Source organism: Thalia democratica, chromosome 5 (genome assembly GCF_965202585.1).
Source record: "Thalia democratica chromosome 5, ktThaDemo2.hap1.1, whole genome shotgun sequence".
In the NCBI taxonomy this organism is placed as follows: domain Eukaryota; kingdom Metazoa; phylum Chordata; class Thaliacea; order Salpida; family Salpidae; genus Thalia; species Thalia democratica.
In genome coordinates, this window is record NC_139169.1 from 28,395,461 (window position 1) to 28,467,549 (window position 72,089).

The window sequence follows — 72,089 nt, forward strand, 5'->3', positions numbered from 1 at the left end:
ACTGATATCACGTAAAAATCTTTAATAAAAGGTAGAAAATAGTCAATATATGTAAGGAAGCACTGTGAAAAACTATACCTAAACACAACAGTAACAAAACTTAAAAACGCAATACCCTGTTAGGTTCAAAAACAGAATAATATTCTTTATCACGGGAAAAACAAACACCATGCTTAAAAATTATAAGTAATAAATACTTATTTAGAATAATTTAAACTTAACAAAAAAAGCAGTCAAACTTATATTTGTATTTCTTGAGAAAACTAAATTTGCACTAAGCGCCATATACGCAACATGTATAATTTGTTTTATTAATTAACTATTTTTTAGTTGGAGTTGGCTGTAAAAGTAAAATAGTTTTATTCATGCAGATGTATACGTTTGGTAAGTGTTACAGAAGAGTTTTCAATATGTGTTTAAGAAGATATATAAAAATATTTAACTATTTCGAACTTTCAAATAAATTTTTATTTTTCAGAACAAGTAAAAATATCTACCTTCAAATATATATTTTTTTTATATTTAGTTATAGTGCTAGATATTTAGAGCTAAGCAAAGCAAATTAAATATATTTATTTACAACGCACATGTTCTCAATTTAATTTTCTTCAGATTATTGTTAACATTTTGTTTATGGTCTACTAAACTATGTGTGCTACAGTAACCTGCCAATAGATACGTGCTTGGATGGCACGATAAAACTTATAAGATGAAAACCGCCGTGTTTAAAATGCAATTGTTATTTGGTTTGAATTTAAAAGAAATTAAGTTTAAACTAGTAATAATGTTTGAAAATACATTGAACCATATATATTTAAATATTTTCAAAATAAAGGAACGAGAAAATAAGTTATGAAGTTACGAACTGTATATCAAATCCAATATTGTGCAAACATGGTACAGTTAGTCTATTTAAAGAAAATAATGAATTTTGAAACTAACGTTTACATACCCTATGATTGTATCATAAATGTTACATTGCGTATAAAATAGCGATATAAATAAAAATCATGACATTTGAAGATTATTTAGAACTAGATGCTTATGAAAACATTTCTGATAGTAAAGCTTGTCGTTGGGTTTAGCAGACACTTTTTGTTGTTTCTTTTTTTAGAAGTATACACTCGCATTTTACAATAAACGGAATTAAATATAAGGTTGATCATTTTTTTTTAAATTTATTATTTAAACTTGGTAAATTATATATGTACCTTATGTGTACTATGTAAATTTTAAAGATTGAAGTAAATACAAGACAGCATTATTAATAGATTTAAAATTCTGGGTTGAATATAAACTACATACAAAAATACTTACCTATAAATAATAAATTTAACAAATACTAAAGACTTCTAATAAACTTTAAATAAATATGTAGTGTGTTAATCTGTTAATTTTAGTGGCTTATAACATGATTGTGTTAGGCTAAACATAGCTAATTAAAAACCAAGATTTCCTAGGTACGCATCGGTTGGGTAAGCACTTTTGTGTTCAAAGTTTGTACCTAGTTGGCAGGTTACTGTACTTGAGAAGTTAATTGGTACACTTGCCTAATACAAATTATAATGTTGGTAAACTTACTAAGTCAAAGTATGTACCAATTAAAATAAAGAATTTTTTTTAATTAAGGATTTAGAATAATAAATAAAAATGTCAAAGTTTTAGACAGATGTTGCTTACTTTCAAACAATATTATTCTTTAAGATAAAAGGTATTTGCAAACCAACGAAGTTATTGAAAAAAATTCTCGTTTAAATTTATTTACTATATTTTTTTATAGTCCTATTGTATATAACTTTTAATACTTCAGCTGCAATAAATGTAGACATCTGTTTAATACAAAAAACTACAAAAGATAAATGAAAAACATAACATACAACACTATATTTAAACAAGTTGACGAGAAAAAATCAATAAAACACAAAAAAAAAAACTTAACTGTTTACAGTTTTAAACTAAAAAAATAGCATATTAATAAAAACTTAATTATTGTGAAAATCTCTATGAGGCACAAAATAACAATATTTTTGACACAATTTAATTTAATTGCACTATAACATAATTAGTTTGTAAAACATAACTGTTAGTTTTTAAAATACTGAAACTTTTAAATTTCTATAAACTTAAACTTTTTTAATAAACAACAACCAAATTAACTTTAACTAAACTTAATAAGTAAATAGAAAAAAGTATGTATATTTTATTTAAACTATATAATCTAAATTAAAAAAAAATTGAATTAGTTTGATAATTAGTTTTTTTTTTGACTGATCAACTAGGCATATTTGCATTTCAACTAACAAAAATAACAGAAAAATTAGATTAAGATCAACTTATTTTTTACAATGCAAAGCAAAGATATACTTAGCAAAGAACAACAATCAATTTCTGCTTCAGCTTAAATCTTCTTGTCTACATGTGGTTTCTGTGTAATATTTGTATTTATTCATTTTTTTAATGTAATTTCTATTTAGTCAACTTTTGTTACTTATAATTCGCAAAAATTTGTAATGTATAACTTATAAAACTAGATACGTTTTTTGAACTTTATAAGAGTCACATTCTTGGTTGTTTAAAAATTAAAAATAAGAATCTGAATTAAAATGACTTTTTGAATAGTTTTGTTTTGGTACTGGTTTAAACTAAAAAGTTTAAACATGAGTCACTTATTTTAAAAAGTTTATTAATTAATTTCGTTTAGCTATTAATCAGAATAAACTTGCTAAAAATTGATACTAACATAGTGAAAATTTAGTTGTAAACAGTAATTTTGAAATACATAGCTAAAAATTGTTACGTCATAAAGCATATAATTATGTTTAAATTATAATTGAATTATACTTAGCTGACTTGAAATTGTTTGTAAAACAAAACTGTTAAAACAAAAACATTTAAGATAGTAAAAATTTTACCTGAAACAAAATTAAATAAAAAGTATATTACAAAAATACGACAATAAATAACTAAATTCTAGAACTGAGAGATGGTAAGTGCTCTAGAGCGAGAAACACTTACTATCTCTCAGATCTAGAATCTTTGTTTATTAGAACTCGTGAGCCGAAAATTTGCAAACAAAGAGATATTTTATAAGTTAAATTTTTATAAATAGCGTGTTTTAGTATTATTGTTGTCGTTTATTGTCGTATATTGTTGTAATGCATTGGCAATGCATCCCTGGTGTTTAATATGAGTTGGGCGAATCTGTGTTGGGCAAAGTTGTGTAACTAAGTACATAATCATCAATCAACAAAAAACGCATTTTTTGATTGACAAAATCACTTATTATTTATGCATAAAATATATTGATTCAAAAAACACTTATTAGTGTTGTTGTAATATAATGCAGAGTCATATTTGACCTGATATTCTGCTATTTACTAAATATTTGATCTGATAATCTGCTATTTGCTACATATTTGGTCTGATATTTTTACAAACAACTTCAAGTCAGCTAAGTATAATTCAACTATAATTCAAACATTTTAAACATACTTTTATGCTTTATGACGTAACGATTTTTAGTTATGTATTTCAAAATTACTGTTTATAACTAAATTTGCACAATATTAGTATCAGTTTTTAACAAGTTTATTCTGATGAAGAGCTAAACAAAATTAATTAATAAACTTTTCAAAATGAGCGACTTATATTTTAACTTTTTAGTTAAAAATAACTTAACTAAACAAAAACTTAAAAAACTTTGTATTAGTTCTGTGCAGGCCTTTGTTTAATTTAAAATCATTTGTTTTTTACTAAGCTTAGAAAATAATTTAACTTATTTTTAAATAAAACTACCAAGTAATTTAATTAACTGCTAGAATAAACAAGATGTTTTTTCTATTACTTAATTTGTTATACTGTTTACAACTTAAAGCTAATTTACAAAGTGAAATAATCTATAAAAGTATGCAAGATTGTCCTTCTTTAAGACAAAAAAGTCAGCCTGAGTGGTCTAAAACTAGTCTAACTTACAATAAAATAGCCTGAGTATGCGAAAAAACTCAAAAAATATCTACTTAAGAGCCAAAGGCTTTTAAAATTTAAAACACTTAAAAAAAATCATAATGATTTATAAAAAATATTTGTTATTTAAAAGAAATAATTTAAAGAGAAATTTTTTTTTAAGTTTTAGAAGAAAGCCTAAGTAAGACTTCTAAAAAATTTCAACTAGCCTGAGTCGGCCCGATTTTTTCAAGTAAATTTTAAAAGTTTTTTAAATTAACAGGAGATGACTTGAGACAGCCTGATTTGTTAAAAAATAACTCAGTACTCACTAGTCTGAAAAACCTAAATTCTTTAGACCTGAAATTACTACTATTCTTCACTAAATTACTTAGGCTTTATATAGATAGCGATTTTTAGAAATTTTACATACCATTTAAAAAATCTGATAACTTTGCTAGCTAAGTCGTCTTTACCGAAAATAAAAAACAAGGAAGACTACTAAATGAACTTAACATTATTTAATTACTTTTACTAAAATATATTATATAGATTTAAAGCTTAAAGAGTTTTTTTCTTTACATTTGATGTATAAAATTTTCAGTTATAAGATCACTAAACCACTTACAAAATCAGACCCCTTATTCGCATTATTCACTGTATTTGCCACCATTTCGCCCAACGATTGCCCCGCATCCTTCTTATCAGCACTGAAACTGTCGACTATCATCTGCGGAATGCTGGGTCCGTAGTAAACTTTCGATAGTTGGCTCACCGCCTCAATGCGCTTCATTTCCAAGTACTCAGGTGTGAATATCAACTGTAATAATATAAGTCAAACAAAGAAAAAATCATTATATTTAAAGTAATACCATATAAAAGTAAAACTAAAAAACAAATATCTAGAATTTTTTTAATTCAAATAATTTCAATGTGTTTCATTTTCAAATAACTAGGAGTACATATCAAATGAAATATTGTTAAAATATACTTTCTTATAAAGCTTTGAAATGATAAAAGTATAACGTTACTAAAATGTTATGTATGAAAATATTATGAATTACACTACATTGATAGTTTGTTATTAAATGGTTGAGAATCACTATCTACACATTCTTTATCTTCAATATTTATTTCTAAATTTTTAGTGGTTGTTGAATAAAAATAACACTAGTTTGGCTTTTTGATTTGATACAATTACATTTTTAGTACTTATCAAAGTGATCATGGTTTATTAAACTAACTTTATATAATAACTTATTTTTAATACTTTATTTTATAAAAATACAAAATTTTAGTGCTTCATAGTGATCAGACGGTAACTTGCAATATTTTTATTAAAACTTACGTAAATCAAACTTAGTAAGTAATGATTTAACTATAATTCTTGGATAATTATTCCATTATTCAAGGTTAATTTTAAAACTTAACGAAATTCATAACTTCAAAAACTTATTGACGTCGTCATATTTTTATTTTACAAACTAATCAATTTAAGTTTAAAAAATAATTTCCATTTCAGTATTTGCTCACAGTATAATGTCACAAAACTACATCAAATGTCAAACTTGTTCAATAACTTGTTATTCTACATACTAGCTTATGTATTTGACAAATACTTTTTGTACAGTTTAGCCACTGGTGTAGTTCTTTCTTAATAATTTAAACATTGTTTAATGCACCATTTTTACTTAATTTTATTTTTCATTCAATCAAGATAGAAGTAAATTTGTCCATTAGAAAACATTGTTATAAATTGTATATCTTTAAATTAAATTAACTAAAATTTATTTATTAGTTAAGCAGCAATATAAAAACTATTTAAAAGTTTAATAAAATATAATTCATATCCTACATATACTTAATTCTACAAACACATTATTATAAAAAACAAAATTATTTTCTTAATTAATTATAATACAAACAATTAATCAACTAACATTATTAGCTTATGTTTGTTTTATTTGTTTGTAACATTTAAAACTAATAAATATAAATTACAAATAATAAAACGAACATTATTAGCTTCAGCTTGTTTTATTTGTTTGTAACATGTAAAACTAATAAATATTTATTTCAAATAATAAAACAAACATTATTAGCTTCAGCTTGCTTTATTTGTTTGTAACATTTCAAACTAATAAATATTAATAGCAAATAATAAAACAAACATTATTAGCTTCAGCTTGTTTTATTTGTTTGTAACATGTAAAACTAACAAATATTTATTTCAAATAATAAAACAAACATTATTAGCTTCTGCCTGTTTAATTTGTTTGTAACATTTAAAACTAATAAATATTTATTTCACATAATAAAACAAACATTATTAGCTTCAGCTTGCTTTATTTGTTTGTAACATTTCAAACTAATAAATATTAATAGCAAATAATAAAACAAACATTATTAGCTTCAGCTTGCTTTATTTGTTTGTAACATATAAAACTAATAAATATTTATTTCACATAATAAAACTAACATTATTAGCTTCAGCTTGCTTTATTTGTTTGTAACATTTAAAACTAATAAATATTAATTACAAATAATAAAACAAACATTATTAGCTTCTGCTTGTTTTATTTGTTTGTAACATTTCAAACTAATAAATATTTATTTCAAATAATAAAACAAACATTATTAGCTTCTGCTTGCTTTATTTGTTTGTAACATTTAAAACTAATAAATATTAATAGCAATTAATAAACAAACATTATTAGCTTCTGCTTGTTTTATTTGTTTGTAACATTTAAAACTAATAAATATTTATTTCAAATAATAAAACAAACATTATTAGCTTCTGCTTGCTTTATTTGTTTGTAACATTTAAAACAAATAAATATAAATTACAAATAATACAACAAACATTATTAGCTTCAGCTTGTTTTATTTGTTTGTAACATTTAAAACTAATAAATATTTATTTCAAATAATAAAACAAACATTATTAGCTTCTGCTTGCTTTATTTGTTTGTAACATTTAAAACAAATAAATATAAATTACAAATAATACAACAAACATTATTAGCTTCAGCTTGTTTTATTTGTTTGTAACATTTAAAACTAATAAATATTAATTACAAATAATAAAACAAACATTATTAGCTTCTGCTTGTTTTATTTGTTTGTAACATTTCAAACTAATAAATATTTATTTCAAATAATAAAACAAACATTATTAGCTTCAGCTTGCTTTATTTGTTTGTAACATTTAAGCTAATAAATATTTATTTCAAATAATAAAACAAACATTATTAGCTTCTGCTTGCTTTATTTGTTTGTAACATTTAAAACTAATAAATATTAATAGCAAATAATAAAACAAATATTATTAGCTTCAGCTTGCTTTATTTGTTTGTAACATTTAAAACTAATAAATATTAATAGCAAATAATAAAACAAACATTATTAGCTTCAGCTTTCTTTATTTGTTTGTAACATTTAAAACTAACAAATATTATTAGCAAATAATAAAACAAACATTATTAGCTTCTGCTTGCTTTATTTGTTTGTAACATTTAAAACTAATAAATATTAATAGCAATTAATAAACAAACATTATTAGCTTCTGCTTGTTTTATTTGTTTGTAACATTTAAAACTAATAAATATTTATTTCAAATAATAAAACAAACATTATTAGCTTCTGCTTGCTTTATTTGTTTGTAACATTTAAGCTAATAAATATAAATTACAAATAATACAACAAACATTATTAGCTTCAGCTTGTTTTATTTGTTTGTAACATTTAAAACTAATAAATATTAATTACAAATAATAAAACAAACATTATTAGCTTCTGCTTGTTTTATTTGTTTGTAACATTTAAAACTAACAATTATTATTAGCAAATAATAAAACAAACATTATTAGCTTCAGCTTGCTTTATTTGTTTGTAACATTTAAGCTAATAAATATTTATTTCAAATAATAAAACAAACATTATTAGCTTCTGCTTGCTTTATTTGTTTGTAACATTTAAAACTAATAAATATTAATAGCAATTAATAAACAAACATTATTAGCTTCTGCTTGTTTTATTTGTTTGTAACATTTAAAACTAATAAATATTTATTTCAAATAATAAAACAAACATTATTAGCTTCTGCTTGCTTTATTTGTTTGTAACATTTAAAACAAATAAATATAAATTACAAATAATACAACAAACATTATTAGCTTCTGCTTGTTTTATTTGTTTGTAACATTTAAAACTAATAAATATTAATTACAAATAATAAAACAAACATTATTAGCTTCAGCTTGTTTTATTTGTTTGTAACATTTAAAACTAATAAATATTAATTACAAATAATAAAACAAACATTATTAGCTTCTGCTTGTTTTATTTGTTTGTAACATTTCAAACTAATAAATATTTATTTCAAATAATAAAACAAACATTATTAGCTTCAGCTTGCTTTATTTGTTTGTAACATTTAAGCTAATAAATATTTATTTCAAATAATAAAACAAACATTATTAGCTTCTGCTTGCTTTATTTGTTTGTAACATTTAAAACTAATAAATATTAATAGCAAATAATAAAACAAATATTATTAGCTTCAGCTTGCTTTATTTGTTTGTAACATTTAAAACTAATAAATATTAATAGCAAATAATAAAACAAACATTATTAGCTTCAGCTTTCTTTATTTGTTTGTAACATTTAAAACTAACAAATATTATTAGCAAATAATAAAACAAACATTATTAGCTTCAGCTTTCTTTATTTGTTTGTAACATTTAAAACTAACAAATATTATTAGCAAATAATAAAACAAACATTATTAGCTTCAGCTTGCTTTATTTGTTTGTAACATTTAAAACTAACAAATATTATTAGCAAATAATAAAACAAACATTATTAGCTTCAGCTTGCTTTATTTGTTTGTAACATTTAAAACTAATAAATATTTATTTCAAATAATAAAACAAACATTATTAGCTTCTGCTTGCTTTATTTGTTTGTAACATTTAAAACTAACAAATTTTATTAGCAAATAATAAAACAAACATTATTAGCTTCAGCTTGCTTTATTTGTTTGTAACATTTAAAACTAACAAATATTATTAGCAAATAATAAAACAAACATTATTAGCTTCAGCTTGCTTTATTTGTTTGTAAGATTTAAAACTAACAAATATTATTAGCAAATAATAAAACAAACATTATTAGCTTCAGCTTGCTTTATTTGTTTGTAAGATTTAAAACTAATAAATATTTATTTCAAATAATAAAACAAACATTATTAGCTTCAGCTTGCTTTATTTGTTTGTAACATTTAAAACTAACAAATATTATTAGCAAATAATAAAACAAACATTATTAGCTTCAGCTTGCTTTATTTGTTTGTAACATTTAAAACTAATAAATATTTATTTCAAATAATAAAACAAACATTATTAGCTTCTGCTTGCTTTATTTGTTTGTAACATTTAAAACTAACAAATTTTATTAGCAAATAATAAAACAAACATTATTAGCTTCAGCTTGCTTTATTTGTTTGTAACATTTAAAACTAACAAATATTATTAGCAAATAATAAAACAAACATTATTAGCTTCAGCTTGCTTTATTTGTTTGTAACATTTAAAACTAATAAATATTTATTTCAAATAATAAAACAAACATTATTAGCTTCTGCTTGCTTTATTTGTTTGTAAGATTTAAAACTAACAAATATTATTAGCAAATAATAAAACAAACATTATTAGCTTCAGCTTGCTTTATTTGTTTGTAACATTTAAAACTAATAAATATTTATTTCAAATAATAAAACAAACATTATTAGCTTCTGCTTGCTTTATTTGTTTGTAACATTTAAAACTAACAAATTTTATTAGCAAATAATAAAACAAACATTATTAGCTTCAGCTTGCTTTATTTGTTTGTAACATTTAAAACTAACAAATATTATTAGCAAATAATAAAACAAACATTATTAGCTTCAGCTTGCTTTATTTGTTTGTAAGATTTAAAACTAACAAATATTATTAGCAAATAATAAAACAAACATTATTAGCTTCAGCTTGCTTTATTTGTTTGTAAGATTTAAAACTAATAAATATTTATTTCAAATAATAAAACAAACATTATTAGCTTCAGCTTGCTTTATTTGTTTGTAACATTTAAAACTAACAAATATTATTAGCAAATAATAAAACAAACATTATTAGCTTCAGCTTGCTTTATTTGTTTGTAACATTTAAAACTAATAAATATTTATTTCAAATAATAAAACAAACATTATTAGCTTCTGCTTGCTTTATTTGTTTGTAACATTTAAAACTAACAAATTTTATTAGCAAATAATAAAACAAACATTATTAGCTTCAGCTTGCTTTATTTGTTTGTAACATTTAAAACTAACAAATATTATTAGCAAATAATAAAACAAACATTATTAGCTTCAGCTTGCTTTATTTGTTTGTAAGATTTAAAACTAACAAATATTATTAGCAAATAATAAAACAAACATTATTAGCTTCAGCTTGCTTTATTTGTTTGTAACATTTCAAACTAATAAATATTTATTTCAAATAATAAAACAAACATTATTAGCTTCAGCTTGCTTTATTTGTTTGTAACATGTAAAACTAATAAATATTTATTTCACATAATAAAACAAACATTATTAGCTTCAGCTTGCTTTATTTATTTGTAACATTTAAAACTAATAAATATTAATTACAAATAATAAAACAAACATTATTAGCTTCTGCTTGCTTTATTTGTTTGTAACATTCTGCATCAGTTTCCGCTTTCATCTTAGCCAAATGAGTTTGATCTGCATACAAATATAACATTATTATTATAAGGTATTAATTAATAACAAATTAGTTACGAAAAAGTTTTCAGTTGATCTGCTCACGACTTACTTTTTTTAAACTTTAGTTTATTGTTGTATCTTTTGGCATAAATCAAAAAATAGTCAAGTAGCATCCACAGTAAAAAATGTATCAAAGTTTTCATAAGATAATATATGTTAAAAATAAGTATAATAAACAGTTGTAAAAATGTGAATTATAATACTAAATTTCAAAATAAGTCTAAAACAATTACAAACTGTTGGAAGCAAATTTTAAATTTATATAGCATTCTGCTAATAAATTATAGGTACATTCTAAACTAAAACTGCTTTGAAAAATTTGTAAAAGGCTCATTATGCTCTACAAACTTTGGATTTTGGAATTCTTATCATATTAATGTTAATGAAGCAAAGAAGTTGCTTAAAAATAATAGTTGATCATCCTAATTTAGTAAATATGATTAACTTTAGTTTTTAATTAAAATAATTTAATTGTTTACTGACTTAATAAATGTATTCAATAAATGCAATTAATAAATCACCAGCTAAGTTAAACATAACATAAAAAATATATTATTTGTTTTCGACTTAAATTCATTAAAATTATAAAAATTTCGGTAGAAACTAAACAAAATGACTAAGCACAACTATGAAAATTTAATTCTTTGTCAATTTTATTAAAAATAAGCACTATTGAGCAAACAATAGAAATGAGTCACTCAAATCGATAAACGTAAATTAAACACGTAGTCATTATACTTTATATTTCCCTATAAGAAAACAACATATTGAGTTATATTAAATTCAATTAAAAATAGCTCTCTTTCAATTAGTTGTGCAAACATCGAAAGATAAGTATTTATTTATTTTCGATAAGCATTCTTTACAGAACTTAAGTGATGTATCTATTTATTATAGGTAACTTTTCTTAACCGTTTCTGTTTTTCAAATTAGTAAACTTAAACATAAAAATTTAAATAGACTTTAGCTAATATTTCACATGCAAAAAGAACTATTTGAATACTTTGAAAAATACTTCGTAAAAATATACCAGTTACTTAATGGATAAGCTAAACAGTAAAATTTATGTTATAATAGCTACCAGAAATGTGAAAAATTGTTATAATTAAAATAAAGATTATAAATATTTTTTTAACACTTATTACCACAGCTAGTTATTATTTTGAAGTTCTACACATATAATTCAACTAAGATAAAATTGAGGCAAAATTCAAATACAACTGCTATCTCAACATCCTGTTACATTTAAATTAGGTTTAAACAATTCAAGTCAGTTGTAAAATTATTGATTTTTATAATTACTTCTACTTGGTCTAATCAGCAAATTTAAGTTTATAATTAATTATTTTTATCAGCTGTAAAGAAAAAAAATCAACAGACAAAAAAGTATATAAAACTATAATTTTACACTTCATTGCTAAATCCGAATAATATTAAGTTTTTAACACTGTATACTGTAACTTGACTAAAATTTGTATAAATTATTAAAATACTTTTTTTATTGAAGTATAAGATTATACTATGTGAATTTTTATCTTTTATGTAGTGATTTTATTTTTAGTAGCTATAACATTAGTACAGCAAAGTTTTGTTTTTTAATTTATTAGTTTTATCTTTACAATATATCACAAATTAAGAAAATATATTTTTGATATATTCTTTTTTAATAGTACTGTAAAATGTAAATAAGTTTTACAACTTTTTTATATCAAGTTTTAAGGTTATTTACAGCACTAAACAATTTTCAAAATTTGATTATAATTTTTTTTAAATTGGTGTTATATAACCAATGCTTCAAAGTATTTTTAACTAAAAACTTTTCAGACTTTGTAATACTGAAATGCAACTTAAGTACACATTTAAACACATTATATCTTAGCAAATTCATAATAAACAGGCGGATTAAAGTTAAATGTAAAAATTTAAAACATTCATTTCAATAATTCATTAAATCACAGCAACTATGCAGCGCTTTAAAATTTAATATGTAATGAGACTTTTATATAATCTTATTATACATGCTCTCAGTTAAAATTTTATCACTAAAAATATTTTTAAAACTTTGACATTTTAATATTTACAACATATAATTTTATTTTATTAGGTTACTCGTAGCCAATAAGATCTGTTGAACTTAATTATCTTGATTTTAAAAAAAATAGGTAAAAAGTACAACAAATATCGAAGTACAAATTAAATATAATTTATAATTGTTAATTTTACTTGTGTAGTGTTTTCTTTAAATAACATTACTTTTTGAAATTAAAGAAACTAAATTTATTATTTAATCAAAACTCATGAAACGAAAAACATTAGATAATTAAATCATACTGTACAGTCTTGCATCTTTTATCTTTATAAAATTGTAACATCTATACAAAATATAAAATTTATTAAATTATATATTTTACCTTCAATCTCCGAAATTCGCCTTTCCGTTTCTTTTTCAGCAATTTTCTGATCAAATTGAATTTTTGAAACCATCGCTATTTTTTCTGCCTCTGAAATTAATTAAATTTTGTTTTCCAGTATTACAGTACTTTAAACAAGCTAAGTCAATATAAAAACAATAGTTTTGAAAACCATAAAATAAAATTAAGTTAAAATTCATTAATTTATCATTTTCATATGTTTTTAAGTTTTAAGCATTCTGTTTAGCAGAACAAAACAAATAAGTCTTTTCAATTAATGTAAATATTATATGTATCAACACAAACATTGAAATATAGCTTTTTTTTTATGCAGACAAAATTGTTTTCCAGTGTTTTAATAAAAGCTTTTAGAAAATAGTATGCACAAAACTGTACTCAATTGCTAAAACAAATCCATAAACATTAGTTAGATAAAACTAAATTTAAATAATTTAGTAAAAATAAATAAACTTTTTTCAGTTGTTTAACGCATATTGTATATACTTTTGTCTAAAAAATCTTCTGATGAGCTGACCTAATTTTAAAGACTAGTGGAAAAATAAAACATTATCACATAAAACGTTATATTTTATCTGAAAATGTATAAACTAAAAAAACATAAGTTTATAGTAAAAAGTGGACTTGTAATTAACTGTTTGAAAAAAGTTTAATTTTATTTACAAAAAAATTAATACAAAACTCTTAATAGGTGTATCAGCCTAAGCAACAAATACTTAATTAAATAAATCCGTTTTAAATCATGATACAACACAAATTGCTAAGTGAAAATTGGACTTTTGATAAACTTGAACTTATTAATACATCCTCACTAATATAAAATATCCTGTGTGACAATAATGTTTTAATGAGTTAATCAGACAACCAAGTACATTTAAAATTATGTTTGCGACTAGTGTTAGCTTAGGCTTACTTTTTAAATTATCATGTTTTATATACTTATGAGGTGTGGATTTTGTTAAAAATTTTTAACATATACTAATATTTATTGGTAACCAATTGTAACTCTCTTTTTTTAAGCTATGCTTTTGGCATAAATTTAAAAGACTTCGTTAATAGTGTACCAATATAATGCACATATAAAATTTTAACATTGAGAAAAATAATTTCCTAATCTTTTTTTTTTTGCAATATAATCAGTGCATATTAAGTGCAAATTAAACTATTCTAAATAATATTGTTTTAAATTTTGAGTATAAAGTTTACGGATTTGCACACCGTTTTTTAGGTCTATATTACACATTATTGTAATTATCAAAACTGATACATGTCGATATATAATTTTAAAACAATATTTAGCTTAGCAAATAATTTTATATCCTATTATTTTAAACCGTTTTAAATGTAGGTGCTCAACTATATTATTCTAAACCTTTCAGTAAAAGTATTTTTACAATTATTTAATTTTAGATAACTAAAATAAAACAACCAACCTATAATTGCTTTTTTTCTTTCAGTTTCTGCTTCTTTTTCAATAACTTTTTGTGTTTGCTCCACAATCAGAAGCTGTGTTTTTTCACCTTCCCTAAAAAGTAGTTTTGTTTATTATAGTATAATTGTGAGCTTGGTGAGTTTCTTTATAACAAGTTAAATAAAATTTTGTTAATATTTGTTTGACAAACAATAAGAATTTTTAATTCTAAATAATATTAAGTACATTTTACAAGTAAAAGTTGACTTTTTTTTCAAAACTATCTTCTATAGATATAGTATTTGAACTACCAATGAAACATTAGAAAAACTAGTAAACAACAATTCGTACACTTCATCTTTTTTTTTATAAATTTATAACCTGTGCATAGAGCGTATTCCTAAATTCAATTTAATGTATTTATTTTTTTAATGTTTTTTATATACTGGGTGGTAACAAATACAACTAATTCATCACTATAAAAAAAACTCTACAATTAAAGTATTTACAAAGTTATATGGTGTGAGCAATTTTTTTCTTATGAAGTTTTATGAGCACAGCTGATCAAATTAGGGAACTGATGTACAATTAGTATTAACTGTACTATATTGAAATGTAAATTATCTTATAACAATTTTATCTAGAGTAGTTTTATTTTCTATCTCTTTTTATATAATGTTAAAATAAAAAAAAGGTGAACTCCAATTAAAGTTTATTTAAATATAGTTTTCTAAGCAACTTCATAAAAAAAAAGTGCTAGTCAACAGCTTAAAAAAGAAAGTCCTTAAAGTCTTAAAAAGTATGTTACTGGAACGAACTTTAATACTTTATTCAAATTAAGTTCTATAATTCTTTGAGTATTAAAACGAGTACTTATGATCATTTTATATATAAACAACTATAAAGACTAACATTTATTTACTTACATTTAAGATTAATTTAAAAACTAAGTAACAACATGAAAGTTTTCTTACATTAAATAAAAACAGCTTAATTCTTAAACATAACTAACGCAAAACAAACAATATATATAATCAAATATACAAGTAAAAAATTTAAAACTAACATGAGTTCGTAGTTTTTCCTGATTCTTTCAGGTATTTTAGGTTTGGTAACCCTGACGGATTGTACGAACAATCCTGGTGCCATCTCAGTAAGTTCGTTCTGCAGGGCTTTCTTCAAATTTTCATCTATTTGGTCTGTTATTTATAATATGTATATAAAATAAAGTTCAAACTTAGTAGCGTTTATCTGTAAAGCTTTGTGATTTTCATAGATCTAATTTGTTTTTTGAAAGATATATAAACTTACTCTATCAAATGGCCAACTCTTTACGAAACCACTATATTTATGATGAGATGTTTAAAAAAATATCAAGTAAAACTAAAACAAATACAAACAGAAATTATCAATTTATAAATCAATTAAAATATTAAAGATTTAAATTGTAAAACTAAACACATTTACTTATATAGTATTGTAATTGAATTTTAACCCATATACAACAGGGTTGCCAAATTTAAGAAAAAAGAGTTCTGAATACTAATTAAAGGTTTGATGTTTTATTGCAACATGTAATGTCCAATTGATTGTGTAGCGATTTTTTTAATAGAAATATGGAAATTATACAACAAGTAAATACCAAAAACTATACAGAGACTTTTTTAGAACCCTAAGAACAACTACTTTTTTTAAGAAGAATTTGGTGTGTAAATCATTTAATTTAAAACAAACTTCAAGTCATGTATTGACTTTTTTAAACAATAAACAAAACAAACATGCCATAAAATTTAAAAGTACGAACTGTTTTCCTGATCTACATATCTTTAAAGGAATAGTAAAATAACATTATGTACATTATTTTAGCATGCATTTTTAACGTCTTAATATAATATTTTAACAAAAAAAAACTAACAAAATATATTAATACTGAACGAGTAACAAACCAAACTTGCTGATGTAAACATCCTGTAATGAATGCACGGAACAGAACTGATTTAACTCGTGGTGCACCTTGTTGAATATCAATGCGCGGTCGTAATCAGCAGTGTAATTCTTCACAATGTCGAACACTGCGTCTCTTGACAAGATGTTCACCACTTCTATTTGGTCAAAATATATCATCACTCCTCCACTGTTTGGAAGTTTTGAATTTAGAGTTTAACTTTTTAGATAATTTTGAGTTTTTTGCTTTAACTGACAGAATCTTTTGTGTTAATTATTGAGTTTTTACTTTATTCTGCCATGTTAGACTCTTCTATTTATATGTTATTGAGTTACTTTTTTTTTTTTTTTTTTTGAATCAGATCTCTTATTTATTTAAATTTGTGTTTGTTTATGATCAGTGTATGTATCAATAACAGATATTTCCTATATTTACAATTAAGTGAATCTGTATATTAATTTCTTCTAAAATAGAACTTTACTGTATTTTATATAATATTATTATTATCACACAACGGTTTAAGTACAATTTAGAGATTTTTAATTAGTAATACTAATTATTATAATACATAAATTACTGAAAGTATTTTACTGTAAATGATACAATACTGTTTAAGTGTAAATTTTATGTTGGTTACTTTTTACAAACAATTTTTACAACTTCCAAAACCTTTTTGTCATAAGATAAAGAGACATTTTATTCAATACATTTTTAAATGTATGTACCTTTTTTTAACTTGCTTTGTTTATTTGGATACAACAATCAACTTAATACTTTTTTGTTATAAATTCTACACTAAATATATATATATATATATATATATAAAAATACTACATACTTTATATTATTGCTAATAATTTTATAAGCTTAACTAAAACTTATTTATCAAACTCATTCAAAGAAATTATACTAAAGCTGACATACTTTAGCATATAAATATTTGCACCATTTAGTTTTCTCAAACAGATTACTTTTTTAAATTAAAAAATAGTAAAAAAAAAAATCACCAGTTTTTAGAAATGAATTGAAATTTAAATGAAAATTCAAATTAACTTTTATACTTCTACAAATCTCTATTAAGTGTTATACAATTATAGAAACAATGATATTGACTTAGTCTTAAACTATTTGAGCTTGCCTGAATTTTTTTATTTTTTAATATAAAACATTAATTAGTCTGAATAGGTTGGAAAAGAGACAAATTTGTTTCTTAATATGTTATTTTAGTTAAAAAAAGTATTTTGACATTGACAATAAAATTAATACTTTTTGTAGTATATTTCACTCTAAAAACTTAATATTACAATACTTAACAAAAAACTGCTTTACAAAAGAAATATAAAGCAGAAAAGTGTAGAAAAATAGAACTAATTTATATTATACAGTTTTAATAATGTGTGAAAGTTTTAAAAACCTAGTATACATTTTAGCTTTAGATATAAATGTATAAAAACATTAATATTTAAATTGCATAATTTTTTTAAGTACTTTTGCCTTAGAATTTTTGTAAGTTTATTAAAGTTTGAACAGAAAATATAAGTTGGTAAACTCATAAAAAGCACAATTTAAAAATAAACATTTTTTAAGAAATGTGTATGAAAATTACAACACATACTTTAATTTGGTAAAAAGTATTTACCTGGTACCACTGGTACCTTTACCACTTTATCTTTTATTTAAACTTTTGACTAATTTAAGGCATAAAAAAACTTAGTACTATAACTTTTATCATCAAGTATTTTAAACACTTTAATCATATTTTAGTTTTGTTACCAACCTGGTACCACAAGGGACATTTTTTACTTTATCAGTCTGCAATGTGGTCTGCACAGTTCTGAATGCTGTCACTAGGGGCAGCATCACGTGGTAACCGGGTCCTGCAGTGTTGCTTAGCAATGCTCCTCCCTACAATGTTGTTGTTAACAAGTTCTTTAGAATTAACAGTTAACTTTTATGTTACACCTTTAACAATTGTTGGTTATTGTATATGATTTTGTTTTATTTGTATAACTTTCAAAACAACTTAGTTTTGAAAATAAAAGTTAAAATATTTTATGGTAGAATAAACATTAAAAATTGAAATAAACACACAATGTGTGTTGCTGTTAAATTTTTTGTTTTAAAACTTATTATTATTTATTTATATACTGATTACTTGTAAAAATAATCCTTATAAATAAGAAGCTATTAAGTACATATTAAACTACTATTTGTTTTCTATTTTAAATAAATAACTCATAAATAATTAACTATACTAATTCTAAAGTAATAAAAAATACTTATTTTTATAAATAGTAAAATGTATAACTTGAGTAAACAATTTTTAGAAGATAAATGAAGCAGTAAAACAACTACAAAAGTTTATCACTATATACTGCTAAAATGTTATAAAACTTTAATTTAAACTAAGTTGTTAAAATACCTAAGTAAAACTAAATTGTAACAAATTTAAAACTAGATGTAAAATGTAAATAATTTAAGTACAAATGTATTAGAGTTTAATTTAATTTTAAAATAATTTATACACTTATTTTTAGAAATTCAAATCACATAAATATTTTTTTTAACTTAACTCACCCTATAGTAAACTGCAACATGACCTGCAAACGAAAAGTCATACATAATTTTTAAACTATTTTTTTTAATAAATGATAATTAAACTATTAACTTAAGTTCACAACAACAAATAAAAAGAAAAATATATATCTAAGTTTTTTCAGGTTTTATTCTTTGAGTCAAAATTTATGTTTGAAATAAATGATAATACTGTTACTTTAAATCTTTTTTAAACTAATTTGTATAACCAACTCTATAAACAAAATACTTCAACAACTAATTCTTTACTTTCGAGTTGAACCGTTGTTTAATAAACTTTTAACTTTTTACAACATTAATCTTTTTAAATACTATTAAATTAGTATTTAACTAATTAAACATATGTAATAATTTATTTTTTTGGAAAAAAAATTAAAAATTTTTGCTAATGGATACAAATATTTCAAATACATAATAATTAATTAAAATAATACATCACTTTGAGATTTACAATTGTTTCAAGTAGAATTTTTTGTTATTAAATAATGTTTACCACTGTAAATGAAGTTTTGTAAAAAAATTGAAAACCTTTGATAAATTTTTTGTAAAATTAAAATTATCTTTATTCTTACAACAGTTTAAATGATTCTTACACAAAGATAGCAAAAGAAAATAATCTATATTTTATATTTATAAATGTTATAACATTAAAATGTAGTTTGTTAAACTGAAAAAAAAAATTAACTAATAAACTGTGTTGTTTTATAAATTACAAACACTTACCCTCTTCAACCTTGTGAATTGACATAGACATCAGGACAACACCAATTGCCAAAACACCAAAAAGAACTGTGCTTGCTGGCATTGTAATGTGTTAGTTATATCTGTTTTAAATATTTTTGTTGTCATTTATTTCAAGTACTATTTTCAGTGTTCATTTAACAAAAAATAACATGCAATCTATATTTATTACTTTTATCTTCTTTAATAACTTCTTTTAAATTTAGTTGTTTGATATCCAATCTAAGAAAAAAATGTTAACTGCAATTACCAAAACACTACAATAATTGTGATACTGTTTTGTTATCATTTATCTATTTAATACTTAATGTTTTAAATAAAGACTGCATTTTCTTTTTGAAATATTTAAAATAATGTAACTGTTAACTATATCTTTTTAACATAACAGTTTTGAATGTTATTATTATTTTTTTAATTATTACAACAAATTTCAATTTATCAAGTTTTTATTGTATGTATCTCTTTTACACCTTAAAATAAAATCAGGCTTGCCACTCTTTAAAGAAAAAAAACAGCCGAAATACAAAAAACAACTTGAGAGTTTAAAAAAATTTTTTTTGAAAAGAACCAAAAACTAAATAAAAATGCTGTATTTTAAACTTTAATAACTAGAGCAATCATAGTTTTTTTACAAAAATGTTTGATTCATAGAAGAAAATACCAATTATAAAGAAAAGTTAACTTTGAGTTATATAAGTGTTCTAAGACCTGGAAAAAAAGAGCTTAGTCTCCCATAAAGCCTTTTAGTTTGGGCCTCCCATAAAGAACTTATTGAACTCTCTCTAACTTTGATTGTTTGTTTATAAATCAAAGTTTACTTAAAACTTTCAAAAACCATAAAATACTGGTAGCTTAGTTCTAATTGTAAAAATAGACTTTTTTCACAAAGTGATTAAACCCTATAAATTTGGTTATCAGCACACAGAAGTTCTTATCAAATAACATTTATTATTTATATTATCAACTTTTTTTTTTCTTTTTTTTAAATATTGACTTTTACTAGTTATCTTTTTAAAATTTATATTAGCCCTGCTAATATAAAAAATTAAACAAAATGTAAAAATGTTCCTTTAAAAATAATAAATTTAATAAGCAAAATACATGTTTATAAACTAGAAGATATCCAATTTTATCTCAACTTTGTACTCATGTTTTGCCAAAGGACATAATACTTGAAAAGCTAACTGTTTTTGTTTTATTTATAAAACTAGAGTAACAGGTAAAATAATTTTCTTTTTTTTTTTTTTGAATTTGTGTTGACAAGAGTTCAATTATAAGAGTTTTCAAAGTGGTCATTAGTACCATTTGCTGCAAAGCTACACAGTTGATCTCAATAACATTTTATTTAACAGATTCATTAACAAAATTTATGTTTAAATTTAGTAGAGTAGAGAAATATGTTATTTTTGTTTTTTTTTCAATTCAACTTCTGTAAGCTATTAAAAAGTTTCCAAATTGTGTTTTAAGCTAAAACAATTTTGATTGAGTTGTCTAACTTCAAAAGCTAGCCACCAAATATTTTGTTTATTTATAAAACTAGAGTTACAGGTAAAATAATTTTCTTTTATTTTTTTGAATTTGTGTTGACAAGAGTTCAATTATAAGAGTTTTCAAAGTGGTCATTAGTACCATTTGCTGCAAAGCTACACAGTTGATCTCAATAACATTTTATTTAACAGATTCATTAACAAAATTTATGTTTAAATTTAGTAGAGTAGAGAGATATGTTATTTTTGTTTTTTTTTTCAATTAAACTTCTGTAAGCTATTAAAAAGTTTCCAAATTGTATTTTAAGCTAAAACAATTTTGATTGAGTTGTCTAACTCCAAAAGCTAGCCACCAAATATTTTGGAAAATTGTCAGAAGTTTTTAGGCCAAAATATTCTGAGCTACATATATTTTTAATAATTTTTCATGTTATTCTTAATTTTTAATATTAAAACCTATTTTTTGCTATGTTTTCGGATAATGTTATAGATTAGGAAAAAAACTTTAAAAACTGATTAAAACAAAATTCAACTTTGCTGCTCAGTATTTACACATTTTGCAGTTTTAATTACAACTTTTTAAAGCTACCACTAATACTAATAGTAGTTATTGTTATTTGTTTCTTTTCTTCAAAATATTTCGTAATGGAAAACTTACTTTTTGTATTACAAATTAACTTAACTGATTAGTGTATGACATTACTTCAGGGTTTTCAAAATTTTATTCATATTTTTAAAAGTAAACATTTTTGGTCTATTTTAAGTTTAAAATTAAATTTAATGTAAAAAATTGTGTTAAATAGTATATCAACATTAAAAAGTACTGTAAAGCTACATTAAACGTGTTTTTAAATTTAAAAAAAATTTGATGAGGACAAAAAATTTTAACCAAGTGATAGAGTTTTTGTGTTGAATCACAATTTTTCCACTTAATATGTAAAAATTGTTTAAAGTTACTTGTTTTTTCTAAGATTTTTTTTTTATTTCTCAATTTTTTGGCAACCATGTTGTATTTACATTTAATAATTGCTCAAGGTTAAAAAAATATTAAATAACAATACACTTTATAAAACAGCACCATTGAAAGTAAAATGATTAAGAAACTACTCATTTTATTTTTGTTTTTACAAATTAAGTGAATATTTATTATTTATGAACAAAACTTTTAAAGGAGAATAATTACTGTCAAACATTGATCAGGGTTCGTGCGCGAAATTTTTTTCATTTAGCCTGAAATTTTTTCAAAGTAAGGAAAATCCTCTTTAGGAGTCATTTTAGGTATTGGGGGGTCTTGATTAGTACTATTGCAGTCTCCGACTTCAATAAGCCTTATCTAAGATCTGCAAAAAGCAACTCATAGCTAAGTTACAACTCAATAAAATAAGACTAAATTGTGAAAAAGGTGATTTACCTCCCTATGCCCTTAACATAACAAATTCAGTGTTTTATAAAAAGTTTTATATTTTCTAATCTATTACTAATGTAAAAATTTATTATATATTACTAAACACAATTGTTGAATTTAATTTAGCACTAAATAAAAACATAATAACCAGAAGATTTATAATAAAACCACGTGCATTGTTGTGTTTTGCAAAAATTTAAAATGAAACACTTACACAAGTACCAAGTAAAAAATGTATATGTATTTTAGTATTTTGACTAATACTTAAAATTGATACATAATTATAAATCCTAAACACTAAATAAATACAATGATTGTTGGTGTCATATCAGATTTAAAAAGGTTACATTTAAATTAAAAAAAAATCTTTAATATTTTGTGCTTGTTAAGAAAAATGAATTGTACCTAAAAATTGTACTCCCACAAAACTTAGTACTTATGTCTTAAAGCTAAGTTTTAGTGTTGTGAATATCTCTAATAACTTTAAATAATCAGTTAAATATATGAATAAACTGTTAAGAGTTTTAATCTAAAAAGTATTTGGTATAAGTCTTTAAATTAGAAATTAAAACAGTTTAACCAACTAAGCTCTGAAAAACATAGCTGATGTATACAAAATTTGTACAAACATCTAAGTTGTTAAACTAAACTTTAATGTTTAAACTGTTTCTTTTTATATAAATTTTCATAATTATGAAATATATAATCTACTCAAAACAAAATAATGAAAATTCTTAAATTTTTTTAGAGACTCAACGAAAGGTTTTAAGTACTTATTTTTACAAAAAACAGACGGATTTTGTCAACTAAATATTTATTTAGAAATTAATTCACATCTCAATTAATCTTGAAAGATTTCTCAATTTTTATAATCAAAAATTTTCAAGCATTTGAACTGAGAAAAAGTGAAATTTTCAAATTTATAAATAAAAAATAATGATTTAGTCTGATGTTTTTCTACTTTTTTCAAAAAAAACTTAATTAGCGTGACTTAGCCTGACGCCCCAAGAACCCTGATTTATAATCATCAATTACCATGAAAATTTTTAATGTATCAATAGAAGTGGGAAAGTAATTTAAAATGTTATAATTCAATCAATCTTTTATTTCAGACTGGGGAAAATTACCTTCTTATCAGTTTAAAGTCTAATTAGTCCATAATATATATTATAAGGGTTTACTATCATTTTTAACCTGATCATGTCTAGCTCGATCGTATCCTGGACATGACGTTAAACTGTTCTGGTGTATGACTCGATAACTGAAAGGTTTTTTCGTGCACTAGATCCTTTGACCAAACCTTTTTAGCGTATTTTTTGTCGTTCAATAAACAATATCTAATTTGATTATTTCTAACTAGAAAGCATCTCTTACCTCGGTGGGTTTCAGGTTAGGCAATATTCCATGTTTAAATTGTCTATATAACTTTGATATTAATATATAACTTTACAAGTTTATATTAAAATTATTTCTATATCAGGACCTAGATTTTAAGTATAATTTACAACAGTATAGTATAGTTTTTCTAACGACAAAAAAAACGCTCAAAATGTTAAATCCTAAGACCGTACTATTTGCACGTTAGCTTAAATTTAAATATTGCAACTTATATTCAATAAATAAAAGAAAAATTCAATTTGATAAACTAAAATAGTTTTTAAATTACATATGTTTTATAATGTAGTGCAATTAAATCGTTTTATATAACGCATATTTTATATTTTAGTATTCACTAATATTTAATACTTACACAGTATAACACTTACAAAGAACATAAAGTAAAATTAAAGTCATATTCACAATAAACATCACCATAACAATTACAAAATTTAGTAAAAACTAAACAAAAGTCGTAAATATTGAGTGTAGCAAAATTATTGAATACTTTTGATTATTTGAGTTTATATTTCAGACCACCTTTTTCTGGCTTGAATTTTTTTAATGAAAGGTTAATAACCAAATGACTAAAATTAAAAACAGAGTGTTCGTCGAATTTAATGGCCTTTCTAACCCGATCATTTCTAACCCGATAGTTTCTAACAAAATCAGTAAAATTTTATTGATTTTTATATTACTTTAACTCAGTATTTATTTTAAAAGCAAACTGATCTTAATAAAATAGTTCTATATATATTTTAGTGTACTTTGTCTTAAATAAAACGTAATGTTTGTTAAGTTTGAATATAAATAACTTTTAATAACAATTTTACTTTAACATATTTTAATTAAAAAATGTTTTAATTTTTTTCACGTTATTCTTTTTATCAATCTGCTTAAATCGAACTATAGTTTGAATATTTTTTAATTATGCTTTGTTGAATTCTAACAGTAAGCTGTTATAACTAAACTTAAGTTATATCTTTTTGTCATTTACATAACTAGAATATATTTTCAATGCAAGTAAGTTAAAAAAGTTAAACCTTTACAAGTGTAATATTAAGACACAAATCTCTTCTTCTTACAGTCTATAAGCTATGCTGTAAGTCTAGCGCAAAATTTGTACATTTGTTGACTAATTTGTTACTATTTCAAAGTTAGGACACCTTACTTAGGAGTTTAAACTTTAAGTTTATAAAGTTCCACAAACAGTTTTACAACTTGAAGAGACCTATTTGGGTAATGGAACTTAAACAAAAATTAAGCGAACTTGAGTACTTTTGTTTTATTAAAAAAAAAAAAACTTATATTTTAGTTATAATCACTTCAACAGGCTTGTTTATTGTTATGACAGTCTGAGAAATATCAAATCTCATCTAGTTAATCTATTTTTAAATCTTAATTTAAGTTTATTTAATAACTAAAACTTTTTTATTCAAGTTAAATTATAAAATAAGCTGACATATTAATATTTTTTAAAGTAAAATTTTCTTATAAAAAAAAATTTTACGCGCTTTTTTTCGTAATTATATTTAATCAAACTAAAAGTTTTATTTTTATTTTCATTATAAAAAACTCTTTTTATTTTTCTAGGTTTACTTCTTTCTAGTAAAGTAAACTAAAAAATATCTATATATATAAATAGGTCTCAATTTATTTTTACTTAAAACAAAAAAAGTAAAACAAATGATAATATTTTTTATATGTTATATAAACTTAAATAAAGTTTTCAAAGGAGTTTAATTAGACGAGTTTTGATTATCCTTGGACTGGTTATATTAATAGACAAGTCTGTTTAAGTGTTATTGATTTTTTTTTTACTTTACGTCTTGGTAAAAATAGATTAACAAAATAAAAGCTAGACGGTCAATCGACATAATTACTTTTGCGGTTTGGTAGAAAACATTTTTTTAGGTTTTGTTTGAAAGCTTACTTGCTAAACATTTTCCATATTTCTATTAAAAAATCGCCACACGATCATTTGAACACTACATGTTACAATAAAACATCAAACCTTTAATTAGTATTCAGAACTCTTTTTCTTAAATTTTGGCAACCCTGTTGCATTGTATAAAACTTATTTACAATACTATATAAGTTAATGTGTTTAGTTATACAATTTATATATTTAATATATTAAGTAGTTGATGTATAAACCGATAATTTATATTAGTATTTGTTAATTTAATTTTACTTGATTTTTTTTCCAATATCTCATCATCAATATAGTGGTTTCGCATAGAGTTGATTGTTTGATAGAGTAAGTTTTGTATATTTTTAAAAACAAATTAGATATATGATAAACTAAATAATGTTAACAGATAAACGCTACTAAGTTTATATTTTGTTTCATATACATGATTATTTCAACAGACCAAATAGATGAAAATTTGAAGAAAGCCTTGCAGAACGAACTTACTGAGATGGCACCAGGATTGTTTGTGCAATCCGTCAGGGTTACCAAACCTAAAATACTTGAAAGAATCAGGAAAAACTACGAACTCATGTTAGTTTCAATTTTTTACTTGTGTATTTGATTATATATATTGTTTGTTTTGCGTTACTTATGTTTAAGAATTTAGCTGTTTTTATTTAATGTAAGAAAATTATCATGTTGTTACTTGGTTTTTAAATTATTCTTAAATGTAAGTAAATAAATGTTAGTCTTTATAGTTGTTTATATATAAAATGGCCATAAGTACTCGTTTTAATACTCAAAGAATTATAGAATTTATTTTGAATAAAGTTCCAGTAACATACTTTTTAAGACTTTAAGGACTTTCTTTTTTAAGCTATTGACTTTTTCACTAATAAATATATTGTCATGAAAAAAATAATTTGTGTTTTAACCAACTTATTTTTTATGAAGTTGCTTAGAAAACTATATTTAAATAAACTTTAATTGGAGTTCACCTTTTTTTATTTTAACATTTTATAAGAAGAGATAGAAAAGAAAACTACTCTAGATAAAATTGTTATAAAAAACTTACATTTCAATATAGTACAGGTAATGCTAAACAGTACATCAGTTCCCTATTTTAATCAGCTGTGCGCATAAAACTTCATAAGAAAAAAATTGCTCACACCATATAACTTTGTAAATACTTTAATTGTAGAGAATTTTTTTATAGTGATGAATTAGTTGTAATTGTTACCACCCATTATATAAAAAAAATTAAAAAATTAAAAAATTAAAAATAGAGTTTTATAGAACATACTTCTAAAAAAATATAGCAACAAAAAGTTTTGGTGTACATTAAATTAAATTTAGTAATACGCTCTATGCACAGGTTATAAATTTATAAAAAAAATAGGAAGTGTACGAACTGTTGTTTATTAGTTTTTCTAATATATCATTGATAGTTCAAATACTATATCTATAGAAGATAGTTTTGAAAAAAAAGTCAACTTTTACTTATAATATGTACTTAATATTATTTAAAATTTAAAATTTCTATTGTTTGTCGAACAAATAATAACAGTAAGTTTTTTTTAGTTTTAATTATTTTTTTTAACATCTCACCATAAATATAGTGGTTTCGTAAAAAGTTGACCGTTTGAGAGAGTAAGTTTATATATCTTTCTAAAAACAAATTAGATCTATGAAAATCACAATAAAGCTTAACAGATAAACGCTACTAAGTTAAAAATTATTTCATATACTTGTTATTAATAATAGACCAAATAGATGAAAATTTGAAAAAAGCCTTGCAGAACGAACTTACTGAGATGGCACATGTTAGTTTTATATCACATACTTAATAATATTTTGTTTGTTTCGTGATAGTTATTAAACGAAGTAGCGTGTTTGTGTTTTTGCATTGTTTTAATGTTGCTCCTAAATGTAAGAAAATATCTGTTAATTTTACAAACTGTATATATATAAACTAATTTTAAGTACTCGTTTTGATACTGAAAAAGTATGAACTTAGAGCTTTAAAACTTATACATAATAAAGGTCTTTAATGTGATCCGAAAAAATTGTGTTTTCTGGTACCAAGCTTTCTTTAAGAGATTTAAAAATACTTTACTAATAGCTCAAGTTAAATATATCTTTACAAAACTATCTCGAAGAAAAAATAACGATTGTTAATTTTTATATTAGTAGTTGTTTTTATTTATAAAAAAATAAACATAAAAAATAGTATTTATTTTATCTAAAATTATTTTTAATAACATTTACTAAGCTAACTATCCCACATTTGTTAGTGCGCTGTTGAAAAGGTTTGAAAATAATTATTTTATCAGGGAAGGTGAAAGAACACAGCTTCTTATATTGGAATAAACATAAAAAGTTATGGAAAAGAAGCAGAAACTGAAAGAAAAAAAGCAATTATTGGTGAGTTGTTTGTAAATTATTAAAACTACTTAACTGTTACATTTATTCAAGTAGAAGGTTTAAAAATGATAGTAAGCCACCAAGTTTAGAACGAATTAAAAGTATCAGCGTGAAATTATTTGTATATTTAAATATTGTTCAAAAATTCCATATCGACATACTAAAATTATGATATTCCAATAAGTTCGTTTTTTATCTTGCAACGTATACAGTGTGCAACTTAAACTGTCTGTTTTTCATTTGAGTTTCAAGTAGTTTAGTTCTAAGTTAAAATATCAAAAATTTCATATTCAAGATTTAAAATGATGTTATTTGTAGTAGTTAAAATCGCACCTCATATATACTTATTATGTTGCTAAAGTTAAACACAATACTCAATTTTTTTTAACGAAATTAAAGTTTGATATGCGCATACTGAGTTATACTGTTATTGGAGTCTTTTAAGTTTTAAATGTATGTTATAAATATACTTTTTATAAAAATTTATTATACATTTATTAACAAATATTTATAAATTTATATAAATTAAAGCTTTAAATACAAGGTTTCATACTTAAATAAGTATTTAAAACAAGATAATTTAAAAAGTAAGCCCAAGCTAATACTAGTAGCAAACGTAAATTTAAAAGTACTTAGCTGTCTGATAAACTTATAGCATTAATTTGTTACACAGGATATTTTATATTATAGATGATGTGTTCATAAGCTCAAATTTATCAAAAGTCCAATCTTCACTTAGCAATTAGTGTTGTATCATGATTAAAACGGATATATTTAATTAAGTATTTGTTGCTTAGGCTAATATACCTATTAAGTTTTGTATTATTTGTTTTTTTTTTTGTAAATTAAAATTATACTTTTTTTAAACAGTTAATTATAAGTCACTTTTTACTATAAACTTATGTTTTTTTAGTTCATACATTTTCAGGTAAAATATAACGTTTTATGTGCTAATATTTTACTACTAGTCTTTAAAATTAGACCAGCTTATCAGAAGATTTTTTAGACAAAAGTATATACGAATATGCGTTAAACAACTGAAAACAGTTTAATTATTTTTACTAAATTATTTAAATTTAGTTTTATCTAACTAATGTTTATGGATTTGTTTTAGCAATTGAGTACAGTTTTGTGCATACTATTTTCTAAAAGTTTTTATTAAAAAACTAGAAAACAGTTTTGTCTGCATATAAAAAAAGCTATATTTCAATGTTTGGGTTAGATACATATATTATTTACATTAATTGAGTACACTTATTTGTTTTGTTCTGCTAAACAAATGCTTAAACCTTTCATGTGAAAATAATGAATTAATGAATTTTAACTTAATTTTATTTTACGTTTTTCAAAACTATTGTATTAATGTTGACTTAGATTGTTTAAAGTAGTGTAATATTGACAAACAAAATTTAATTAATTTCATAGGCAGAAAAAATAGCGATGGTATCAAAAATTTAATTTGATCAGAAAATTGCTGAAAAAGAAACAGAAAGGCGAACTTCGGAGATTGAAGGTAAAATATATAATTTAATAAATTTTATTTTTTGTTTGGATGTTACAATTTTATAAATATAAAAGAAGCAAGACTGTACAGTTTGATTTAATTATCTAATGGTTTTCGAGAGTTTTAATTAAATAGAAAAATTAGTTTTTTTAATTTCAACAAGTTAAGTTATGTAAAGAAAACACTTCACAAATAAAATTAATAGTTATAAATTTTATTTAATATATATTACGATATTTGTTGTACTTTTTACCTAATTTTAAAAAATGAAGATAATTTAGTATAACAGATCTTATTTGTTACAAGTAACTTAATAAAACAAAATTATACGTTGTAAATATTAAAATATCAAAGTTTTAAAAATTATTTTAGTTTAAAAGTTTCAACTAGAGCATTTATAATTAGGTTGTATAAAAGTCTCATTGAAAATTAAATTTTAAAGCGCTGAACAGTTGCTGTGATTAAATGAGTTATTGAAATGAATGTTTTTGTTTTTACATATTTAATTTGGTCAGTCTGTTTATTATGAGTTAGCAAATACAGTATGTATTTATTATAGCCATAGGTTAAAATATTATTGTAATATATATAAATAAGTATATGTATGTTATAATGAATTATTATATTTGTTATAGTTGTGTTATAATCATTTTATTTGTATTTAGAAGTTATTGTTCATATTTACTTATTGTAAATATAAGAAGTCACTTTAATTGATACATACACTGATCATAAACAAACACAAATTTAAATAAATAAGAGATTGATTCAAACAAAAAAAAAAGTAACTCAATAACATATAAATTGAAGAGTCTAACATGGCAGAATAAAGTAAAAACTCAATAATTAACACAAAAGATCCTGTCAATTAAAACAAAAAAATCAAAAATATTTGAATAATTAAACTCTAAATTCACAAATTACAAACAGTGGTGGAGTGATGATATATTTTGACCAAATAGATGTGGTGAACATCTTTTCAAAAGATGCAGTGTTCGACATTGTGAAGAATTACACTGCTGATTACGACCGCGCATTGATATTTAACAAGGTGCACCACGAGTTAAATCAGTTCTGTTCCGCGCATTCATTACAGGATGTTTACATCAGCAAGTTTGGTTTGTTGCTCGTTTAATGTATTCTGTTTGTTTTTTGTTTGTTGAATATATTTTATATTATTACTAAATATTAAGATTTAAAAAACATTTAACATGTATAGTGTACATCAGCATGTATTCGGTTTGTGTATTTTCTTTTACATCATTATTGTAAATACTAAGAGGTTTAAAGTTTGCACTAAAATAATGTACACATTAATTTTTTTTATTCCTTTCAAAATGTGTTGATCAGGAAAAGAATTCGTACTTGTAAATTTTATTACATGTGTGTTTGGTTTATTGTTTAAAAAAGTCAATACATTTGTTACAAAACAGTCACTACTTTAAACTTGTTTTAAAGTTGGTTGTTTATACACTAATTTCTTCTAAGAGAAACTGATTATTCTTATGGTTCTTAAAAAAGTCTTTGTATAATTTTTGTTGTTTATTTGTTGAAAAATTGCCAGATTTCTATTAGAAAATTGCCACACAGATAATTGAGCATGATATGTTACAATAAAACAACCTTCAATTATTATTCAGAACTCATTTTTGTTAAGATTTTGCAATCGTGTTTCATTGTATAGAATTTAATTACAATACTATATAAGTTAATGTGTTTTATTAATTCAAACTTATTAATTCAAAAATTGCAAGTTTAGATTGAAATCAGTTAACTGCGACACAGACAAGGTGTAGGTAAGCAAGAATAATAAAAACGAAAATGCTTCAAAAGTTAGGTTTAGGTCTTAGAAAGTACGAAAAGTTCCTCTTAGATACAAAGAAAAGACCTCTCTTTGATAAAGTCCTAGTCGTTAAGTTAAAATTTAAACTAAACTTAATTTAACTTGCTATTTTTATTTAGGTTTTTAAAGTCTTAAGTGCAAAATTGATGCATGTCAATGTTTCTTATTGCCACCAACTTTTCTTATACAATTTCTTTGTATTTTTATTTAATTTATAAAACTTAATTTTTTATTTTTAACTCATATATTTAGTAAAAAAAAAAAAAGTATGTAAAATTGAAAATTTGCTGTTTTTTGAGGTTTTACAGTGGAGACCTATAGCTATAAAGTATTGTTTTCAAACCTTACTATGTAACCTCGTTTATACTTTTATTTTAGTTTATACTTTTATCGTTATTAAAATTTGTTTTAAAGGAATTACTTTTCCCGCTACTTATTTATGTATGTAGTAAAAAAAAAATTTTAAATAAAGTTGAAATCATATTACAAAAAAATATTAGGCTATATTATTTATAAATTATTTTTTTTTTGCCTATTTTAAACGAAATCAAACTTAAATGTTTTTAAAGTATTAAAAAAAAATTTTTTATGGTTGTTTTATATAAGAAACATACAGTATTGGTATACAACAGAGTCTGGGAAGTAGCCTTTAACTTGATATTAAGTTGGGTCAAAAATGTAAAAAAAATATTTTATATTTTTTATAACTAAACAAATGTAATTATAACTTTAAAATTATCAATGGTAAAATATAACATAAAAAAGGTGTATTTGTTATTGTATAAAAAATCAGTTTGTATATTTACCAAAAACATTTTAATATTTGCTGTTTTTTGATGTTACAAGGGTAAAATTGTCCTTTTAGTGCACTTATGTTGTCAACACTGCGCAATGTTCGCCATTAGCCTGGAAATTGCTTATGCACATTTTATTGTAATATTATTTAGTAGTTTTTAAGATATACATTAATAACTTTTAACATTTTTTTAGAAGTCTATTTATTTATATCTAATTTGAAGTAAAATTTAAAATATGTTGTCCAAAAATGTTAAAATTAAAATCAGGTAAAACCATATTGTTTGATTTTTATATTTTGTGCTAGGAAGGACGTTAAAAGGTATCTGTGGTGTGTGACTCGATAACTAAAAGGTTCTTCGTGCACCAGGTCCTCGTACTAAACTTTTTGCTATAAATATAAAGCTACTGAAAAAAAGTTAACACAAATTATTTTAAACCAAACAGAATTTGTGCTAGCCTGGGCCAAAACGTAAAAGTACATTATAAAAACTATTTTACCAAATTCAAAATATTTTATCTGTGTAACAGAAAATACAGTAATAATAAATTAAGCAAACAACCCCATGTAAGTGTAGTTGATACTTGAAAGTATAAAGTTTACACCTCAAGTTATTTTTACCTTAATAATTTTGTAGGAGTAGAAGATGAAATATGTTGAATACATATTTCAGTATTTGTGTTTAAATGTAGGCTTGTGTGTTAAAATTGTAATATTTTTTATGTTTTTTTTTTCAGACTTTTTTTTCTCAATAAATTTTTAACCCAAGATAAATGTTATAAATATAATCTTTCAGCTTGATTTTTTTTTTCAAACTTTTTGGGTCAATTATAATTTTTCTAAAAAAATAAACTTTGCAGCAGGTTGACATATTTTTAGGTTACTCAGGATAAGTATTTTTACTGTAAATCTCAGTCTGACTTAAATAGTTTTGGTGTTTCTTAAATGTAATGTTTTTTAAGGGTTTTTAATCCCGTATTTTTACCATTTTTTTTTATATTAATTAGGTGTTTTCAGATTGTAAATATCAATAATACTTTTCTACCTTTAAAAAAAAATAAAAAAATAAAAATAGTAGTTCCTTTTCACAATTTTTATTATTATAATTAATTTTTAAAATTTATTTTAATCTTAGAAATAAAATGGATATAAGACTAAATTTTTTTAACTAAGGCTGGCTTTTTGTCCCTAAGAGTGACCTGACATTTGCTCTCATTTACAAGCTTTAAAAATAAACTTTGACTGAGTTTCCATAGATTATATAAACTTCAATTGAATTTTAAGCTTTAGATAGTTCTGTCAAAAATTTACAATATAAATGTATAAACCACGTTTTTCTATTGTCAACTTTCAGTAGAAGTTTTTTTTCTGTTTTATATGTTGTACATCACTGAATTTTAATCTAGCACTGCACAATAAAGAAAATTACTTAAGTCATCATACAACTTAACAAAAGCAGTGTTGTCAACTAGCCTGGAAAAGTCTGGAAATTGAGAAATTTTGGAAAAAAAAACTGGAAAAATCAGGAATTTTGAAATAAAATCACTATGAAAACCTGGAATTTTTAATAATTAACATAGTACAATAGTAAAATTTTGATTTGACTCAAAAAAATCTATCATATAACAATTTTTTCATCATCAAACTTTATTTTTATTAAAAAAACACACTTAAAGTAGCTTTACAGTATCTTTTCAATGTTTTTATACTATTTAACACAGTTTCTTACCTTAAACTTAACTTAAAACTAATAATAGACCCAAAAGTGTGTACTTTTAAAAGCCTGGAGTAAATTTTGAAAACCTGAAGTAAATTTCCAAAAGCATTTAAAACCCTGTAAAAGTTCTTTTTTTACTGTTTATTAAGCTAGAAACTTAAAATGTGTAAAGAAATACGTTTTAAAACAATTTAAAAGCTTTCCAGCCTTAGAATATTAAAGTAGTGAAAAATTAAATGTTTTTATATAATATAACTAATTTTACTAAAGAAATGCTTTTTTTTCCTTACTTTAGTTTGGATACTATGAGGAGTGTTCCTAAAGCAATTACAGAGTCCAAATCCAGTCAAGTTACTTATGAGGTCATCTAGAGCAGACAGTCCCATAATTATTGAAGGTCTCTTTGAAGAGAAAAGATTATACAGGTCTGTGTAAGCGCTAAGAAATAGTTAGCTTAAAAATTATTGAATTGTGTAACAAGACAACAAATTTATATAAATATTTCAAATTAATACAGATAATATGTTGAAACAATTTATTTAAAACCATTTTTAAAGCAGCTATTATATTCTTTTTTTCCTAAACCGTTGATTAATAGATGAACTAACTTACTATTTGAAATATTGTTACATACAAACTTTTTTGTTAACAAATCCAGTCATTATACTGTTCAATATTAATAAATAATTTGTTTAAATAGAATGTCCTTTTTTAGTTGAAATAAATTGTACAATAATCTTTTTTGTTACAAGGTTAAAAATTAACCAGCTGGTCTATGAGTTTAATTTTTTTATCCTCCAACTTATTTTCAATTGATTTGTTTGTACACCCAAGGCTTGAAAATTTATAGTATATGGCCAGTAAAAGAATCCACAGTTTTATCATCTATTAGATGAAATTTTTGTGCTACTTATTAATTAGCTTTCAAGTTAAGGTAAAAGTTACTAGAAAGTTATAAAAGTTATAGAACTTTTATTACTATAGTTGTTAGAAATAGTTTCATTATAACTTGTTAGTTATCATAATAAATTTTAACTGGTTTTATTTGATGATAAAAAAAAATTTAAAGTAATAAAAAAGTTCAACTATAATAATAAAATCTGTGGGTCTAATCATTGTACTATGGTTTTTAAATGATGCACTAAAATATTAATCATTAAAGAGTTTCCACTTAGTTTCTTTTGATTATAGTTTCAATATAAAAACACTTAATTTTCCTAAAACTCCTAAAATTGAAAAAACAGTCTTGATTTTTCCTCAATTTTACTTTTTATCCTAGTTTTTGTCTAATTTCAAATTTTTTGTTATGGTGGGTAAATTTATAAAATATCAATTTTAAATTACTAAGTCAGTTGTCAAAACTGAGTGATACAGTTTTTGAAATAAGCTTGTTGTTTAAGCTTAGTTTTAAGAAGCTTTGATTTTTTAGATTTCATAACCTACTTAATTTTTCATAACCTACTTAATTTTTCATAACCTATCTTATTGTTTTTTATAAAGTTTGTAAATGATTTGCCTAATTACTTCTTAAATTAATTCTTAAATTTTAGATTAATAGTTTTATTAAAATTAAAAAAAAAATTGACAGAAAAAAGAATATTTTTTTTAAAATCTGCTACTGAACAGTAAAAATTCTAAATTTCAGTTTTTGATAGGTATGATTTAAAAACTCTACTTGATGTGTCTAAAATTTAGTTAATTTTTACCTATAAAATTGTAAGCAAGTTTTGTTTAGTATTTCTTAATTGTAACTGTCAACCAGTAACAATGTATTTCAAATAATTATAAATAATTATGAATAGAACTAAAAAGAGATTCTTATAAGTAAATTAATTTAAAATGAGTTAGAAGTAAGCTTGAAGCATTTAAAGTTAAGCAGTTATGTTATTTACAATTTAATTTAATTACAGTTTGTTGTTAGTGTGTTTGTATTGTGTAAGGTAATGATTTGACTAATAAATTAAAATTCGAATGTGCTGTATAAGCGTCCCTAGTAACTTAATTAAATGAATCACTTAAACTACTAAAAGCAATTGTTGCATTCAAAAAGTGTATATTCAGCATTAAAAGGTTGTAGTAGTATGTCTTATAATTTTTTTTTGTGATTAAGTAATAAAGTCTTTACAAAGTATTGTATTTTTTAGCATGCTATATCTCAAAAGCTTCTAAAATCTGTAAAAAGCATCTTGTAGCTTAGTTAAAACTCTATAAAATAAGATCAAATTGTGAAAAATGTGATTTATTTCCTCTATAACCTTAATAGTATAGTTGCCTATGTTCTTTTATTGATAAAGCAGTTGTCTGTATTTCATTCTAAATTTATAACTCTTTCATTATTTTTTTATTGTACCTAAGTAAAAATGACAGATGACATTGATTTTAAAAGCAAGGGCAACTTGATAGTTTAAAATTTGTAGTTTTATTTTGTTCTTAAAAAAATAACTTTAGTTTAAAAAATGCCAAACATATTAAAAACTGATTTAAATAAAGCTAAATCTCATTAGCCTTTTTATTACAAATCAAATTTTGGGGGCAATTTCCAATGCTAAGAATGAGAGTTTTTAAGTCTTAGAGTTTATTTATTTTAACAGTTAGTTTTGAACTGGTGTTAAAGAAATAAACTCACCAAAACGTGTTTTTTTTTTGTCCAGGAATTTTCTAATTTGTAATGTTAAAGAGATAATAATTAAACTAGTCAAATTACCAAGTTATTAAAAATAATAAGTTTGTTTAAAGAATATGCACTAACTGAATATGAATAGTTTTAATTTCATTTGACAAAGTAGTTAAAATTTAAATAAGCTAGCTTAAATAATATATGTTTACAAGCTTAATAAAAATGTCATACTTAAAAAAATTTTAGTTGACCATTTTTGAAACAAAACAGCAAAGCCATGTAGTATTTTCCCTTAAAAATAATTTAGTTAATAAATATTTGTGACATAAAAGTAAGTAATAAGTATTTTTCAGCTACCTGGTAAAAAATATCTTGTATAAATTCACCACTTAATTTTTAACTACTTAATGAATAATAGTAAATCTTGTGACCTATAAAAAAAGCAAATTTCTTTCCACAAACAAATAATGTTGTATATATTTTTTTATTCTTCTCCAGTTTTAAATAATGTTTAAAACAATTAAAAAAAGGCTCCTTTTAAAATTTTAAATTATGTATATAAAATGTATATTTAGGTTTACCACTTTTGAAAGTGAAATAAAAACAACTTATCTAGCATTTATACATGGTGCAAAAAATTTGAAAAAAGGTTCTTGAAAAACTTTTTAGTTTTAACAACTGTGTGTAAAACCAGGGTTACCACTCCTAAAAGTAAATAAAGCTTCAATAAATTTATATAACACTTGAAATGGTTTTGTTTTAAGAAAGCCACAATTGTAATTTATAAAATTTTATAGAAGCTCAGCTACAAGCAAAGCAAAATTTTTAGGCCTTCCATTTAGATTTTCTTACTAATTTGACAAAAAATTCTATTTTTGATAAAAACTTTAGCCATCTGTTTTTATTTTTTTTTTGTGGTAGTGTTAAATTTTAAATCAATAAATTGGTTGAAATTTCAAACCAAACTAAAAATGATATTTTTAAACAGAACTAAAGTGGAAATTGTGTATAAATGTGGACGGCTGGTCAAGGATTTGTCTCTCAGATCAGGACAAGTTTGGAGTTAGTTTTACACTTTAAATTGTCAAAAACATCCAGGTTTGGTTGTATATATTTTTAAGCTTTAAATGCTTGTATTGTATTTGAATTTACTTATACATTTACTTATATAAAACAATTATTTAAGTGTTTTTATTTATTATGTTAATCATAGCTTTTAAAATAAGATATTATTTAATGTTGAATTATATAGAACAATATTTAGCTATAGTTCCCAAAATTTTATGAACAAATTAAGCATCAAATTTTAAGTTTAAAATAAGAGTTTGGACAAAGTTCTCCATTTTTTTCTTTAATTCTGACAACCTTGCTGTTAACCATATATACATTGTTTTTAATCATCTACACTTATAATTGTTTATTATTAAGTTTATTAACTGCATTGCAGTCTTTATTCAGTTACCTCATTTATTTTTAACTTATATGTTTTACTTATGTGCTATTATCTCAGTTGCATTTTATGTTTTTTAAAGATTAAAAATAGTTTTTGAGATGCAAGAGATACGTTTAATATGTTTTTGTACAAAAGGGGATTAAAAGTATTTTTTGTTTAAAACTTTCTCCTAAAATCTTATAGCAGTTCTTTTTATATTTTTCTAAATTTAATATCTATAAAGTATTAGAAGCATTTTAGAATTTTTTTTTAAATTTTCACTCACCCACCTTTAAAAGTAAGCAAGATTTATTTTATTTATTTTTTGTCATAATTTTTTTAGTTAAGGCTACAAATTGATGGATCATTTTACTCAAAACTTTAAACTGCATAAAAATAGTAGGAGACATGATTTAAATTAAATTTTCTAAATACCAGAAATCTGCCATAATTATTTTCTATTTTTTATCTGAACCTTTGAAAAAACTTACTTTATTTTATATTTAATTTAATTTTTATATTCTTAAAAAGTATCTTATACCATTAAGTTTTATCCTTTTAACAATAGTCAACGTTAGTTTTTAAAAAAAACTTTTTTTGTAAAAAGTTTTACAAATTAACTGCAATTTTTTCTTTTAATTTTCTAAAATATTGAAAAATTCACTTAAAATAAATTCATTTTTGTTCAGAACAAGGAATTTTAAGTTTTTAGTGTAAATTCCTATAAAAACATAAGAAATTTAAAAGGTTTTTCCTAGGTTCAAAGTATAAAACGTTTAAAAACTTACTTTTTTTGGGTTAAACTCACTGAAAGATTGTTTGAAAATAAGTAAGAATACAGCTTTTCATTGAATCATTTTTTTTTTACCTGTTTAAAAACCTTTTAATGATGAACATATTGAAATGATGTTTTAGATTGATTACATATATTGTGACTATTATATAGTTAGAAACTTCTTGGCTAGAAAATGAATAGGATCCTACAGTTACTTTAAGTTATGATAGCATTTATATTTTTTGCTCAGTGATTTTAAAAAAACTTTTTTCTAAAAAATACTTTTCAAGTATTTAAAATTTTTAAATACATTTTCCCACTACCTCGAAAATTTTTTGTTAAAATCATCTGATATTGGATGTACAATGAACTTAATTTAGTTCTTTACGTATATATACAGTTAAAATTTTTTTATGAACAAAATAAAAAGATGCATTGAGGAATGCTTGTCAATCTGTGGACAACGTGTGAGTAACATTTGAAATTTTATTTTATATCAAAATGTTATTTTTTGATAATTCGAAATACATTTTATTCGTTCTGGTAAGCTATTATCATATCAAACTACATTTTTAATATTAATTTAGATTGATTTGGTAAATATTTGTATAATATGTAATATTCAGGGTTGCCAAAAAAGCTTAGAACCTGGAATAACCTGGAAACACCTGGAATTTGAGAAATTAAAAAAAAACAATTTTAATATGTTAAGTAGAAAAATTTCGATTTGACACAAAAAATATATCTATCATATAAATGATTTTTTTTGTCATCATAAATTTTTTTATTAATAAACACAGCTACAGTAGCTTTACAGTTTCTTTTCAATGTTTTTATACTATTTAAAACAGTTTTTTACCTTAACCTTAACTTTAAACTAAAAATAGACCAAAAATTTGTACTTTTAAAAACCTGGAGGAAATTTGCCAAAAACATTTGGTAACCCTGAATATTACATATTTATATGGTAAATCTTAGCATTTGTATACTGTATATTATACAAAAAATGTATACTGAAAATTTATCATTTCTACTTTTTTGTAGCAATTAACCATAAATTTTTAGGATTTTTTATTCTATTAGAAGATAAATTTGCATTGATAACTAACACGAACAGTTTAACTATTGATTTTTTTAGTTTAATATTTTAATTAACATATAGATAACTACTTATACACGGGTAATAAGTGTTCCATAAAACAATTTTTTCATTAAACTAATAGTTTTACAAAGAAAGATTTTTTTTTGCAACGTAAATAAAGTTTTACTCAAGCATCAGTTTGAAAAAGTATTTAACAATCAAATGAAGAAAATAAAATTACACAAAATTAAAAAAAAAAAAACAATACGAATAATTTTCATCAAGCTAAGATTAGGCAATAAAGTTAAAAACCTTCGCTTAAACACTGAATGAGAAAATAGTCCTTTTCAGATTTTTTAATTCTTTTTATTTTCATAAGAACTCAGTGAATTGTCCAACTTAATACTCTTGTATATAAAAAATTTTAATTTAAAAACAAACAGCTAAAGCAAATGCCAGCTAACCTAAAGGATTCTTCATTGAAATCAAGTTGCCATCATCCCCTTTAAACTTTGTTACATACTTAATGTTTTTATTTTACTGGTGTAAGGAGAAAGATATGTAGCAGAAACAAATTAATTTTCAAGTTATGGCCTCACGGCTCCTTCTTTGGCCCATGTGCAGCTTATGGCCCCCTAAATTTCTGAAATGGCCTCAAAGGGGGCCATGTGGCCCACTTTGGGAAACCCTGGTCTAAAAATTCTGTATCAGTAAAATAACCTAATCTATTTGATCTTCATTCCAAATTCAGAATATCTAGTGTAAGTTTTAAATTATGGCCATATGGCCCCCTAAATTTTTGAAATGGCCTCCGAGGGGGCCATGTGGCCAACTTTGGAAAACTCTGATTTCGATGATTTAACAAACTTTTTTACAAGGAAAATAGTATTAGAAAATTAAAAATATTACCAGTGATAAACACATCATAAATTTTTTGAAGACAAACTTTAATAATATTTTATTTGTAAAATGGTAAATTCTTTTAGTCTAAGATTATATTATCTACATATTTTTTTCATATTGTATTTAATGTGTTCTTGATTTAAGAATACATTACTTTTCAAAAAGTGAGTTAGGTTATGATAAAATGCATGTTAGTCAGCAAATATTCAGAAAAGAGCATTGCATGACTGGAATAACTGACAAAACAATATTAAGATACAAGTAAATTTTTAATGATTTGTCGTGTAAACTTGTACAATTTCTATCTATTAAAATAATTTCTGAGTTTTATGATTTTTGGAAAAAAAAAATCTGGTTGTTTCAGGCTATCTTAAAGTTTATTTTTTAAATCTGGTTATTTTGAAGATTTCTTTTAAAACTCAGATTATTTTCACTAGAAAACTTTTTGAGTTAATTGAAAACTCAGGCTTGTTATGAATTAAAAAAAAAATCTTTTGCGCTAGAATAGTTTTCTTTTAATAAACTTTTGGCTAGTTTTTTTACTATATATATTTTTTTTTCTTAAAGTATTTTTGATATATATTTTAGGTTTATTATTATGTTTTATTTTCTTTAGTAATCAAGCTTAACAAACAAAATTTTTTCGTCTCTTACTACATTGTTTTATTTATTTAATAAACTCAGGCTAGTTTGATGTAACTATGGCTAGTTTTTGGTCACTCAGGCCGGCACTTTTGATTAAATGGCTGGCAACCATGGTATAATTTTAAACTGTTTAAGTGTTAATACCAGTTTTGTGCCGCTTACGCGGTAATTGTCTCTTTTTTTATTTTCTTCTTTTCTCTCAAGCGAGTATAAATTAGGAATATCGCGTGTAATTTGGGCTTTTTAGTTTCTACTGCGTTGCAGCAAATTGAAGTCAGTGCAGCTTTTCGCTGCACTTAAGTTGTTGCTAATTTCAATCTTGTTTGTCGAGTTGATTCCGATTTTAGAACACTTTTTGAGTTTGGTTTAAACGTTTAGTTTTTTAGTTTCTTTGATTCGAGTATTTTCGTCTTTTAAAAGAATTGATAATTTGATTTATTAGTGTAATGATGTGCTGTATTTTATCATCTTTTCGTTTCGCAATTTCATTGTAAATATAATCATTACCACAGATTCGAACTAAGTTTAAATTGGTATAAGTAACTGATTTATTAAACCTTTAGTAAATAGTAAGTGAGTCATATTAGTTTAGTTTGTTCGTCATAAGTTTATTTAAAAGGTGTTTTTTTTAGTAAGTATTTGTATAAGTATGATGTTACAGAATATTTACTGTAGTTTTAAGGTTGGCTGTTTTCAAATTTTTTATGATCAATGTTTGCTTAAAGCTGCATTGCTTTTAAAGAAAATATCATGAGCAGTAAATCGTTCCATATGTTAAGTGATAGTCAGCTTATGGATTGTTTAACATTTAATAATTAAAAAATAATTTCATCGTCGCAAATGATCGGTTTATAATAAAGTTTTAATAACACGTATTAAAGTCTTATAGAAAAAAAGATATTTTTATTAAACGTTTGAATATAACAGTTTTAGCACGTCCTTATAATTAAGTTTAATCAACTCGGTATTAGGCTTATTAATATAATTAAATAAAACCTTAATACCTTTTGTTTACTAAAACAACTGTTACTTTCGATCGATATGTGAAAAAATTTTAAATTCAGTAAACATTAAGTAAATTAAACGTCGAAATAAAACAGTTAACAAATTTCCTGTTTATTAAGTTTCATCAACTCGTTGTTCGGCTTATATAAAATAATTAAATAGAACCTTTATAAATTTTCTTAAAAATTATTTGTAAATCAATCACTTGCGATATGAAAAGGTCTTTTTTGGTAATTAAGCTTTGCTTGCTGATAATACTGTTGCACTCAATTTATTCTTTAAGGCATCTTAAATATTTATCAAGTTTTTTATTTTAGTAAGTTAGATAGCCACACCTCCATCCAATACCATAGAGTCAGCTTATTTGATTTTTTTGTAGTAATCAGGGTTGCCAAAAAACCTGGAGTTTGACAATTAAGGCTAAAAAAAGCCCGGTAACACCTGGAATCTGAGAAATTTAGAAAAATAACCGTGGAACCAACAACCTAGCAACTCTGAATAATTAATAAAATTTTTCATCGTCGCAAGTGATCGATTTAAAAAGAAGTTTTAATTAAAAATATCAAGGTTCTATAATAAAACCATTGACATGTAATAGTTTAGTTTAATCCTGTAGATTAAGATTAGTTAACTCGATATTAAGCTTAAATATTATTATAAATGAAAAACCATATAAACCATTTATTCACTGGAAATCCATTTAGTCGGTTTGTGAAGAAACTTCCTTATACGTGTATCAAATTTCTTCGTAAAGTAATTAGATGACCGAGCCTTTCGACCCATAACATAAATAAACAAACAAATAAAAACTTCTCTTTTGGATCAATGAACATAAAACTTGTTAGTAGTTACCATTGAGAGCTCTATTGCTTGTTTTTAAAAATTATGTTAAGTTTCAATTATTGGTAAACGGACAATGTTATTTATATGATATGTTTTGAAATTCGCTGTGCCTCTAAATTTTAATAACTAGGTTGTTTAGACTGTGTATAATTTTGTTTCATTTACAAACAAAAATACACTTTTTAGGGTATTCAAAATTATATTTTGGTATTTGTAAATTTTTAACCACCTATGGCTTATAAAATATGTGTTTGAAGTTGTTCAATTAGTCAATACATGAACAATTAGATATAATTTTTTAAATCTGAATTTTTAATATAAGTTACTCACAAATTAAATAAACTTAAGTTTCATTTTTAACCTGCTTGGACTTTATACTTTCAAAGGAAATAGTTTACATTTTGTTAAAAATTAAATACCCCAGCATATAGTTAGTATAAAAGTTTTTTATTAAACGTGAAAAAGTACCTTAGTGTACAAAGACTTTTTCATTATTAAAAAGTTGATGTTTTTTGTTGAAATAACGTAACATTTTAATTTTTTTTGTGTAGTTTAAGAAAGTTAAAAAAATGCTTAGAAAAAACAAATTACAATTTTAGAACTGGTGATAATCTTAGTAAATTAAGTGTAAAAAAATGTTTAGACTCATTTTTTCTCTGTTCTTATTAACTTTTTGTTTACATATCTGCTAGCAGCTTATGAGATTTTTAGAAAGTAAATATCTATAACATAAAACCATGCAGCTTTTGTAAATGTGTAACCTTAATAGTTTTCTAAATTTGAAAAAAAAAAATCTAAAAAAAGTTAAAAGTTTATTGGATTTCATTTCAGTGCCAATATTTCAAAATCCAACTGTGGACAATAAACTGATCATAAATAATTGAATAATAAAAAAATTTCATAACTCCTAAGGATGATATACTTATGCCATAATTTTTTTTATATAGTTTTTAATAGAAACAAAGTGTTTATTGTTTAAAATGTCAGGTAGTTGTTTCAGGGTTGCCAAAAAACCTGGAATCCTAGAAAAACCTTGAATTTGAAAACATAGGCTAAAGCAACCTGGAAAAATCTAGAATTCGAGAAATGTTGAAAAAATCTGGAGTTTTGAACAAAAATCACCAAAAAACCTGGAATTTGACAATATAGGGTAAAATAACATAGAAAAACCTAGAATTTGAGAAATGTTGAAAAAAACCTGGAATCTTAGAAAAACCTGGAATTTGAAAATATAGGCTAAAACAACCTGGAAAAACCTAGAATTTGAGAAATGTTGAAAAAACCTAGGACTTTGAACAAAAGTCACTAAAAACCTGGAATTTTAAATAATTTATACATGTTAGGTAGTAAAACTTTAATTTGACATTAAAAATCAACCTTAAAGATAAAATACTTAGTTATCATCAATAAAAGTTATATTATCATCATCAAAAATTTTTTTATTAAAACAACATTTTAAGTAGATTTATAGTTTCTTTTTAACGTTGTTGTACTACTTAGCAGAGTTTTTAAACTTTAACTTAGGTTTAAACTAAAAATAGATCCAAAACCCTGTAGTTTTAGAAACTGATAAGAAATTTCTCAAAAAAATTTGACACTCCTGTTTTTTTTATTGGTAAGGAAAAGTTTTAGTTTTTCAAAAACAGTTTAGTTTTAAAAATAGTCATAACTTTTTCCACAATTTCTGTAATTTCTAAACTGATTAATGCTAACTTTGTTTAAAAAATGTTTTCAATCACATTTTTACTTTACTTTTTTACTGGGGCAAGCTAGTATGAAAAAAAAAAGATTGTCTTTAAAATTTTTTCATTCAACTTCTCTCCGTTTGATAATAAATATAGATGGGTAGACTTATTGTACAATTAAGATCAGTTTAATGAAATAAAAATAATATTGCCGAGTACATATAAAAAATTCTCTTTTACAATGGTCCAAGTAAAATAAAAACAGCAATATTATTACTAAGTTAAATTTTTGCTTCTTAGTAAACAATGTAAAAAAAGAGAGTTTTGTAAAGACTTTTTTATACATTTTCAATTACCCCTAATATAATAAACAGCATAATGCTTTTTGAATTTAAAAGCTATGTGTTATAGTTTATTTACATCTCCTTTTTATTTTGTAACATTACTGAATATTTGAAACTACAATGTTGATTAAGGCAAACTGATTATTATTTTCTTAATTTTCAAATACGTATATCATACCATTTGCTAATGATCATACTTTTTTCAGGTTTTATAAAATTTAAAAGTAAAAAATGGAAGCTGTGACAAGGAGGCAACATTTGACTGTAAGTTTGATACAAAAAGTCATTATATTCAACTTATTTGATTACAATAGATTGCATAAAATATATTAAGTTATTCTCATATAACATGTAAAAACAAGTTTTTGTTTACTTTTTTTTTTACTTAAATATACTTTAATTGAGTAATTTATAAAATATGTCTCAAAAACAACTATATATTTTACAGAGGGAAGCCAAGCTTAAGGGACAGACCAATATGAACAATTTTGTAAATCAGAAGAAGAAAGTTGTTCTTGGCCAACAGAGGAAAGCTTTTGGTGAGAGGCCCAAAAATCAGAATGTTGATCAGGTTAATTTGGTAGTAAATAATTATAATTTTTTAGTTTATTTATGTTTTTTACTGAATTAGATTTGTTTGTTAGTACTGTTTTTAAGTTTTAGTAAAGGGATTTCCCCTAATATAAGATACTTAATAGGCTTATACTGTTTTGGATTTTCAAAACCTGGGATATAAACTGTTTTTAACTACCAGTATAAAAAAATATTAAAAAGAGTCAATTAATTCCTGAATTCCTCGGTTATTTACAGGATTGCCACTTTACCTGGAAACCTGGAATCCTGGAAAAACCTGGAATTTGACAATTTAGGCTAAAAAAACCTGGAAAAACCTAGAGTTTTGGAAATTTTGAAAAAATAAACTTTAAAAACCTGGAACTTTGAACAAAAATCACTAAAAGAACCTGGAAAAACCTGGAATTTTAACAATTTTCACATGTTCAGTAGTAGAATTTTGATTTTACTTAAAAAATCTATGATATAAATAAAAAAAATTTGTCATCATCGAACATTTATTTTATTAAAAAGCATATTTAAAGTAGCTTTGCAGTATCTTTTCAGTGTTTTTTTTACTATTTAACACAGTTTTTTACCTTAAACTAAACTTTTAACTAAAAATAGATCCAAAATGTGTACTTTTAAAAAACCTGGAAGAAATTTGGAAAACCTGGAAAAAAAAAAAGAGTGGCAACCCTGTATTTAGTAAAATATTCATAGTAATTATTTTATCTAGTCAATCATAGAAATTGTCTGATTTAAATACCAACTTAAAAGCAAATTTAGTGTATTAAATACAATTTTTTTATCTACTGCTAGTTATGTTAAACCTTTTTTTTTTGAAAAACCACTGTATTAAAAAGATTACTACAATTGTTATTTTTTCAAACAGAATCAACAATTTGGCAAAGATGGAAAACAAATGAAGGGAAAGTTGCCAGCAAAGAAGACGCTGAAAAAACAAGAGGTCACAGTGGTTAAAATGCAAGAAGTTGAACAAAGTGAAAATGATGTCTCCATGAAAGAGGTTGAGTCCGAAGGAGTAGTTGACATCTTCGGTTCAAGACCTGTTTGTTTATTTTAAAATATGAAATAACATGTTAAAGTTCTCAATTAAAGTTTAATTAAAATACTAAAAAACACTTCAAGATAAATAAGCACTGGTGTAAGTGCTTGCATTTAAAGTTTTTGGTCGTACATTGTTTTTATTATCAAAGAGTGGTTTTAATTCGAAATTCTTGCAAATACAAAACATAAAACATTTTATAAACTGTGATCAGAGTAATTGTGAAGACCTCTAGATAAAGCATGCAAATATAAAGCATTTTATAACTTTCTAAATGGTAAAGTATTTTATGCTTAATATACTCAAAATAATCTTAATCTAATCAAATAACTTCGTTTTTATCCAATCACAGGCGGGAGTTCCTTCAGTCGACCAATTAGAAGATCCACAGTTGGCACCCGAATATGCCTCCGCTATTTACCAGTACTTATTGAACTATGAAGCTATCTTGAGCGTCCCAAAAAATTACTTGCAAGGTTTGTTGTTGTTTTATAATTAATTAGTTTTAGTTAAACAGGTATGCATATATTATTTGATAAAGGTCATAGCTTAACAATATTTTCAAGTTCAAAAAATGAACTTGTGCCGAGTGTCCCAATAGTTATTTGCAAAGTTTAATAAAAAAGATTAAATAAAATAAAGTTTTTCATTTTATAGCTATAAAGTTATTGACTCTTTTCTTCAATAACATGTATTTTTTTCCTTTTCAACTAAGTATTTATTTTTTGCTGAAACTCTTAATGAGGTGAAGTTTTAAAGTAGATGATGTTTGTTGAAATCTTCAATGCTTAATTCTTTTACTAATAAAATCACACTACTTGAGTAATCTACAAAATTCTACAACCATTTGTACAATCATTACAGACAAGAAGTTCAGCTACAAACTGCGCACAGTTTTGGTTGACTGGCTCGTTCAAGTGAACCACAGGTTTCAACTCATGCAAGAAACTTTGTACACCACAGTGGATGTACTGGATAGGTATCTCGCAGTAAGTGTCTGTTGATTTGTTTATAGTAAATGTTTTGATTAGAACTTAAATGTTCAATTCTATACATTACAAGAAAAGTTCGTATAAACTTCTTCAAAATGATCATAGCACAGAGAAACGCCTTTAGTTTTTTATAAACTAAATTCATTCCAATTTGTTGTTGTTAAACTTAAATGAACTACTCAGTTGGATCTTTTTGAGCGAAGATTATTTTTAATTAATGTTAAATCGTTGTTTTCAGAATTTCACTAAGAATTTTAAATATGTATTGTATTTCAAAGATATAGATTAGTTGTATCTAGAAGTATACTGTTAATGAAAAACATTGTTTTCAAAACTTCACCCTTCCTTCAAACAACAGGTAGCGGAAGATGTTGAAAAGAAAAACTTGCAGCTTGTTGGAGTGACTGCAATGCACATAGCTTCTAAATACGAGGAAATGTATGCACCTGAGGTAAAATAGTATAAATATAATTATAGTAAGGAATCATAAAAATAGTTTGCCAATACTAATTCAATCTTACTGGTATCAATTTTAATTAAAACAAAACTTGTCCAAATGGAAAACTGCGTTAAATATTGTTATTTTGTTTAAGTAGCATTTTCGATCTATATTTAATTTTTTTCCAAGGAAATGTACTAAATTAATTACTGTTAATAATTTTATTATAACTTCCTCATCGACGTAGTTTTCCTAAAAAAAAAGATTTGTACTTACTTGTAAGATAAAATCCGCTAAGCATATAATTATTGCAATAAAAACAATTACATTAAGTATTGCCATGTTCTAAAATATTCTTGTCTACCTATCAATTTTTATTTTAGTTTATTAAATTAAATCGTTTTCTTATTATATTAACTTGTTTAAGTATTCAATATTGTATTTAAGTGTTAGTATATTTATTTATTAAACTAAGTTTTACTAAAAAAGCTTTTCAGTGCATTGAATTTTAAATTCAGAAAAAAAAGGTGTAATAGTCTTGGAAAATTTGCTATTAATTGAGCATTTGTTTAAAATATGGAGTAAAATCTAGACTAGACAATAAAAGCCAAAACAAATTGAATTATTTTAAGACAAAAACTTGTCTGTTAAATAATTTATGAGAAAATAAATGTATATTTATTATAGCTCTATGAAGTAGAGAAGTCTTTATTTTCTAATTATCAAACTTATAATATTTAAAGTTGTTAGTAACTCAAGGTAATTTATTTTTTCTCGCTTTTTTTTCCAAAATGCTTCGATATCCATAAATTGTTAGGCTGTCAGGCACCTATCATGTAATAATCGTTTAAGGTGACACTTTTCCTCGAGTCATTTTGACCAAGCAGATAGTTTTGAAGGATAATCTCAACTCTTCGCCTTCAATTTCTAACACCATTTCCCTAATATGAAAACCCTACCCCTTTATATAACAACTTAAAATAAACTCAAACATCAATATTTACATTATGATTTAATATTAAAACTAAGAAAACCATAATATTCTTAGTTTAAACGTGAACTTCTTCCTTTTTTACCCATAGCACATTGTATATGTAGTATGTTCCTTGTAACCGATTTTAATTAAAGTACTTAAAACTAGTTTTCTTTTAATCTGTTTACTCTATACCTTAAGCATTAAACTTGAGTTCTCTAAACGTCATACAATAAGTCATGCTTTCCAAATGAGTCACTCTGTTCAAAAAAAAAAAACAGATTTTAACAAATTGTTGATGTATTTTTTATAATTTCGTTAACTTTATAGTGATTAAAATTCCAATACAGAGCTCGACTAGAAAGAAGCAAATAAACATTAATTAGACAATTTCAGATTAAGAGTTTTATTCAACACGGGGTTTCATGCAAACGCAATGATCACGATTTAAAACTCTATAAAGGAAGACAAACAAAGCTATATATACTTTATAGAGTTTTTAATCGTGATCATTGCGTTTGCATGAAACACCGTGATGAATAAAACTCTTAATCTGAAATTGTCTAATTAATGTATTTTTTTTATAACCATATGAAATGCAACTCCCCTAATCATTATCATCAAACAGCTCACGGACTACGTGTACGTGTCAGACAACTCGATCACCAAGGAGCAGGTCATTCGGATGGAGATGAAAATGCTCAAGGCCATCAAAATAAAGATGGGAAAACCTCACTGCTTGAACTTCCTCAGGAGAAACTCCAAAGCTGGTGAAGTGAGTTCGAACTTGATTTTTACTATTTTACAATTCAATTTGTTTTGTAAAACTCTTATCTAATCCAATTCCTGTTGTTTCCAACATGCAAGTTTTTCCTTTCACAGTAAGTTTTTTATAACAGTAGCTAAAAACAAAACAAACGCAACAAAAATTCTTAACATGAAACATCAAGGAGTTGAGAAAACATATTAAACAAGCAGCACAAGCATGCGAAATATTAATATTTTTTTCCAACCGCTTAGTCCGTACAGGTCGAGCCGAAGCACCACTTCCTCGCCAAGTACCTGATGGAGCTGGCCCTGGTGGACTACCACCTCAGCCACATCTACCCGTCGAGGATCGGTGCTGCTGCTTTGTGTTTGTCGTTGATGTTGCACGAGGGCAATGATACTTGGGTTGGTTGATTTTTAGTTGCATGGTTATGAGTTTTACAAGTTTTCGCATGCATGTCTGTTGTGAGTATGGGAATATGTTAGTATGTTTTAGGCAAATTATAACGAGCTATGTGCTTCTGGATAACTAGGCTATTTGATTCATTTTAAACAAAGTTTTAGCTACTTCTAGGTTGCTAATATGCTGCATGTTGTTAATGCTACTCTCGTTTGTTGTAGTTTATAGTTAATTTTAAGTTTTCGAATGCATGTCTGTTGTGAGTTTTTTAATTGGAAATATATTAGTATGTTTCAGGCAAAATATAACGAACTATGTACTTCTGGATATCTTGGATAATTTGATTCATGCTAAACAGAGTTCTAGCTACTTCTAGGTTGTTGATATGCTGCATGTTGTTAATGCAGGGTTGCCATTTTACCTGGAAACCTAGAAAAACCTGGAATTCGACAATTTAGGCAAAAATAACCTGGAAAAACCTGGAATTTGACAAATTTTGTAAAAAAACCTTGAAAAACCTGGAATTTTGAACAAAAAACCTGGAAAAACCTGGAATTTTTAACTACTTTAACATTTTCAGTAGTAAAATTTCGATTTGACACAAAACATGTATCATATAAATAAGACTTTTTTGTCATCATCAAAAATTTTTTTATTTAAAAACACATTAAAATAACAGTAACATTTCAATGTTTTTGTACTGTTTAACACAGTTTCTTATATAAAAATTAGCTTAAAACTGAAAATAGACCCCAAAATGTGAACTTTTAAAAACTTGGAAGAAATTTGGAAAACCTGGAAAAAATTTCGAAAAAACGAGTGGCAACCCTGTAATGCTACTCTCGTTTATTGTAGTTTATGTGGTGTCTACATTATATATAACGTGTTAATTACTAAAGATGAGGGTTTTATAATTCACAATTTATTTTGAAATTTTAAGTTTAATTAGCAACACTTTTAACTGCCATATTATTATTTTATGAATGCTTAAAATAAGAGAAAACATATCAAAAAATATAACAAATTGCATGTTTAAAAAAGAAAATTTAGAGCTTAAGTAAAAGTATTTTCAATTAGTTAAAACTAATTATATGCGAGCATAGTTAATTTTAAGCACTACAGCAAGTTTGATTTAGATTTATTTCTTACAATTCAAAGCTATGCTTGTATAATTACAAAAAGACTGATGCAACAATTTTAAACCGTTAAAGCTCATATAATCTTTTTAAAGTGTTTTTGAGCTAAAACTTAAATTTCAAAAAATAATAACTTAATAAGTTTTTTAATTAAGGTTAAAAATGATCTAATTTGAACAATTACTGGTACTCTATCAAAGTTGAGTCAAATTTTGTTTTTTATAAGAAATCATATGTAGTTAATTTCAAAATTTTTTTTTTCAAAAAAATGTAAGTTGTTGAAAAGTGTCTACGATCTCCTCATATCTTCTTAATAAGCGAGTGTTTAAGCACCCTACTTAAACTTATCCTAATAAGAGGACCCGATGTGATGTCTAATGTAACCAATCTATGTTAATTTAAGGGTAATTAAATGGGGATAGATATGGTTAGATAAGATAAATACATCTAAGATACTTAAAAGTCAACAAAAGTTTATTTACAAATATAAAGTAAACAAACGACACACTAACTAAAACTACAATTGAACACAAGTAACAAGATGTATCTTATTCTAAAGAAAACAGAGCGTTTCAAACTTAAATTTAAACATTTTATAATACAACATTTAGAGCTTCACCAAACACTAACTAATACTGTAATTAAATGCAAGTAAAATTCAGTTTTATAAGCACTGAAACAAATGTAACTCCTTTAAGTAAACATTATTGTTTATTGTTTTAAGAAAATTGTTTTGCAAAAGCTTGTTTTGAGAATAATAAAAATTTCTTTTATTGTTACAAAAAATTCCATATTTAATCCTGAGCTTTAGAATATTAAAATGATATGTTAGTTTCATTACAAACTAAATGTTTTTCAATTTTTTTTTTTTTTAAATAATTAAATATACCTAACAGGGTTGCCACTTTTTAAGTCAAAAAATCTTCCCTGAGTGACCAAAAACTTCCCTGAGTTTTTTTTCAAATCTTTAAAAAAGTGTTATTTGTTGTAATATCATTATTTTAATTCTAAGAATATTGAAGACTTTGCCGCAAGGCTAAAAAAGTTCTAAATAAGCACTAAAAAATGAATAAAATTCACTTTTCTGAACAAAATATTGAAACTGGATTAACTAAATCTAATTCTAGATCTAGAAAAAAATTTCCCTAACATTTTTTTAAAATTCTTAAAATTTCCCTGAAGTTACTTAACTTTGACCAGTCTATCAAAATGTACATGTTTTATTAGCAAAATATTTGTTTTATTTTTCCTATTTAAGGAGAAATAAGTAGAATCAACTTTTAGAAATATTACTTAATTTCACTTCAAATGCTATTTTCTCTCTTGTAGTCAAAACAGTATAGTACTACTCACTTAAAATGTGTGCTGACGTCATAAGGTTTGTTTAACTACCTTAAGCACAGTTATCACACATTTTTAAACGATTCACTTGAAGTGGTTAAAACTACTCTATGACTTCAGCACACATTAAAGTGAGCAGTACTATATTGTTTCTACTACAAGAGAAAAATAACATTTTAACTATCCCGATTTACTTATAATGTTACTTATACGCGCGATGCTGGTAATTATCTGACTCCTAGCGCATTATAAATATATATCAGTGATGTTATTTAAATGTTTAGATATGACTTAGCTAAGTTATTTAGTTAAGTCGACTTAATGAACTGCGAACTAAACTTAGACTATCTTTTAAGCTTAGTTTAATTAAATAATTAGATTGTTAGAATACTTAACTAGTTGTATATAAAGAAATCGAGTCTAGAAACACAAAACTGTATTAAAATGAATATAAACTGCGATAACATGATAACAAAATATACAAATAAGCTACTCCAATTCACAAGTTAATATAAAAAACAGTCGCCTTCGTACAAGAAGTACGAGGCGAACACAATCTTTTAAAACGATATGTTATATTTACAAGATCACAACTAGACTGCCCAAAAAACTCGCGTTTTACTCAACTCAGGGTTGCCACTTTACCTGGAATCCTGGAAAAACCTGGAATTTGACTATTTAGGCAAAAAAAACCTGGAATATAAGAAAATTTGAAAAAAACCTGGAAAAACCTGGAATTTTGAACAAAAAACCTGGAAAAACCTGGAATTTTTAAGAACTTTAACATGTTCAGTAGTAAAATTTCCGTTTGACTCAAAACATTTATCATATAGATAACAAATTTTATTATCACCAAAAATTTTTTTAATAAAAAAACATTTTAAGTAGCTTTACAGTATCTTTTCAATCTTTTTATACTATTGAACACAGTTTCTTACCTTAAATTTAATTTGACACTAAAAATAGACCCAAAAATGTGTACTTTTAAAGACTTAGAAGAAATTTGAAAAACCTGATAAAATTTTTTTTAAAATACGAGTGGCAACCCTGTCAACTTAGGCATTTTTTTTGAGAGAAAAGAAAGAAAGAACAGCGCAAGTTGTTACATTCTCTCGACTTAATCCCGCTACTTTGGAGTTTACACTTATCTCTAAGAAAATATTGTCTTTAATTATTTTTGAATTTGTAAAAAACATTAAAAAAACTTCTAATATAGAAGCATAAATGAAATATGACCGTCGACATCTATCTTGTTATTTGTAAAAAACTATTATTTTTCTTTGTAAATGCTTTAAATTTCGTAAATGACGCGCAGAATTAAAAAAAAATTAATTAAAAAATTCTAACAATTTACAAAATGAAAAAAAAACTGAAATAATTTTTAGAATTTTATTCGCTAGTAGTGCTCGCGAGCCGTTGTTTCCCGTAGACGCTACTCGTGCATTCTCGGTCTCCTCATCTGTACTCCACTCGGTCGCCTTGCTGATGGTAGATCAGATCTTTGTCACCTTCGCCGACTTGTTGACGACTTTCGATTTCTCGAGCCGTTTTCGTGCGAAGTTTAAAAAAAGTTTAAGCCAAAATATAAAGAAAATACTATTTCAAGTATTTCAAGTACTTTTAGGTATGTTTATAAGAAACTTAAACAACATTTGTAGCTTCAGTTTAAACGAATTATTCGTTATATAAACTCTTAGTGTATTAAAAACATTTCACATTTAACACGAGTTAGTTGATAAAACAAGCAGTTACAAGCATTTCAAAAGTTTTGACTTGTTTTCGTAAAAAATATATAGCTTTGAACTTTGTACAAATTTTAAAACTTAAATATTTTAGGAAAGTTAAAAACAAAGTTGTTGTTAGCGTTTAAATGTTGAATTAGATTTTTAATAGCTCAAATGACCTTATTAAAATTGTGTTTTTATAAGTAAGCTGAAGTGTATAACAACAAAAAAACAAGGTAATAAACCTTCTTAACATCAATCACTAAGGTTACTGTAGTACAACTGTAGATTTATAGTTCAAAGTTTGAACATAAAATTGTTGTTAAAAAACAAATTGAAATAAAGCTTAACAAATTAAGGCATTTTTTTTATATTAGTAAGAGCTCAAAATTAAATTTTTTAAGTTGAAAAATAAACTTCAAAAATACTCCTTTAATTTCTTATGACTCGATTTCGTCCTAAGCTTTGTTCAGAAAGCTTCTTAGACTAGTTGTCTGCCATAATTAAATAACATAAATTACTCTTTTGTTGGTCTTAACTTTGCGTTTAAAAGTTCATTACTCTTTTGGTGGTCTTAACGTTTTGCTGTAAGAGCTAATTAACCGTAAAGTTTCAATAACATCTTAGTTTAATTTTCCAGCGGTGAAAAATAGCGTCTGAACAAAAACTTTTTACAACAAGCTTTACAACGGTTTCTGACAAGTATCTCGATTTTAATATGTTTAAAACGCCATCGGTGAAAAATGAACCAAAATAATTCTCAATTAGTTTTAAAAATGCGTGCTTCAATTTTGTTCAAAGATATTTTGGTTTTAAAACGCCATTTGTGAAATATAAACCAAACTAATTCGTGGTTTGTTTTAAAAATTTGCTGTAAGCTAATTTCTAAAGGTTTTTTGTTATTCGCAATTGTTTTGCGTTTAGAGTAAGAAATGTGTTTTTTTGTTAAGATTTCGCGATCGGGCCTAACATTTTTAGTTTCGTTGTTGTTTGGCATCGCTGATGTGCTCTTGTTTAGAGAAAAGGGCAACTTTCGTGATTTTGTCGCTCTGTCGGACGGATTAAGGCTGGAGAAAGTGTTTGTAGTCGCTGCTGTGCTTTCATTAATGATTGACTTTGTCTCTGCATCCTTCTCTGATGGTGCAGGTAATGCTTGTGTTCTCACGGGTGGAGACGGCTCTCTGTGAGCCTCTACATTGGCCGTTGGTCCTAATTGATCTGGCTCTGGCTGCGGTTGCCCAGATTGTTGGGACTGCTCGATGTGGTATTGGCTATGATGGCTCTGGTCTTGGAGGTTCTGGCTTCGGTGGCTCTGACCTTGGTTCTAGCTTCAGTGGCTCTGACCTTTGACTCTGGCCTTGGTGATTCTGGCCGTGGTTGCTCAGAACGTTTGTTCTTAATAGATATTTTTGTAGCATTACTTGACGAAGTACTCGTGACGTCATAATTTGGTATGGCGACAGCGTGATTGCGTTTTGATTCTCTAGCAGCTTCTCTGCGATTGAGTTCGGCTAATTCGGCTTCTAATTCGCGTATTTCTTGCATAGATCGGCTAGCAATTGCTCTGCGTAGATGTTCGTCGTATTCGGCTTGTAATTCGCGGAATTCTTGATTAAGATTCTCACTATTTCTCGTATATGTGTTACGTTAAAATAACTTTAAGTTAGCAAGATTTCTATGTTCATTTGTGTTTGATTTAAAAAAAATAAACACCTCATCAGGAGGTAAAACATTGGACCATAAGATAAGTTTTATTCTTTCGCAGTTGTCAAGTTCGTCGATACGGCTGTACCTACAAAAGTTTTTCGAATATCTTAATTATCGTCTCAACATCATGTATTTCATGGACTACGCCTAATCAAGGGAGATATTTCAAAACATTCTATATAATGTTAAGGTGCTTAAAGGTTTCTCTTAATACAACTTGGTACCGTTCGTTGCTAACCGTTGCTGATAACGAAACCTTGGTATTCGAACCATACATTTTTATCAAACTGCGTTTTCTCGAATCTATCAAGCTTACTTTGTCTTTTGTTAATTTCTGCTCTTAACAAATCATTTTCAACGTTAAAATCTATAATTTCGTTACATGCTGTTATAATATTTTCGAGATTTACGCGGGCTTCATCGATTACTTCGATGATCCTATACTTATCGTAAAGAAAGTGGTCATCCAAGAACCACGGAAGATTTGTTAAGCGGTTAGCGACGCGCCCTTCCCATAAAATAAGTTGGTAGAGGTCGTTATCTAGACATGACATTAACCAATGCAAATGGGTTTTTTGTAATCGGTTAGTCAGATTGTGATTGTACTTAACGTTTGAATATCTGTAGGGTACTGGTGCGGGTGGGTCAGACAAGGAACTCTCTGATATTAATGTATTATTTTTGTAATTTTTGAATTCCTCCCAGTCCCTATAAAGTTGGCAGCTATTAGGCCTAAAATAAAGTATATCCATGATACTAGGAGATTTTGTTTAAAGTCTTAATAAGTATTAAACTAATTTTGGGTCACCACTACGAAAAGTAGAAAATAAAAAGAAGTTACAGACTGAAATAAGGTGCGTGTTAAACAACTAGGGGTCACTATAAAACGATCGACCGAAAAGAGTTAATACTTATATTTACGCGATGCTGGTTATTATCTGACTCCTAGCGCGTTATAAATATATCGGTGATGTTATTTAAATGTTTAGATATGACTTAGCTAAGTTATTTAATTAAGTTGACTTGATGAATTGCGAACTAAACTTAGACTATCTTTTAAGCTTAGTTTAATTAAATAGTTAGATTGTTAGAATGCTTAACTAATTGTATATAAGAAATCGAATCTAGAAACACAAATTGTATAAAAATGAATATAAACTGCGATAACATGATAACAAAATATTCAAATAAGCTACTCCAATTCACAAGTTAATATAAAAAACAGTCGCCTTCGTACAAGAAGTACGAGGCGAACACAATCTTTTAAAACGATATGTTATATTTACAAGATCAAAACTAGACTGCCCAAGAAACTCGCGTTTTACTCAACTTAAGCTTTTTTTTTTGAGAGAAAAGGAAGAAAGAACAGCGCAAGTTGTTACAACATTGGAAGTAAAATTGCGTAATATCTAAAAAAAATGATTCTACTTATGGATACTTTCTCCTTATTATGTAGGAACAATATAACGAACATTTTGCTAACAAAGCATAAACATTTTGGTAGACTGGCTAGTATAACTCATTTGTTTTTGTGGTTTATCACAGTACCAAGTTAAAAAAAGGGCTCGTCAGTTTTGAAAATACCCTTATAACTACGTTCAATCACTAAAGCAACTAAAATATTACTAATTAACAGATTTGTTCTGAAAACTTGTCAAAAACTTTTACAGTACATTACACTTTAAGTACTAGATCATTATAAACATTATGAAATTTTAAATCTTACTAATGCAAATTTATTTAAAACATACATATATTATTCAGAGCCTATAATCTATACAGGGTTGCCACTTTACCTGGAATCCTGGAAAAACCTGGAATTTGACAATTTAGGCAAAAATAACCTGGAAAAACCTGGAATTCATGAAATTTTGAAAAAACCTTAAAAAACCTAAAATTTGAACAAAAAACCTGGAATTTTTAAGAATTTTAACATGTTCAGTAGTAAAATTTCAGTTTGACTCAAAAAATTTATCATATAGATGTAAATTTTTGTCATCACCAAACATTTTTTATTAAAAACACGTTTTAAGTAGCTTTACAGTACCTTTTCAATCTTTTTATACTATTTAACACAGTTTCTTACCTTAAATTTAACTTTAAACTAAAAATAGATCCAAAAATGTGTACTTTTAAAAACCTGGAAGAAATTTAAAAAACCTGGATTTTTTTTTTTTAAAACGAAGGGCAACCCTGTCTATAATTATAAATCTTTCTTAAAGAAAAATGTATATAAAACGTACTTATTCTAAATAGAGCCCCACACTGGAACACTACAGCACATACAACAAAGAAGAGTTGATGCCGACCATTCGTAGGATGTGCGTGAACCTGTTCAATGCCACACACCAGAAAGACGAGCAATTGAAATTCGTCCATTCCAAGTATTCCCACAAGAGACACATGAAAATTGCTAAAGTTAGTTTTGTTTTTGTATTTTTTAGGTGTAAAATATGCGCTTTGTTTATTAACCAGTTTGCCGTATGTTGTAAAATTTTGTTTTGTTTTCTAAGTTCCTATAGAACTTGTGAAGCAAAGAAAACGGTAATAGTTAATAACTAATTTGTCATTTTTATAAACCTTAAAATTCTAATGTTGTTTTTATTTTGCATATATATTTTTAGTGATAAACCACAATCTCACGTTGAAATTGAAACACACTCACATGTTGATTTACGAATTTTATTATTTATTTTTGACTGTACTAGCTGTTTAATTATTGTTAAGTGTTAATTTTTTACCTTTTCACATGTTGTTTAAACTCTAAAATTATGTTTACAGTGTTATCTAATAACTTATTCGGCAAAATTGTTCCTTTTCACTCTGTTTTTGGTTCACACCGCACAGTTTTACACGAGTGTGTGACAACCTTCATTAACGATTTATACTGACACTATTTTCCTACACAGCACGAGAGCATTGTTGAAAACGTCCACCTTATCAAGGATATCGCTGAGCAATACACATATGACGAACTGTAACCACATTAGTATTACGATTATTAGTGAGATATTAGTACTAACTAGCACAACCGCTGTTTGGTAGCACCAGTCATTTTCCTAATGAATTCTTTTATAATGTTTGTTAGAAGTTTTTCCCCTACAGTAGTTTTATCCTTAGGTTTTACGTAAAACGTTTTATTGATATATGTTGCTAATGTATGTTTTTATTTTCGTTTTAATCTGATGTTTGAGCAATCTTGTATATTGTAATAAATTGTTTACAGATTCGTTTTTTATGTAATTATAAGTAGCTAACCTATTTAAATATTCTGTTTTTATATAAGTATTAGTTTTGTAGTAAATATTATTTAGAAAAGCGTTTTGTGCATTCTACCAAAAGAAAGAAATATTTATTTTTTTTAGTAAATCCCAAGTTTAGATGTCAAATAGTAAAATTTTAATTTGATACAAAAAATATATCTATAGATAATTTTTTTTGTCATCACCAAACGTTTTTATTTCAAAAACGCATTTAAAGGTTTTTTTTAATATCTTTTCAATATCGTTATACTATCTTTACCTACAACTAATTTACACTAAAAATAGACCCAAAAGCAGGGTTTTCCAAACTTTTTTCGAATTGCCCCCTTTGAAGAAATTAAAAAGACTTGCCCCATCCAACAAGACTACCATTTAAAACACCTAAGACGTTTTTTGGTCTTCAATTCAAGAATATCTAGTGTAATATCAAAGTTTTCAAACCGATCCCCCTTTTGCTCCTTTGACTAATTACTGCCCCCAACTTGTTAAAATCGTCCCCAGGGGCGCATTACCGCCCACTTTGGGAAACCCTGCCCTAAAGTTTGTTTTTATAAAAACCGAGAAAAAAAATAAAACCTCGAGAAAATTTGGCAACTCTGCGAAACCCTATACTAGTCGTTCCAAACCAGTGATTTTCAAACTTTTTCCCTGGTTCAAGATTTTAATGTTGAATGTTGATATTTTTTATAAATGTTAAAACTTTTTCTCCACCATTCTCTCATTTTGAGCTGGTGATGGTGAGGCGGCAAACTGAGCAGTTGTTAGTAAGCAAACTGAGCAGTTGAAGTTCAGCTTATGTTAGTTATGTTTATAGAAGCAATTGTGGGGAACTAAAACAATAGTTGTATATTATGCTTATAAATTGTATATCATAGGTTATTGAGAGCCCGAATTAAAAAAATTATTAATACTTTTATAATGGTATTTATTTATCGTTGTTTAAATCTTACTATACATTTATAGTTATTTAAAATGGTATATGAAAACTTAATAGAGAGTTTATAGTAAAAACTTTCTACTAATTTACAAGTTTTTCAAATGATGCAATATTTCAACATGTACTTACTGGTGTGCATATACTAAAAAATGTGATATTGACCAGACTGAACCCACAATCTACATGATAGAAAAAAATGTAATTTTTTCTATAGAGCAGGGGTCGGTAAGGAAGTACCAACCCCTTAACAGTTCACATTGTACTATGCTAGATTAGGAAATTGATTATTCTGGAAAAATCAATATGGTTCTAGTAAAATCTCAACATTTGAAACCAAAATAAAAAACCAATAGGCTAAATTTCCCAAGTAATACTTGCAGAAAGCTACACTAAAAATTATCCAATGCATCAGCCAAACAGCAGAACTAATAACTTTGCCCAGCAAAATAAATACAATTAAAGTTGATAGATTTTCACTTGTATTTTAAAAAACATTATTTTTTGCTAATTTGTCAGCTCAGCAACTTATTGTCTTGGTTTTTCACTATATAAAGTTTTATCTGTCAATGCTGAAGCTAAGAAAACACTAAATTTATAAATTTCACCTCAATATTTTGTTGTATTAGTTGGAAATTTTAGCCTCATGGTTTTTATTTTGGTTTCAAATGTTGAGATTTTGCTAGAACCATATAGATTTTTTCATTAAAATCAATTTCCTAACTTAGCATAAAACATTGTGAACTGTTAAGAGGTTGGTACTTCCTTACCTTCAAAAAAAAGTTTAAATTAGCGTTGTTATTCTACTTTGAAAAAAGTCTATGCTTTATAACAGGAGTCGGCAGCCTTCTATAATTTGTGGGCCAATTTTTTTAGAAAAAATTGCTTGAGGGCCACATTAACAAAAATTATTATAGTAATCAGTAAAAAAATACCATTTAAGACCAAATTTATAATAAAATAATCAGTATAGTAGCATGTTTAATAAGTATTATTTTTATTGCAAAACCTTTTGTTTAAAGTTTTTTAAAAAGTCTATTTTTAGCTAAAAAGAAGCTAGCAGGCCACAGTTAGCCAACCTCTGCTCTATAAGAAAGTTTTACCATAATGTTTTATTCTGTCATGTAAATTGTGGGTACAGTCTTGTTAGTATCAACTTTTTTAGTACACCAGTAAGTATATGTTGAAATATTGCTTTATTTGTAGAACTTTTGAATAAGCAGAAAGTTTTTACTAGAAACCCTCTGTAAAGTTTTCAAAAACCATTTTAAATAATTATAAATGTACAGTAAGGTTAAAAAGACAATAATGAAATAATATTTTTCCTATAAACCATATAGTTGTAGTAGAAGGTTTGTCATAAATCAGTTAGGTCAGAGCAATTTTTAAATTGAATATCTGGTAATTTTTATGCTTAGAATGTTTTAATTTGAGTTATTTTAAGATATAACTGGAATGAACATTTTAAGCTACATAAAATTTAAGTTAAATAAATTAAAAACGTTTTTTAAACTGTTGACATGAATTAGTTTCCAAACACTCAAATAATAAAAAAACAATAGTTAAGGAAAGTTTGATTTTTTTAAACTAAAAGTAGGTGACTAAGGTTTTTTTTACAAAATTCAGGCTTGATTTATTTCAGCCTAAACTGTTTTTTATATTAAAAAATTTTTACTTTATATAGTCAATTTATTTAAAACTTGACATTTTCAGGTACTTAAGCTAAATTAAGAGTAATTTTTTTTGGCTCACTTAAATACTTTTTTAGTTTCATCATTAGTCCAGGCTATAACTCACTAGTTGGTTTTCATTATGGAGTCCTCAAAATCCAGGCTACTTAGATTGCTGATGAAATTGTCTAGTTGCTGATGAAATATTCCAACTAGCCATTTTGTTGTAGAACAGTGTTTTTTGACAGTTTATACTTAAGAATATGAAAAAACATGGAATTTGATAAATTTAAAAAAAGTCTGGAAAAAACTGGAATACAATTTTTACATATTAAGTAGAAAAAAAAATTGGTTTGACAAAAAAAATTTACCATATAGATGAGATTTTTTGTCATCATCAAAGCTTTTTAAATTATAATTTATTAAGAAATACATTTAAAGTAGCTTTACAGTATCTTTTCAATGTTTTATACATTTAACATAGTTTTAACCTTAAACTTAACTTTAAACTAAAACTAGACTCAAAAAGTTTTGCTTTTAAAAACCTGGAGAAAACTTGTCAAAAACATTTGGCAACCCTGTATAATGAATATACTAAAAAAAAATAATCTATTTTACACTTTTGTCTAAGCTTGCACTTGTCATTTCAAGTTGTATTCCAACTTATTGATAAAAGTAAATTTTTTTAAATAACTGGTGTAACACCATATAAGGAAGTTTTTGTTGTGTAGCTTATATATTTAACAATATTATTCTTTATTTCATTTTATCAAATCCAAGTAGAAATAGTTCTGCTTTTAGCTTATTAAGGTATGTTGACACATTGCACTGTTTACACAAGTTGAAAAATTAGTAAAATCCCCTATTTTAAAACCAAACCAAAAAGTGTATTTTAGTAAAGGAGAACTTGATTCAGTGAATAAAGTGGTATCCAGTATTTTACTTAGTTTTTCATCATTTAAAACTAATTTTACCCAAAAAGTGCCACCTTAATTTTAGTCTTATTAATTTACCCAACTTCAAATTACTATGACAAACTTAGTTAAAAGTAACCCTGCATTATAACTATAGTTTTTGAGGCCAAAAAATAACACATAACTATTGTCTTTTCTACTTAAAAGCTTTTAAACTGGGTAAATATAATTTTTACTACTAGAAAGTGGAAAAGTAAAGACTCGTATGTGCAAAATAAAACATGCTTATATAAAAATTAAAATTGAGGGGTCCGATTACAGCACTACTTTGAATTCCCTATTATAGTTAGTAAATTTAAACTATACTATCAGGGACAAAAACTTTAAATGTAGATGTTATAAAAAGATGTTTACAATTCTTGCTGTATTTGACGTATTTTGCTTAAGTTGCCACATTTTTCTAATTTTTACCATATTTTACCACAATTGCTATGATTTGGAAAAGATTAAACATATTTCTGTCAATTTAGCTGTTTTTTGTTATAATTACAACATTTTTGCTGTATTTGCCATATCTTCCAATGTTATTCAAATGTGCTATACTTTGTCAAAAATTTCCATATTTGCCATAATCTGGCAAAATTAAAGTGTGATTGCCATTTTTTGCTATAGTTGATATATATTTGCCATAGTTGCCATATTTTGCAATAATTTCTCAAATTTGCCATGTTTTGATATTTGCCAAATAATTGCATTAATCATAATAATTTAAAATCTTCATTTAAAGTATTTGTCCCTGATAATGCAGTTCAAACAAACTTATTATACATTTAAAGTTTTTCCCTGATATGGTAGTTTAAATTTATTAAAAAAAGTAAGTAAGGTGCTTCACCGCAGAGTCTCATTAGTTTTGGTTCGGATTGTGTCATTAAGGTGTTTCCCCTTATATTTACTGAGTCAGCAAACCATTTTAAAGCTCTATTTTAACTATTTTATTTTATTTATACCCTTTTCTCTTAAATTGATCATAAAAAAGTTTAATAACAGGAATTAAAGATAACGTGGAAAAAGTACTTTTTTGCTGAGTCAGAAAATACTAGAAAAAAACACGACAGCATTAAAAAAAAAAATCAAGGTAGGCTGTAACACTAATTTTTATAAATTCCGAGTTTAAAGCCGAAATGAACATTTTTGAATTAAATTGAGCAGGGAAAAAGTTATAGAGAAAAATTACACTTTCCTAACTTTTTATCGAATTAAACTTTGTATGAATATTAAGCAGAGCTACTAGCTTAATCAAAAATAATATAATAAAACTACGTAGTATTTTTTTAACGCTGAAGTGCTTCACTTAATATTTGCTGAGTCAGCAATAAACATAACCTTTTTTTATGTAGTTTTAAATCAAAATAAATTTAAAGCCGGAAATAGTTTAAGAGGAGTGGCTGTCAAAATTGCAGGAGAGGACAAAATAGCACATGAGGACAAAATTGCACAAGAGGAAAAATTTGCACGAGTGGACAAGATTGCACGAATGGACATATTTGCATAAGAAGACAAAATTGCACGAAACGACAAATTTACTCAAGAAGACAAAATTGCACGAGAGCAAAAGTTTGTACAAGAGAACAAAGTTGCACGAGAGGAAAAACAGCACGATAGGATAAAATTGCACGAGAGGAAAAAATTGCACATGAGGACAAATTTGAATGAGAGGACAAATTTGAACGGAAAAACAAATTAGCAAAAGAGGACAAAATTGCACGACAGGACAAATTTGGACAAGAAAACGAAATTGCACGAGAAAAGTAAAAAGCACGAGAGGATAAAAGTGCACATCAAGACAAATTTGAAGGAGAGGACAAATTTGAACGAAAAAACAAAATAGCACAAGAGAGGACAAAATTGCTCAAGAGGACAAAATTGAACGAGAAGACAAAATTGCACGAAAGGACATATTTGCACAAGAAGACAAAATTGTACGAGAGGAAAAAATGCTTGAGAAGGACAAAATTACACGAGAAGACAAATTTGAACGAAAAGACAAAATTGCATAAGAAAAGAAAATTGAACGAGAGGACAAGACTGCACGGGAGGACAAAATTGCACGAGAGCACAAGATTGCACAAGAGGACAAGTTTGCACGAGATAAATTGCATTGATGCTCTAAACTTAAGAAGAGGACAAAATTGCACGGGTGCACAAAACTGCACAAGTGCACAAAATTGCACAATCGGACAAAATTGCACAAGAGGACAAGTTTGAACGACAGAACTAAATTGCTCAAGAGAAAATTTGCACAAGAAGACAATATTGCACGAAAGGACAAATTTTCACGAGAAGACAAAATTTCACAAGCGGACAAAATTGCACGAGAGGACAAAATTTCTCGAGAGGACAAACTTGCACAAGAAGACCATATTGCACGAAAGGACAAATTTTCACAAGAAGACAAATTTGCACGAGAGGAAAAAATAGCTCAAGAAGAAAAAATTGCACAAGAAGACAAAATTGCACAAAGGTACAAAATTTCACAAGAGGACAAACTTGCACGAAAGGACATTAGCAAAGTTTAGTTTGGTTACAAAGTTTAGTTTAGTTACAAAAACGTACAAAGTTTAGTTTGGTTTCATTAGCTTAGCTTTTTTGTACTTAATATGACTTTATTTTTTGACTCATCAATTTTTTTAGAGATGTTTCAGTTATATATGTTTTCTAACCTTTTAAACATATCAACAGCTATTGAATTCTAACTTTTTACAAAATATTTGTGTCAACATTTTATACAAAAGTTAGTTTGAAAATAAGTTTACTAACAGTATGCAAATTTAAAATCAGTTTTATTTTTATGTTTTATTAAGTGTGAAAGTAGGTTTAAAAATTTCTGTTTATTAAAAAGTTTTTTTCTTTTATATAGTTTACCATACAAAAAAGTTGTTAACAAGAATTATAATGAAGCTCTAGTAATTTGAGTCATTTTTGTTGTAACTCAAAGAAGCACGATTTAGAAACGTCATATTAAATTATAACCTTTAAAAACGTGTTTCACCATATTGTTTAAATAAAAAATCACTTAATTTCATACAAAATTTAACATGCTTTAGTTTAATTGAATTATGTAATTGAATTATTTTGAAATAAACTTGGTGTCTTTATTTTCAACTAGGTTTTAAACTATAATGTTTACTTAAATTATGTTTCAGCTTAAAAGTTTTTTATGCTTAGGTCTTCTTAATTTTAATTATTTATAATTATAAGTGAGGTTAATTATTTTAAGCTGTACTTGATTAAATTATACTTTATGATATTTAATTTCCCATTGTGTATATATTTATTACTCTCATTGACTTCTAGCTTTTGTGTTGAGTTTATAAAGTTGTAACTCAAGCTAAAAGACATATACGATAATAATAGTCACATTTAGAGTATTGATACAAGTTGAATGTTTAAATAGTTTGTTAATAGTTATAATTTTATGCAGAATTTTTTAAATTACTTCTGATAAAAGTACTGAAGGATAAAATGTGCCCGAAGAAAAAGATTAATTTAGCTGTTAGTTTGATTTTCGGACAAACTAAACTATAATTGTTTAAATGTTTTAGTTTTAGTTAAATATTGTTAGTTTAATTTAATAGATAAGTTTTAAAAAATATGTTTATGCATTTCCATAGTTGTAATCTACCAAAAATAATTTTATATTTTTATCAACTGCTCAACACCTTTTGATAAAGTTTGTTTATACTTAATTTACAAAAAAAAATCACCATTAAAGTAAGTGTTTGGTTTAATTAACGACAATAAAATTTGTTATTAAATATATAAAGCAAAAATTAAAGCTAAAAATACTATCTTTTTCAAACAGGTTGCGACTAACCCAAGTCTTCAACCGAGTATTAAAAGCTTAGTTAGGCAGAAAAAGAAACATCTTGAAGCAAAGAAGAGAAAATTAGGAATCGTTGCTCCAAATCAGCAGGTATTTGATTATAAATGTTTAAGTTTATTTAAGTAGTATGTGTTTATATATGTACTTTTTTGTACTCTGCTTGAAAATTTATTGCTACCAAGAAACAAGATATAACTATTTATATTCGCTAAAATAATGTTGGAATTTAAAGTATAGTTTATTGAAACACAAAAAAAGTGCTTAATTTGGTATTAAGAACTGGTGCACAAAGAACCTGTCGGTTATCGAGTTGCACACCACGGATACCTTTTAAAGTCTTGTTTAGTATAAAGAAATAAATAAAAACTTTATAACGTGTTGCAGTAAAATGAACCGCCGATCATCAAAAGTTTGTTACCATTTTAATATTTTGTTATGGGATCTATCTAACGCAAGGTTTCTTTAAGTGGACAAGTGGCCCCCTTGGAGGCCATGAGCAGCAAAGGGACCAAAGGGGGGCCATGATGTGATAATTTGAAACTCACACTAAATATTCTGGAGTTGATGATGAACAGCAAAAAAAAAACGTTTAGGTGCTTTTAATGATAATTTGAGTAATATTGTTGAATGGGCCATAGTTTTTTTTTTGTTCCTGGAGGTGGCCCTTTGAAAAAAAAGTTTAAGATACCCTGATCTAAAGAGTAATAAAAGTCATTTATAACAATCGAGTTTTATATATTTTTAATAATTACAGTAGGCACTGTAAATGATTTCATGTAGTGTGTGGAGCATAAACTACCTCAAAACATTATTGAATTCTAAATTTAGAAAATAATTTTCACTTAAAATTAAAAATCGTACAAAATTGAAAAACTTTGTGAGAGACTCAACGCGTTTAAGGTAGTTTATAACTCTTCGGACCTTTCGCGAATGAAGTCGTTACGCATCGTTTTTGAAGATGAGCATATCAAACTTCAGGAAAAAGCATATATGAAAAATTGATTAATCTTATTAATTTATCAAAGTAAGGCAATCAAAGTTTTCAAACAATACAAATTATAACAATATTCAATTCAATTTGTGTTGAAATTTAAACATCAACTTTTTTAAATAGAACCAACGAGCGGGAGAAAAAGGGGCAAAACAATTAAAAAAGCGTGATGCTGAGCATAACCAAAATCATACTTCGATGGATGCTGAATATGATGAAGTTCATAATTTGATGTATGATGAACTTGACGAAAATCATACTTCGATGGATGCTGAACATGACAAAAATAATATTTTGATGGATTCTGAACATGAAGAAAAGCGTACTTCGATGGATGCTGAACATGACGAAAAGCATACTTCGATGGATGCTGAACATGATGAAGTTCATAATTTGATGTATGATGAGCATGACGAAAAGCATACTTCGATGGATGCTGAACATGACGAAAATCTTACTTCGATGGATGCTGAACATGACGAAAATCTTACTTCGATGGATGTTGAACATGAAGAAAAACATACTTCGATGGATGCTGAACATGACGAAAAGCCCGTTAAAGATGAGATTGTGATAAAAGATAGCGAAAAAGCTAGAGTCGATTTTCCAGCGGCTGCACTTGAAGAGAATAGTAGTTCTACTGAGACTTCTCACGATTTATTTTCAAAAGAGTACCGAGAGACACTTCCAAAGATACTTGCCCACCAAGAAGAAGAAGCTGAGCACGTTTATACGTTCGTTCCAAATGAGGAAAAATTGAAAAGTAAAAACGAGAACTTCATGAAGACTGATGAAACTATTGCAATCTTCGGAAAACTACCTGTTAGTTTTGTTTAATAAAAAGTACATAAATTAAATTGTCATGTTGAGTTAAAGCTAAATTGTTGAAAACTTGATAAAGATTGCTAGTAAACTTTAGTAAGTATTACAAAGTGTTTCTGTGTCATAATTAGTTGAACATTGTGACATAATTAGAAAACAGTGATTGTAAATACTACACTGGTTATACATAGGTCAAACATAGGTTATCTGAAACTTTACTTAAATCTATTCAAACAACTTACCTAAAATTAGTATAAAATCGCTTCTTTTGCCTAAATGAATAAATTTTACACGAACAAATAAATTCAGAAATTTCTAAAAATCATTAAACAATCAAGCAATTGAATTTTAGCTTAACAACCAATCACAGAAAGAAGTGGCTGACATCAACGTGCCGCCAGAACTGGATTATGAGCCGGAATATGCTGATTACTTTTTCCAGCACCTGTTCATGAGGGAAACCCAGCTCAGTGTGCCGAAAGATTATATGCAAAGTTTGTTGTTTAAAAAAATTAGTTGGTGAAAAACAAATGTGTCTAAAGTTTGTACAAGTTTTTGCAAAAACTGTGATATAAAAGTGTAAAACTTCCGGCTAACTAACTTATTGTCACTTTACTTTTGACACTTATGCTCTGTAGTTACTTGTCTAAACTAAAAATATTGCTCGAGTTCCTGAATTGTAAAGAGCTTATTAGAGAAAGTGTGCAAATTGAATATTTTGTTTACTACCAGGTTTCGGTGGCAAAAAATTACGGCCTTTTAAAGTATAATAAAACAATCAACCTTTTACTGTTTCATTATACTTGAAAAGGTCGTATTGTTTTAGCCGCCGAAACCTTGAACCAAATAAAATATTTAATTTGCACGTTTTTATTAAACACTAATGCTCAAAAATTAAATTAAACAATTTCTATTCTTACAGATACAGGCCTTGATTACAGATACCGTGTAGTTTTAATTGACTGGATCATGCAAGTTTGTTCCGCATACGCTTTGACGCAAGATACTCTGTACGCTACGGTGGATATTATTGACCGATACCTGGCGGTAAGTGGTTGTTGATTGGTTTAAAACACTTTTGCAGTTAGATATTCGTTTGTTTGCTACCAACTAGAAAAAATAGTTAGTTCAAATAAATTAGCAGTATGTTAATACTTTAGAGAGAAGTATAGCTGTTAGTTCTATAGATTCATATATTTCATATAGTATGTTCCTCTATAAATTTTAAACATATCTTTCAATGTATAACATATTAATATATCAATTCAGTTTGTTAATTAATTCACAGGTAGAAGCTGATATTGTGATAAGAGCTGATTTACAGCTTGTAGCAGTGACTGCCATGCAAATTGCTTGTAAATTTCAAGAAATATATGTTTTTGAGGTGAGAAGTTGTTAAAATAAGCTAAAAAGAAAAACTGTAAACTTTTGCAGCAATTTTGTAGCATTTAAATAATTGAAAGTACGAATTTGTACTTGATAGTTGACCGTTGTAACTTTATAATTAAGTGTAAGAAGATACTGTTAACGCACATTAAAAAGAATCCAAGGATTTTTAAAAGTAAAAAATATCTGCTTAAAAGGAAATTTAAGGAGGTTTGAAAAAAAAAACAACCTATACAAAAAGTCTGCTAAATAAAGTCTAAACTGGAGCGTATGCACATTTTTGAATCAATCTTTTGAATAAAATCAATTCTTTGCAGATTTCAGACTTGATTTGTATTACTGACAATGCAGTCAATAAAGATGATGTTCTTTGGATGGAATTGAGAATATTCAAGGCTATCAGGTTCAAGCTCAACAAGCCAAATTGCCTAAACTTCCTAAGACGGTACTCATTAGCTGGTAATGTAAGTTAAGCTCTTTTATTTTTAGAATAATCAACTCAAAATAAGGATAGTGTCTGTACTGTTAAAAATATAACGAGTTGTATAAAATTTATCTTCATATTGATAACAGATTAAACAAGAAAAAATATATAGCGCGAACTAAGTAAATTTTGTTTAACAGGTCGAACCAAAACACCACTACTTGGCGAAATACTTGATGGAGCTAGCACTTTTGGACTACAGATTGTCACATGTGTTGCCGTCGAAAGTTGGGGCTGCTGCACTTTGTTTGACACTAGTTTTAAGTTGTGGAAATAATTCTTGGGTGAGTGAAAGTCGTATTTGTTTAAAATGTAAAATGCATTAGATGATGCATACCCTAATGACAATTTTCAGGGTTTACTTGCGTTTAGTAATTTTTTTTTTCACTACCAATTTGCTTAAAATTGATTTGTAAAATAGTTTATCACTTTTTTATATTCTCTGAAAGTAATAAAATGTGTTGAAAATATGCTATTAAATTGCAGCGAGCAATTGTTTTTATAAATGATACTTAAAGTTTCTTAATATAATAACAAGGTATGGTAATAAATAAACTTATTTCATTGTACTTTACTCTTAAGTTTACATGAGAAGTTAAAATAAAAATAAAACATATAATGCTGTTAATCTTATTTACTGACCAATAAACTAAAACCACGCAACCTTGTAACATATTGTTTTGAAATTTAAAGTTCTCTGTTTAATCAGTGAAAATATTTTTGAGAAAAATAGAACAAACCTCGAAAATACTAAAATAAAAGCTTACATGAGCATAACTAATTATATATATGAAAAAATATTTTTAATTTATTTTTATTCATAAACTAATTCTGAACACTCCACAGACTCCCGCGTTGGAATATTACAGCACTTACAAGAAGGAAGAGTTGATGCCTGTAATTAAACGCATGTGTGTGTTATTGTATAATGCAACAAACAAGAACAACCAG

The 72,089-nt window shown here is 25.3% G+C and overlaps 2 protein-coding genes across 2 annotated transcripts; one reads left to right on the forward strand and one right to left on the reverse strand.

Annotated features, from left to right (window-relative positions):
- Positions 1 to 2,014: 2,014 nt before the first annotated feature.
- LOC145836137 (erlin-1-like) lies at positions 2,015 to 19,976 on the reverse strand. Its single transcript, XM_082943949.1, has 10 exons — positions 19,875 to 19,976; positions 19,134 to 19,156; positions 18,334 to 18,461; positions 16,558 to 16,745; positions 15,678 to 15,810; positions 14,634 to 14,725; positions 13,183 to 13,272; positions 10,650 to 10,729; positions 4,571 to 4,762; positions 2,015 to 2,425 (listed from the first exon to the last, which is right to left on the reverse strand). Exons 1-10 carry the CDS (start codon positions 19,954 to 19,956, stop codon positions 2,399 to 2,401), a joined length of 1,035 nt encoding a protein of 344 aa, XP_082800075.1. The 5' UTR covers positions 19,957 to 19,976; the 3' UTR covers positions 2,015 to 2,398.
- Positions 19,977 to 45,894: 25,918 nt separating this feature from the next.
- Positions 45,895 to 60,022, forward strand: LOC145836134 (G2/mitotic-specific cyclin-B-like). The gene is made up of 10 exons (XM_082943945.1): positions 45,895 to 45,954; positions 46,139 to 46,261; positions 47,138 to 47,314; positions 47,664 to 47,787; positions 48,176 to 48,300; positions 48,662 to 48,754; positions 50,344 to 50,490; positions 50,745 to 50,888; positions 59,048 to 59,209; positions 59,701 to 60,022. The coding sequence occupies exons 1-10, from the start codon at positions 45,922 to 45,924 to the stop codon at positions 59,770 to 59,772; spliced, it is 1,200 nt and encodes a 399-aa protein (XP_082800071.1). The 5' UTR covers positions 45,895 to 45,921; the 3' UTR covers positions 59,773 to 60,022.
- Positions 60,023 to 72,089: the final 12,067 nt, after the last annotated feature.

Coding starts and splice junctions, on each gene's coding strand:
- LOC145836137 (XM_082943949.1), bottom strand. CDS start 19,956: ATGCCAGCAAGCACAGTTCTTTTTGGTGTTTTGGCAATTGGTGTTGTC. Junction 4,763..10,649: donor AGCAAGCAGAAGCTAATAAT/GTTTGTTTTATT, acceptor ATATTATTACAG/TTGATATTCACACCTGAGTA. Junction 2,426..4,570: donor CGAATAAGGGGTCTGATTTT/GTAAGTGGTTTA, acceptor AATATTACACAG/AAACCACATGTAGACAAGAA.
- LOC145836134 (XM_082943945.1), top strand. CDS start 45,922: ATGGAAGCTGTGACAAGGAGGCAACATTTGACT. Junction 50,889..59,047: donor ACGAGGGCAATGATACTTGG/GTTGGTTGATTT, acceptor TATTCTAAATAG/AGCCCCACACTGGAACACTA. Junction 59,210..59,700: donor GACACATGAAAATTGCTAAA/GTTAGTTTTGTT, acceptor TTTCCTACACAG/CACGAGAGCATTGTTGAAAA.